The 72089-nt window shown below is 44.1% G+C and overlaps 1 protein-coding gene and 1 long non-coding RNA gene across 7 annotated transcripts in view; one reads left to right on the forward strand and one right to left on the reverse strand.

Annotated features, from left to right (window-relative positions):
- Positions 1-282: 282 nt before the first annotated feature.
- On the reverse strand, positions 283-45434 carry CHFR (checkpoint with forkhead and ring finger domains). Of its 6 annotated transcripts, none has more exons than XM_075898384.1 (18): positions 39832-39979; positions 39158-39302; positions 37195-37294; positions 28295-28404; positions 26299-26358; positions 25909-26121; positions 24417-24590; positions 23517-23673; positions 20104-20258; positions 18678-18840; positions 17147-17289; positions 16475-16594; positions 15933-16016; positions 14054-14124; positions 10698-10785; positions 10059-10166; positions 6694-6766; positions 283-2993 (listed from the first exon to the last, which is right to left on the reverse strand). In XM_075898384.1, the coding sequence occupies exons 2-18, from the start codon at positions 39288-39290 to the stop codon at positions 2951-2953; spliced, it is 1995 nt and encodes a 664-aa protein (XP_075754499.1). In that variant the 5' UTR covers positions 39291-39302; positions 39832-39979; the 3' UTR covers positions 283-2950. The 6 variants fall into 6 exon arrangements, with proteins under 6 accessions (XP_075754499.1, XP_075754500.1, XP_075754495.1 ...); XM_075898380.1 differs by lacking the exons at positions 283-2993; positions 39832-39979 and adding exons at positions 3005-3591; positions 45300-45434; XM_075898379.1 differs by lacking the exon at positions 283-2993 and adding an exon at positions 3005-3591.
- A 23017-nt stretch (positions 45435-68451) lies between these two features.
- LOC112547676 (uncharacterized) overlaps positions 68452-72089 on the forward strand; it is a 6646-nt gene continuing 3008 nt past the window's right edge. Inside the window, exons 1-3 of the long non-coding RNA XR_012895984.1 lie at positions 68452-70272; positions 71171-71276; positions 71365-71570. This is a non-coding gene — a long non-coding RNA (uncharacterized LOC112547676). The remainder of the gene's footprint in view (positions 70273-71170; positions 71277-71364; positions 71571-72089) is intronic.

The following is a 72089-nucleotide window of genomic DNA, read 5'->3' on the forward strand; positions in this document are numbered from 1 at the left end:
TTTGTTATTTCAGGAGTTATTTCAAATTTAGTTATTTCAAAATAATTTCCTAGTGTAGACATGCCCCTTGAGACTAACAAACACACAGAATCATGAGCTATCACGGGTAACACCCTCTTCATCAGATGAGTATGAGCAAGCTCAATTCTAGTATCTTGTTCTCAATAACTTTCAGGTAATAAGCAACGTGACTGAACAATATAAAGTGATGTGTACAACATCATCTATGCAGTTTGTGGTGAGGGGAGATTAAACAGCACAGATGAAATGAAAACAGACAGCTTCAGTGGGTAATTTTTTTAATAACTTTTTAGTCCAGGGAATCACAAGAACTGGAAGAACCACACGCCACCTTCTTTATAAAAGAACATTCTCATGGAGGGAGACTGTATCTTATTCACCATCACACTAAGCCCTATCCTAAATCACCCTTGTTCTCAACATCTATTCAACAAGGTTCCACACACAGCTCCCAAATGTCTCTTATAAAAAGGGTGAGAGTGTGCTTTAGACAGGTTTAAAAAATGGTGCACCTTTACAGCATTTAAACAATTACACCAAGTATAGTTTATATAGTTATCACATTATCTAAATATCACTTGGCAACCATACATTTTTAAAGGACTAATGTATAAGAGTATGTAATACCCATGAAAGATGCTCTTAGTTACTTAAGAGCATATAAAAGATCAGGATTTAGTTACCCGCTCCATTTGCAAGATAATCTCTCAGCTCTTCCAAGTACAATGTAATCACAAAACATTTCTCATTCCATTGCACTACTTTAACCCCCTATGCATAGAAAGGCATATTTAGTCTTTATTGGGGGCAAATAAAAAGAATACAAGGAACTTCCATTCAGGTAGTTTGGATATCAAGTACTTGCAATCGTTGCAGATTTTTAAGACGCTACATAATATGTCCCAACAGTGTGTGCAGGTGCAAGATAAACTGTACATAGTTATTCTTGACATTCTAGGCATGTTATTCTTAATCCATAAAAAAAATTCAGCACATTAGTGACGAACATTAGCATAGCGACAAGTCTATGCTAAAAGCCAACATGGAACACGGAAAGCGGTGAGTGAAAATATAAAGCATGTTTCCTCATGTAATGTTCAAAGGTTCTCTTTCCACAAATATATGCAATTTGCTTATATGCACAGCCAGGGTTGAAGTTGAGACCAAATAGCTGGGAATGGCTATCCTGAGAAGCTACAGTAACCATTAAAAAAATCAGTTTTTCTAAACATAAAATATTAATTCAGGTACAATAGAACAGTCAGTAATAATAAAAGGTAGAAACAAAGTTTTAACAACAAGTTTCAAGTATTATTCCAGATCTGATTTCAACCCTACTTAAAGGAGGAAACGCCCAAAGATTAGGAAGAGAAGTCCACACCAAAGTGTGCTTTCAACAGCATTATGAATATTACCAAACCCAAAACTGCTAGACACTTTTAAAATAAAATATGAACAGAAATCCATTATTTTCAATTAGCATTTATATGCAGAATTGTATTTCTTTAAATTAATTGCCTAACAGATACAATGTGCTACATCGCTCTGTGCTGTACTGTAACACATAACAGAGTGTTGGGGTTTTTTATGTCAAAGTATAAACCTTGCTTGCAAAATAAGGCATACCTAAAACATGATATATACAGAGGTAACTTCCCATTCTACATCGCTCTCCTGGGTACAAGCTGGCCCAAGTCAAGTATTTGAACATTAGCTGTCAGATGACTAGAACATATTTATGACTCCATCACATTTTTACAATGCTCAGGAATTTTTCTGAACATAATTAAGCAAATAAAGTGAAAAATGAAATCTACATTTTCAATATTTTAGTGATACCAGTGTCCTCATTAAAAATGATCCTCACAACAAAAGGATTTGTCCATATCGCTAAAGCTCATTTGCACTGGACCTTCTCATACGTAACATTTGTTCTTTCCTGTAAATCTCATATATATTGTTGAAGTGGCAGCCTTTCTATGCTTTTCCCAATGTGCACATGCTACAACACAGCTGCAAGATAAAACTATATTCCTAACTAACGTACAACATCACACCAAAAATACATTTAAAAAAAATTGCACCAACTGATTTTACTGTCTGCTCTATGTCAACAATACTGGTTTAGATTTTTATATAAAATGCTATACGTTTATTAAAAGCAGAAGCTTATTCATCCATAAGAAATTACTATCCCAAATTTGAGTGTGATTTTTAAATATTTGTGCAATTCTTTGTGTTATTTAATTCTAATGGTAAAAAGAAACATCAAAACTACTAAACTAAAGAAGGAACTGTTTTCCTGCTTAGCATGCCTGCAAAGTACTGTTCTGATCTGGAGCTATAACGCTGACGCTCTTCTTTGTCTAGTGAACAGTAAACAAAAAAGCATTCTGCTGAACATATATCAGATCACCGTCCTGTTTTGTGACAGCAAACTTAAATAGATGTCCATCCCAGCTGCCATGCTAATGACAAGACAGGGAATTAAGGCTGTACATATGTTGAGTTTCCTTCTTTGACATTAAAGATACCAGTACAGAACATTTCCATTTTAATATAAAGGTTTTTCTAATTTTCAGACACATTTAGTGCAAATACACTCCTTACTGATTATTCTTAGGTCCTCCAATTTATGGCTGCTATTACTTGATTTGAGCATAGTAAAATAATGACACTGCAATAATGAGGATGGAATGTAGCAGGTGTCAGATTTTCTTTTAAAAAAGTTCTCACTTATTCATATATATAACTGTTACACTCTACACATTAAAAAGGTCACACCAGAGTACCTGATGAAAAAATTACCAACTCCCTGCTGTGAGGGAACAATGAAAAATCCCCTGAACACATTTCCTATATGATCAGTATTTCAAGCTTTCATTCCCTCTCTTTAGACTACAAGCATTCAGTTTCAATTTCAGAAAGTTCAGTTCTTGAAACGTGTTTGTTCACAAATGTGATTGAATTTCCTGAAATAAAAACAAAAAAGTTTAACATTGCTCTTAGAACTATGACATCACGAAAAAGTCAAACCTGCTACAGAATATTTTAAAGTCAAACAATAATTTAAAGCAGCACATAGACATAGACATGTTAATGCTATCAGAACCTGAAGACACTGAGGTCTACTATTTTAAGCTGAATCCCACCCTCCATAAAGTTTGCCAGAATAGAATGCTCAGTATTTCTTACTGTCCAACAAGTGTTAATTACATTGCGTATATTGAAAACCTGCATTTCTGTCTGCCCCACATACCTTAAATCCAGGAGGCAATTAAGACAGGATACATAAGCAGACTTAATCTTGACCCCAAAAGACATTGGCAATTTTCAGTAATGAGCATTATGAAAGTCTCTGGGAACTGAAGTTGTTAGACAACCTTCAGGATGTGTTAACCTGGCTAATAAATACATTTCCACATAAACAATCTTTGATTTCTGAGATCCAAGATGAGTTTGGAATCTCTTTCTGAAAATAAAAAAGAGTGGAAAACTTGCCCTCTTTAGGGAAGAAGGATGCTTCATCCCAGGTGACTTGAATTCCATGTAAGTGGCATACTGATCACCCTAGATTAGACAGGTAACACAGAAGTCTATAAATGTACTACTTTATTACTGTCAAGTACCTGTCTGTTCCTGTTTTCTCCCTGATGGGTTCAGTGCCCCATAACATGCATCTGAGACAAGTTGAGAACTGAACTGTAAATGTTTGGAGAAGTGGAGTAGCAGGCCTGAGGCGCTTATTGAGTAAGAATCTGATCTCAAAACTATGCCATTTAGCAGAATAGTTCTGCCTCATGCAGAAGGGGAAGGATTATATAGTAGTGTTGTGTGACAACTGTTTTGATTCATGGGTTTCTGGAACTAGAAGAAGCTTGTCCAAAGTTCTGTGTACATCTAATGTTTGAAGAACGAACACTGAATTATCTCTAAAGCTTTCTAGAGGGATACAAAAAATTCAACTTCAATCTAAATAGAAAAGTTAGGCAGTTTTTTTTACATCAAATCAGCTCCCAAACACATCAACTATTAAAATGCCCTCTGGCAACAGTAATGCAACCCAGTGGTACAGATAACTCTCCCTGATATATATAAAAAAACAGGACTATGCAGCACTTTAAAGACTAACAAGATGGTTTGTTAGGTGATGAACGTACAGGTGATGAGGAAGTGGGTCTGGCCCACGAAAGCTCATCACCTAATAAACCATCCTATTAGTCTTTAAAGTGCTACACAGTCCTGTTTTTTGTTTCAGCTACACCACAGTAACACGGCTACATCTCTATCACTATGATATATATCAAAGCACCTAAACTAAATCTGTGAGAAAGAAAATTTATTTATTCTGCAAAATCTCTACCCTCTAGAAAATACAGTTTATCTGGATATGGGTGACAGGACAGGGATCGTGTGAGGATTACCTGTTGTGTTCCCTCCCTCTCGGGTATCTGGCATTGGTCACTGTTGGAGGACAGGATACTGGGCTAGATGGACCTTTGGTCTGACCCACTATGGCCGTTTTTATGACTGGAGGATGAACATTTTTAACGTTTCCAATGATCTTGCTGTATAAGATATACAGATATAGGATTTTCCTAAGTTAAAGGAAAATTATAACTGCATAGTCTTCTCAGAGGACTAGGTAGACAGACAAATACTATTCTTCACTTAATGATCCAGTCTCAGTTCCTAAAGAAGAGCTGTCACTTTCCTTCTTTCGAGAGAGCAGGACCTTCCACACATTAAAGCAATCTATCTTCCCCTTGCTTAATAAAGTCAGTCAATTCTGAGCTAAGGAACCTATTAAATCCTAACTTCTGGCCAAATTTAGGCTTGGAGTGCAACTCCTCCAGATATAATGGACATACATGGGTTTATGCTAAATTTGAATCCAGCCCTTACTTGGGGAGGGGAGGGGGGAACTTTCTCATCTGATAGACAGGAGTTTCCAACTTCTGGTTATTTTTAATGAATGATCACCAGGGCTGGATTAACTGGGCTGAGGACCCAGGTCTAGAAGACTTTGTGGAAACCCCCATATGCTCTAGGGTGGGGACCAAACATGACCGGTTCAGTGTTTGAGTAGGGGCTGCCATGGAGTGGGTTGCGAATGCAAGGTATGGGCAGGAAGTAGGGTGCCTTAACAGGCTTGGTGTGGGAATGCAGCTCCTGGGTAGGAGGTAGGGTGCAGAAGCGGACTGCAGGTGGGCTTATGCAAGGAGGGTGCAGGGGATTCAGGCAGTGGTGGCCCGTCAATACAGGCGAACTAGAAAGTCGCCTAGGGCACCAAGATAAACGGCTGTTGAGGGCTCTGGACGCGGGGGCGCCGATCATGTGTTTCACCTACGTCTCCAGTTGCTGGCAGCTCGTCTAGGGCTGCTCCTGGATTCATGCGCTTACCTGGTACAGCTCCTGGGGGGAGGGGACAAGTGGCTCCACACAGTCCTGTGCTCACAGGCACCCCCTCTCCCCAGTTCTCCTGATGGCCACAATTTCTGGCCAATGAGAACAGTGGGGATGAAATCTGCAGGCAAGTGCCGCTAGCAGCAATGCACTCACCTCCAGCCAAAGTGGGGAGAAGGGGAATAGCCTCGCCAGAGCCACTTCCTCTTCCCTCATCCCGTTAGGTGAAGTGCAGTATGCAGGGACTATAGTGGCTGCATCCCAGGGTCCCTGAAGCTTGTTTCATAAAATCTGACCCTGATGATCCCATGTCTTAAGAAGCCTCAGACAGTCCTCTGCTAATTAACTGAATCTCTCTCTCTCTTTTTTTTTTTAAGAAAAAAAAAAAGAAAGACGAAATTACCAAGAAATCAGATGATTCAGCTGACTAGTATAAAAAGAAAGATTTAATTCCTTTAAAAAGTTATAAAATATGCAGTTTTATGGAGCTATCATGGATTTGGAGTCTATATTTTTCTAGAATAGTTCAACTCTTGAAGGCTAGGACTACATTATAGCCTTTTGGAAAAAGCTATGCAAATTGCGCTTTGCAATTTGTGTAGCCTCTTCCAATTGCCTTTCCGGAAGAGCCTTTTCTGCCATTTGGCCCCATCTAGATGGGAGCAAATGCGATCCCTTGTCGTGGAAAACCCCCGCAGTCTAGACATACCCAAAAAGGGAAGGATCCTCCTCCTCTCACTAAGCTTAATTGTTCATTTTGTCCTTAGGTACATTCCAGTATCCTTGGGATCCCATGGTACTTCAAAACAAGGACCAGAACACAGTTTATGCAGTGCATTGAATGAGAACCCAGGTGCAAAGAATTGAGAAAGTCTGATTTATTGGGAAGCGAAGAACAGGCCTAAAGTCTGAATCAAACTGTGCCAAACTTGGCTATTTCAGTTCACAAGTACTTGTGTAACCTGTTTCTTTTGTTTTTACATTGATGGAGCACTACCTTTGAGTCTGTACAAAATCTCTTCATATCACCTGATTTCTACCAGGAACCACAAATCAGAGCAGGCTCACTTAAAACAGGAACTAGACAGGTTGCATGAGCCTGACATAAAATTTCAATTCTGGAACAAAATAAGTCAAAATCATGCAGTTTGGTTGTGCTGTAAAAATAGTTTCTCAGAGCTCTAGACAGGACCCACAGTTTGAGAACTACTCCACTAAGCCTAAATTTTTCTTATTTTTAAGTTCAAGGGGGAAAAAAACACTCACATTGCATGGTGTGCTTTAATCTGAGTCCGACAATTGCGCCCCCAGTAACAATCAGGACGTGATGTGACAGTCACTATAAAATAAGCCACCATAATACCACATTTATTTAATAAATTAATGAATGAAGATGTAATAGATGACAAATCAATATAGATTAATTACATTAGGATCCACTGCTGTATATGGCTTTGCTTAGGTGCACTGGGGACAGAAAACACCTTTTGCAAGAAACTGCTATATCTTATACCAGTTTCCTATTATTGTTATATAATACACATTGAAGCACAGAAAAATTAATTGGAGCAAACATTGAACCAGCACTCTGCATAATGACATGATCCTGCACAACTGCAGGAACTTATAATTTTGCCACCAACTTCAGTGGAAATAGGATCGGGCCTTACTACATAAGACATCATGACTGTTTAGATATCACTACACATTTTTCTCATGTCATATGTTGAAGTATTATTTTTATTTCTCTAGTTTTGCTCACAACTAAAATGAATGTAAAGCTGAGTAGCCAAATATGCTTTCTTAAGCGTATTACAAAAATTAAACATACTAGATTGGTCTGTCTGCCCCATGCTGTGATGAAACTCATAGCAGCATCCTTAGTAGGTAACTAACTGGAGAAGCTATTTCTAACAACAAGGACTGTTCGGGGGAAAAAAACAAAGCAGAGCATAGCTGAGTTAAAATCAAATTAATGGAAAGGATCATCTGTCCCCAACAGACTAAAGACATATTGGAAATGAAAGATACAATTGCCTCTACTACTATCTAATAATGAAACTCTGTACTGTTTAATTGTTTTAGAACGCATGTTGGATGAATTTATGTAACCAGCTATTGACATGCACAAATATAAATCAGACATAATTCAGAAAATATTGGTGCACAATTTGCATTTAAATGTGCAAATAATTTATTATAGCCAGGGCTCGACAAATTATGGAAAACCCTACTCACCGGACAAAAAAGGGATTCGCCACCCTTCCCCCCAAAAAAGTGTTTTTTTTAAAGGCATAAATTCCTAATAAGAATAAGAACAGTAATTACTAATACGTTATTAATAAATATCACCCAAGTTATTAATAAATAACTTATAAACTTCTACCTTTTCCCTCTGCTGCCATGTCTCCTCCTCTTGCTCCATCAGCTCCCCTGGTGCCTGCTGCCCCCCAAACCCTCACCCTACTCTGCTGTCCTGACTCTTGCCCTTCTCACTGCCCTCAGCCTTCCTGAGACATGCCCCCCTCCACCAGCCCTTCTCTCTCCCCTGTGCCCACTCCTCCAGTAGCCCCACTCTGATCATGTGTAGCTACCCTTCTTCATCCCCTCCCCTAACACCTCCCTCTACACACCTGCCCTCTCTCCTCTGGTGCTGGTCTCTCCCCTGCAGGTGTCTGCCCTTCTGCTTCACCCCCAGAATCTCCTGGCACCTGCACCCTCCTGGTTCCTCCCCCCTTCCCTCACTGCCCCTGCCTCCTTTGCCCTCTTTTTCCCTGATACCCACCCCCTCAGCACCCTCTGCCCCCATTCCCCTCATGCCCCTGTCCCCTCACACATGCCTTGCTCCATCCCCACCTTCCTCATGCCTACCCCTTCTTTCAAGCCTTCTCCCAGCACCTCCCCCTCCTCCCTCTAGGCCCCAGTGCCCTTACCCTCTCCTCTCCCAGCATCACCCTGTTCCCCCCTCCCACTGACACCTCCCCTCCTGCCCTTTTCCTCATTGTCTGCACTTTGCCCCCTGGGACTTGTCTCTCCTACACCCCTGTATCTTGGTGCCTTCCCCTTTCCTCTTCTTCTCCTGACCTCCTCTCCTTCCCCTCCCCTCAGCACAAGCCCCTTTCCCATATTTTTCCCGTCCCCTACCCTCCCCTCCCCACAGCCCAGCCCAGCCGCTCCTCCCCTCCCCCCCCACAGGGCCAAGCAAAACATTCCTCTCCCATTGTTTGTTGTCTTTTACACATTTGCATTTTGCAATGGTTTTTTTTTGGTTTGTTTTCATTTTTGTCCTGGCATTTTAGCCCTATGAATAGCAAATAGCATTTTCATTCATTTTTTTCCATAAAGGCAAAGGCGCTTCAAGTGAACTTCCCCTTTCACTTGCTGCTGGGTCACAGCAGCCTTTTCCCTGCCCTGTCCAGCCCCTCCCTATGGACAAGCACCCCTCACTCCCAACCCACAGGGGAAACAGGATGCAGGAACAGCACAGAGCTAGAGGGTGCAGGGAACAGTGCTGGGGACTGGGGTGGCGCGGGGAACAGGAGGCACAGAGGCAGAGGGACGCAGGGATTGGGGGAGCAGTGTGTGGGGTGCGGTGGAGGAACGGGGAATGGGACATGGGGAACGGAAGAGGCAGAGGGATCAGGGTCTAGGAGCAGTGCAGGGAACGGGCAGCACAGAGCTGGAGGGGGGGAGCAGGGATTGGGGGGAGCAGGGTGCAAGGGTGGTGCAGAGCCAGAGGGAGAGCAGGGGATCTGGGGTGCAGGGGCGGCATGGAGAATGGGAGGCAGGAGCCAGATGGGGCATGGAGTGGGCTCAGCGAGCCAGGCAGTCAGCAGGGAGCGGTCTCTCGCCAGCGACGGGATGGGGTCGTGGCAGGACAGGAGCTGGCGGGGCAGGGCCTGGCTCCGCCGTGCGCCACAGCTAGCTGCCGGGGACACGCAGTCAGAGCTGAGCTGCCGCGGCCCTTTAAAATCGGTGGGGTCACGTCACGTCAGCGTACTGCTGTCTGTCAGTGCTCTGGCTCCTTGCACCGCAGCTGCACGCAGGCAGCCCGGCGCTGAGAATCGCCACGGTTCTCCCTCCCCGGCAGCGCTCTGCTCCTCTGCTGGCTGGCGGACTGGATGGAGCCACACCGCCCGTAGTGTGGGCTTCAGCCAGCCCGTAACAACGGCCCACCGGGCCAGTCCACCCCTGCACTCGTCAGCTGGCAAAATCTACTTGCCATGGGCGAGCGAGTGTATTTGTCGAGCCCTGATTATAGCGAATTACTGTCAAGAGCTAATTGTTCCTGTTATGTATTATTCTTTTCTTCTGAAGTATTTTAGTGTACGCTATCGTGCTCATATTTAAATTTTTAAAAAACAACAGCAATATTGGAGGCTAATAATCCCCTATGAAGACTTGGGCACTAACTGCTCTTTGAACAGGTTACACAAACTTTCCAACAGCTCTTAAGCAAGGCAACCAACCTCAGACCTCATTCCTGCAAAAGGAACCACCAACTGACTGCAATAGGATTATACTGAGGTGTAAGGATCTGCATGGGAGGATCCATTTAACCGAAAGAGATTTGACTGAATTCCCAGGCCTACACAGTCAGGGGACCAAGTTAATTTTCCTCCAATTCTCACCTGGCAATTCAGCAGCAGGAATATTCTGCCTATACTGGTAGGCAAGCTCTCGGAAGCTGCGGAAGCCACAACAATAACAAAGCACTGTGTTCCCCGTAATTCTGTAATCTGGAGAAAACAATAGTTTGTACACAGCATTAAATTAAGTCTCATTTAATGTAATGTCTCAAAAATGCAGTAGAAAAGCAGGATGTGTGTAATAGTGCAATCCACCATTACTTATTGAAATGCATGCCACTCAATTAGGGATGTAAAGGGTTAACCAGTTGCCGGATAAGCACTTGCTTTACTAACATGCTTATTGGAGTTAACTGACCTGACCTGGCCTGGCTGAAGCAGCCCCCAGTCTGCAGTGTGGCAGGCTTGGTTCAGCCTAGCCAAAGCAGCCCACAGTACGGAGGACCTGGCCTGGCTGAAGCAGCCCCCCAGCCAAAGTGCAGAGCGGCATGCTTAGCCTAGACTTGATGCAGCAGCCAGCAGCAGTGGCTGGAGCAGTCTGCGACATGGTGGGCCCAGCTGAGCTAGAGCAGCCTCTCCACCTGTGGCATGACATGGTGGACCAGTTAACCATAGTTTAAACAGGTAACATTTAAAATGGGATTTTACATCGCTACACTCAAACATAATAAAAAGGCATACCAGACAATTTAAAAACTTCTCTCTGAAGAGCTAAGAGACTTTCATTTAACACGTTTTTCCATGTAAAACCCCTGGATGCCAGGTAATCCTGAAATGTGGAACATTAAAAAAAAGTGTATTTAGAAGAGGCTAAGAGATACCAATATAACAAAAATGTAAGTCTAAATAGCTTTTTAAAGTGCATTCATTTTATATTTTAATCCAAATTACAGATATTTCTTTAACTTGATTACCTCTATTGCCACCATCAGATCACCAACACTTAAAGTCAATACTCTGTGCTGAGCATGGCCCTGCTCTTTCAAAGACTAATGTAGGCCTTTAGCTCTAAGCTTTTAAATAGTCCCTCTGCAAGTAAGCAGCATGTGCATAAAACTTCATAGGATTGAAGCCTAATCATATTAGCCAAGGTCCTAATGCATTCCATCAGGGCTACTCAACACATGACCCACAATGTGGTTTGGGTTTACGCGAGGCTCAACATATGGCCTGCATGTGGGATCCTTTGAACACAGCCTCCATAGGGAACACACTCCAAAACAGCGAGTCAATATAACGGTCTTCTGTTGTTATGCATTTTAGTAGTTAAGTTCCTGGACTGTCATTGCTCATTAAAAGTGCTGTTATATGGATGGAAATCAGGTAAATATTGCATTTTATTAATATCAGCAGAACTGACTTAAATGGGGCCTGCATGTTGTGTAGTCTTGCCTTAATCTTTGTATTCATGCCTATCAGTGTGAAAGAAGCTATTTGCATGTATATGCAACCACACAAACTGCAGCCCTCGGCATGTGCCCCCAGGACTTCCAAAGTTGATTAGCTCTGCATTAGAGTGAATGGAAAAACCCACATTTACTTCAACAGGACAGGATTTTACCCAGTGTGCTTAGCTAAAGGCAATATGGATCATGCTCAGGTACGTAATATTTGGCATATTCATTAAAATTAACTTGAGGGGAAGAAAAAACTGTACAACCCTAATTTTCTTCATAGTTTTTTTTTTCATTATTTATTTTTGGACATTACACTTTTTATAGATCTTAGGAACTGATTTTTCTAAGCAAATGCATCATTGATATGTATAAAGTGATAACATCTGTTTGCTAGATATAACTGAATTCCTGAAGGCATCTTTCAGTCATTACTTCACTTTCTCCTCTGCCCCACCTTCGCCAGCGAGGAGTGAGAGGAATGCATGCAAGCTATGTATTTTCCTCTCATTCCCTGATAGTGAGGGGAAGGGAAAGAAGAGTAAGCAGCATCCTGGTATGAGGGATTTTAACTCCCATGTCCTTCCTAAATGCTGCCCTAAAACCTAAAACTTCAGGGGGTAGCCAAGTTAGTCTGTTTCAGAAAAAAAAAAAAACAACTAATGGTCTGGAAGCACTTTATAGATTAACAAAACATGTAGATGGTATCATGAGCTTTCATGGGCACAGCCCACTTCTTCTGATGACCGGAGCTACGAGTTGGAGATATGAAAACTCAAAATAAATAGGAGAAAGGAAGGGAGGCAGGGTAGAGAAAGATGCTCTCTCTCTACCTATCCCCGCGCGCACACGCGCACATGCACACACGCGCACCTCCTATTTATTTCAAGTTTTCACATCCCCTACTCTTAACTCCGGTCATCTGAAGAAGTGGGCTGTGCCCACGAAAGCTCATACCACCATCTACATGTTTTGTTAGTCTATAAAGTGCTACCAGACCATTAGTTAGGGGTTTTTTTGTGTGGAAAAGACACTTCATCATAGTTTATCCATCTGTAAAATGGGAATACTGCCACACTACATCAGAGCAAGGTATTATATTCAGTAAAAACCTGACAAACAATTCAGAGATGTTACTTTTCATTGTGCCTTATCCTATACTCAGAGATGTACCAGCATGAAAGGCTGAACACATTCCAGATTTCTTTATTCAGTCTTCTAAACTGACTTTGTCTTTGAAAAGAACATTTGCCTGAGTCAATGTATTAGGCTAATGGTGATAAAAAGTGATGCTGAATTTGGCAGTGAAGATGGAGTTAGCTTACCATACATTTCAGAAACATGCGAGTTCATTTTTCAAGAATTCCTGATAAGAGCTAGGACCACCAGGACAGTGGGATATGCCTAAAATTCAATTGTTTCTCATAAAATGGAAAGGGAAGGGTCTGGTAGGAGGGACAGTTAAGAACATAAGAAAGGCCGGTCTGGGTCAGACCAAAGGTCCATCTAGCTCAGTATCCTGTCTGCCGACAGTGGCCAGCACCAGGTGCCCCAGAGAGGGTGGACCGAAGACAATGATCAAGCGATTTGTCTCCTGCCATCCCTCTCCAGCCTCTGACAAACAGAGACCAAGGACACCAGTTTATCTCCTGGCTAATAGCCTTTTATGGACCTAACCTCCACGAAATTATCTAGCTTCTCTTTAAACTCTATTATAGTCCTAGCCTTCACAGCCTCCTCTGGCAAGGAGTTCCACAGGTTGACTACACGCTGTGTGAAGAAGAACTTTCTTTTATTAGTTTTAAACCTGCTACCCATTAATAAAGTTATACTGTAGAATGACCATAAGGGTGAAGCAAAGAGCCAGGGGTGAGGAACAGGACAGCCTTAACTTATTTGGCCAACAGAGGAAAGGGGGGAGAAAAGGACAGCTATCTACTGCATATTTCAGAGACTGTGTGTCTGTCCCTCAGTTGTGGGGTACAGATTCCTCCTGTGGTTATGCCTCCTGTAGCTATAACAGTTATGGACAAGTACTTCTCACCTGGCCCCAAGCTGCTTCAGTTCTTCAGCTGCTGGGTTTGTCCTCCCTCTCTGGGGCAGCCTGCATACTGAACCCCTCATCCCCAGCTCCACCCCAGAGCAATGATTTAGATGAAGAAAAACAAAAATTATTTGTGTTAAGGACCTGAGGCAACACTAGGTAAATCCTCAATAAAAATGTAACTCATGGAGTCTGAGTTAAAGATAATAATAGTTGTTCTTAGACGCTACTGACATATCCAAACAATGAATGACTAGACATCACTCAGTTACTGGACCTATACACAATGGAATGGATCAAGGAGATGAGTGTCCCCTTTAGGATGTCTTGCTTTCAACAGTGGCAGAAATGTAGCTGTGTTAGTCTGATGCAGTTGAAACAAAAAACAGGACTGTGTAGCACTTTAAAGACTAACAAGATGGTTTAATAGGTGATGAGCTTTGGTCTGGCCCACGAAAGCTCATCACCTATTAAACCATCTTGTTAGTCTTTAAAGTGCTACACAGTCCTGTTTGTTGCTTTCAACACTTACTGAATCACAGTCTTAACATTACCTGTTCTTAAGTGCATACCCAACATTTAATGATTTTTAAATATACCTTTAGAATATCTGACTCATAATAGTTGTTGTTTAGGATCCCATCCAAACACTTGTCACCAAGATTTATTTCTGTTAAGATGAAAAGGAGAAATTATCTTTGTTTTGCAATTTCTAAATAAGTTTTCTTCCCTTGTAACAAATATGGAATTTAAAAAGAAAGGATAAGCTTTTATTCAAAAACATACTAAAGCATGTCATAAGAACATAAGAACAGCCATACTGGGTCAGACCAAAGGTCCATCTAGCCCAGTAACCTGTCTGCCGACAGTGGCCAGCACCAGGTGCCCCAGAGAGGGTGGACCGAAGACAATGATCAAGTGATTTGTCTCCTGGCATCCTTCTCCAGACTCTGACAAACAGAGGCCAGGGACACCATTTCTATCTCCTGGCTAATAGCCTTTTATGGACCTAACCTCCATGAAATTATCTAGCTTTTCTTTAAACTCTGTTAGAGTCCTAGCCTTCACAGCCTCCTCTGGCAAGGAGTTCCACAGGTTGACTACACGCTGTGTGAAGAAGAACTTTCATGTCATGTAACATTAGGCAGAAAACCAAGAATAGGAACCAAGCACCTCCTATACATAATCCACAAGAGCGGTCACTGCTCAACATCTATTAACAATACAAATTACAATTAACGAGTTATCGTATTACCAATTTCAAAGGTATAGTCTAAATCAGTGGATCCCAACCTTTTTTATACTACAGACCATCAAACCCATTCACAAACTTATGGCAGACTGATATCATTTTTATTTCCATATTCATTATGAAAATAATAAATATGCAAATAAAAGGTTGCCTGCCCACGTAGCTCCAACCCAAACCCTTGCTTCCCAATGCCTAATACCCTTTGACCTTCACCCCCGCGCCCTGTGTCCTTTGACCCTTTAGCCTCTAACCCCTACAGCCCATGCCAACACCGTCCTGCCCATGACCCCACACACCCTCACTAAATATCACTTTACTCCACCTCAACACTCCCCAGAGTAAGGGTGCCCCCTCTGGGGAGAGTGGCCATTACTGCCATGTGGGAAGGAAAAGTGGCTGTTGGCAGTGCACCCCCCACCTCCACAAATGTGTCTTGCATCCCATGGACAGAGGTGAGGGTGGGGAGCACAGAGCCCTGGCCATCTTACCTAGGTGGGAGGGGGAAGGAGGGAGGGTGGGAGGGGCCTCTTTCTCTGCCTGCTCCTGCTGCCTCCTCAGCCCTAGCACTACCGCTGGGCAAAATCAGCCACTATGGCTTCCAGAGCTGAGCTGCTATGAACAACCAGCTTCAACTCTGGCAGTCGCTGTGACCCAGAAGTTCACAGACCAGCACCAATCTGCAGTCCGGTGGTTGAAAACCACTGTTCTAAATGCTTTTGAAATACGCAAGAGTCTTCTCTAACATTTTACGATCTGGCTCTTAATATTCTCATGTTGATTTGTATGTTCTTCTCCTTAGACTGAAATGTTGCAAGATTCTCTTTAATACCCAAGATGTCATGAAAGTGTTAAAGCATGTCAATACTAAGGCTCAGGGGCGGCCCGTGAGCCTAGGCAAACTAGGCAGTTGCCTAGGGCACCCAATGATGACATAACGGCCATTAACGGCTGTGCAGGCAGGGGTGCCAATCGCGCTTTCCGCCTGGGGCGCCAGCTGCCACAGCCAGCCTCAGGCCAGTCCTGCTAAGGATTATACATTTAAAGAGTTACATGTATTTGAAAAATGACAACACAGAGCTCCTCTTTTTCTGTGTCATGATGACTGTGACTGAGCTAAAGACTAATCTGAATGACATAATTTAATTTGTTAGAAAAATTAAGCTAGGTAAAACACAAGTAATCAAGGCACTATTGTATGCAAAGAGGCTACAGCAATTCAATCATACCACAGAATGGTGTCAAGCAGCCAAAACATGCTATCCGAGTGCAGCCCCAGTACAAGTGACAAAATGGCTGTAAACAAATTGTGCCTGTGAATACAAAGAAAAGCCACAATCAATTCAAGACAATGATTCTATCAGTGTATACTGGTCTTATAAAGCAGCACAATAACCCAAAGCTCACAGGGCTTTATACAAAATGCTGCTTCACTGTAAAAGTAACCTGACATAAATAGTGGTTATAAAAGAAATGCTATAACACCAACAACAAAATAACAGTGGGATAATGCACTTTGGTTTATCACTGTGACAATAAAATCTTTCCATCCTTGCTATAGTTGAAAAATGCTAATATATTTCAAAACAATTTGCATTAATTGTACTTAGAGTAGCAATATCTGAGTAAAGAACCTCCCCCTTTTATTAAGAAGGTACCCGACAGAAGCAGGAAGACCCTTTCTTACTGATATAGTGAGAATGTCTTTCAAACAAATCTAAGATTAGCAGTAAGAATTAGATTTGTTTTTAGGATAATGACGTTTACTCACATTGCTGAGGGGCAATATTGGGATTCTGTTCATGCTCTGCTCTTCGGTCTGGCATTGGTTGAAAACAGCATGCGCATATTACATGACTTCCTTGAGAAGGACAAACATATTCCTGGACAGCTAGATTGAAAAAAAAAAAAAAAACCCACCATCAAAAAATTACTTCATATGGAACCACAGTACCAATGAGTGTTAGACACATATCAGCATCCAAAGAGCTGAGGAATTTGACCCTTAAGCAATATCACTAAACTTAAGAAGGCTATATGAAAAATTAGGGAAACTGGCATTAAGGCTTCTGAATAATATACCCTTTTACACTGCTAAACTTACAAAAAAAATTTAAAACAGAGAAATAGCTTCAGAAGCTAAAAGAACCAATTGTTCCTAAACACTGCATTTTGGGCAACACACCTGTAACTTCTCTCTAGTTTTCTGCTTGTATATTTGAGTATATACCTTTCTCATCACCTATATTCATGCAGACTCTAAGCTGACAAATCAAAGCCAATTAATTATTTCTTCAATCAGCTTTCAAACAGCTTAAGAAAAACTCATCTTCACATCAAGTCTTTTTGAAAGATGCTGACTTCCCAACATCCCAAGAAAACGTCTTTTCCTTGTAAGTGACAGGTGTCCCAGTACCACGTTAACAAGCTCATCACTACTGACTTTCAGGAAAGTTGGCAGACGTCGATGGTGCATCTCCCAGGGCTTGCAATCCGCCTGCTTCCCTCTCTTGGCCTGGGCAAGGAAGTGACTGACTCGAGTGTCGCCGATATCCTGGGCACTGTCTGCACACTATATAAGGCTGACTGAAAAGACAGACACAAGCAGGTTACTGGACTGTGTGTGTATAGTTTCCTGAGTGGATTCAACTAGATATTTGTTTCTGATTTTGGACTGCACTCCTAGATGCTTTCACATTAGAAAAGGTAAAATAAAAAGCTACAATTATTTAAAATATTTCAAGAAACATTTAATGTATTTTAGTTCCAGAATTGAGTGCAAGTAGCCCCAGATTGTTATTTAATTGTGTCCACAAGTGAGTTGGATGCTTTGCAGGATTACAAAGACACAATGCTTGTTTTGGCTTCCAATCTCAGAAGGAGTAGGATGGTGGAAAGGAGAACTCAGGTTTAGTACACTATGTGGTGATATAGGGCTAGATACATCATTCTATTTCATTCCATCCCTTTGGTAGCAGAAACTTGGCTTAGCCAACCAGCTGGAAATTCTCCTAGTGTCCAGGAATGCTTCAGTAAACCACCTGCTAGTCACCATCATCCACTACTGGATCTTTGAGGTGAGGGAATGCCAGGGGCAGAAGGCAGCATGACCATACCTGTACTTTGGTGATTTTGGGCTGTGTTAGCTTGTGCCAGGACCTTGACCTGCAACCTGCTGACTATAAATAGCAAGGCAGAAGTAGCCTCAGGTGATTCAAACAGAGCTCTGGCACATGTGACACCAGAGCTGTTAGCTCTGACTGCAGCTGGAAGGTTGGTTTTTTTTAAATAAAAAATTTAAAAAATTCTCTTGATCTAAGGATTCAATTTATTTTGCTGCATCTTGTTATTTCAGTCCACCTGATGGGCTTGAAATGGTGCTAGAGATAACAAAATTAAGAGAGCAGGATGAAGCAAATTGAAGGAAAAGTAGTGAAAGAATGAGAAAGGTATGCATGGAGTACAGAGAGACTGAGTGACACAGAGATTGGTGGGGAAGGAGAGCACTGGGATGAAGGTGGAAACAAAACAAAAACACAAAAACCAACAGCAATGCTGAAAAGTTGTAACAAGAGCCAGGAGTTCAAGAGTCAAAAGAAGAATGAAGCCAATGACTGCAAGGCTTTAAAGACTCCCTCTAGGCCCAAGGAGAGACAAGAACTTAAACCCACACCCTGATACCTTCTTACTCCTGCAACTGTTCCTGGTTAGTGGGAAACTCCAGGGAGATAACGCCTTTCTTGGAGGAAAAAAACAGGATGGCAGCTCCAAAAGTGTACTTGAAAACAAAACTTAAAAAAAACTGAACCTTGACAATGATCATGGAAACAAACTGCCAGGGTTACAAAATGAGGGATACAATAAAGATTAAAAACTCATTTCACAAATGGGCGCAGATAATATCACAGTACTCTGGCCAGGTTTGAGACTGCGGATTCTCAGACCCAAACAGAGCAAAAGCCAAATGCCTGTACCTGATGTCTGAGGATTCACTATCTATATCCGACAATTCCAGCAGATCCTCAGAACTTCCTTCTTCATCTGAAAATGACCTTCGCACCTTAGGCTGCAGCATGTCTTGAGTGATTTTGTTTCTGGCATCCATACTACGTACGTCCTCTTCATTACGACACTTATCTGTAAGAGAAACACAAGCATGAATGTGAAAAAAAAGATAGTAAATCATCAAATCAGCTGCTCAAGACCAAAGTCATCTCTATCCTTTTACAAGTTTTTAAACAATGTTTATAGTATTTATGCATGTGACTACAGTATTTAGAGTTGTGATTCATCCTAGAATGTTCATTTATCTAACCTTTTATAAAATCACACACATAAGACTAGAGTTCTTAATTCTAGTTCCTGCTCTACCAGTGGCAGTGTCTGAACTTGTGTAAGCCAATTAGGATGAAACTTCCAGGAGTGGGTGCTGAAAGTTAGGGTATGTCTATACTTGCACCCTCGTTCGAACTAGGGAAGCAATGTAGGCATTCAAAATAGTCAATGAACCCATTGGTTCGAACTAATGCATCCCGGCACGCACTTTCACTTTCAAAACAGCTGTTGATTGGAGGAACGTGCCGGCGAGATCATGCTAATGAAGCATGGGATATTTAAATCCCCGCTTCATTGACTATTTCGAATGCCTACATATGCTTCCCTAGTTCGAACGAGGGTGCAAGTGTAGACATACTCAGACAATTAAATTCAAATTTGTGCATCTTAGTGGCTTGTTTTTTCAGAAGTATCTAACTTCAGTAAGACTCATTTCTCAGTGCCTCGCTCTGGCAATACCTCCCCCTCTTTCACAATGCATGTAGCTTCACAGCACCCTTAACATTTATTAAGTGTTTTCAGGTCTAGTAGTATAAAAGGTTACTACAGGCAGTCCCCAGGTTACATACAAGATAGGGGCTGTAGGTTTGTTCTTAAGTTGAATTTGTATGTAAGTCGGAACTGGTACATATTGTAGGGGAAACTCTAGCCAAACATTTCCCCAAAGCTCAGTTTTATTCTCCCACACCTCACTTCCCTCAGTCCTTTATTCTCAAGCGGAGGTGTCTGCTGAGAAAAGCCGCTCCGCATCTCCCTAGTCTGCTGGGGGGAGCACTAGCTTCGCGTCTACCTGGTCTACTGGGGGGAAGCAGCTAGTGTGGGGTTGCCTCACCCCGTTTGTAAGTAGGGATCCAATATAAGTCGGATCCATGTAACCCGGGGACTGCCTGTATAATGAATTTCTTTCAGTTCAAACATTTGAGTATTACACTTTATTCAAACACACTAATGGCCATTGGTTCTTTTTTCGCTTATAGCAAAGTGGATTTTTTTTCTTTGTTTATACCCCGCCCCCAATCTGAAAAACAGTTGTATGTGTAAATATTAAATACACTTCCAACTTGCCTGGATGCTGTATCAGATAGGCTTCAACCAAGTTATTCAGTATATGGTTTTTACAGATGCGTTCAACTGGACAACGACAAGTGGGACAGAGAGAAGACCGTTCCATCCACCCTGAGTAGCAAGCAGCACAGAAAGTATGCATGCAGGGCTGCAAGCTGAAAAATAAACATGTTTACATCACAGGGATAAGCAATTCCAAGGCTCAAAACAGGTCTGTTACAGAAGCTTTAAATACAAAAATATTAAAAGCAATATTTAAAAGCTTTGATCTGTTTACATAACCAAGAAATACCACAAAGAACTGTACATAAAGATTTGTATGGAAGCCAGTTTTTCCACTAGTTTTTCTACAGTAAATGGGCCAGTATTACACAGGAGATTTGAATCAGTGACCACATTTCCAATATCAGTCAGTTGACAGATGTTTAGAAATTTTTTTGGAAATTAGAGGGTAATCTCAGGATTTAGTATACCAATATAAAGTAACCCACATTCACAATTAGCATTACATTATTGCAAGTCTTATCAGGCACAAGGATTTAATATAGACTGGAGCTGGGATCACTCTGCTCTCTTCATCCACAGGCTGCTGTGCTATTAATCTAGCACTTTTGATTACTGAAGGACACGGCTACATTTTTTAAATTGACTTTAATAAGGTTTCAATTAGTTTTAAAACAAGTCCCCTATAATTTTGAGCCTCTTCCAAATATATGCTGAGTCAAAGATGCCCATTTTTCACATACCAAAATGGGAAAGCATCCATTAAAATCATACATTCTCCTAGCATCTCATATTCAGTTGGATCTGTTTTGTTGGCTAATCATCATCATCGTCCTTCACACCCATTGGCGTATAGGGCAGCAACAAAGGTCCTCCACTTGTCTGTCTGTGGCCATTTGTTGGCTAAACTGACTGATAAACTCCACTGCACTTCAGTTTTGTGGGAGAAAGCTGAATACAAGCAGTCCCCAGGTTACATCAATCTGACTTACGTCGGATCCCTAATTACAAACGGGAGGAGGGGGGCGCAGCTAGTGCGGGGTGCCTCCCCCACTGTCGTCGCCTCCGGCGGCGTGGGAGGCGCTTCCCTCCAGCAGACTAGGGAGACATGGAGCGCTTTTTCTCGCCGCAGAGGACGCGGGTCTGCTGGGGGGAACAAGACACCAGCCAAAAAGGGGCACCCCTGACTGGAAAAATTAATTTCCTAGGGAGCAGCAGGCAGTGAGACCCATTGTGTTACAGTCCCCACCTTGGGAGCAACAGCTCTTTCCCTCTTTAGCACTAGAGCTGCAAGTATCTTGTTAGCATCACGTGAAATTAACAAGTCCCTTCCAGCCTGGCAGAGGTGAAGCTGAAAAATTACCCAGTGGTGTGGGTGGGCAAGAATGGGGAGGAGTAGGGCAGAAGGGAAGAGGGGAGAAGCCCCAACCCCACACCCTGGCTGGTGCAGAGCAGGGTAATCCCCGAGGGGATGGGTCTGGTTGCAAAGTGGGTGAGTGGGCAATGAGGACCCACGTGTGGCTAAACTCCTGTTTCCAACACAGAATTTTTCTTTAAAATTAATCCTGTGGATAAATTCACACACACACTTCACAGGAAGGGATTTCCATTTTCTGCTCAGCAGAATACAACAACAGCTTTGATTGTATCAATATTTCACTGTGCTCTCCAATGACTATTGATTACACTTAATACCCATTTCACTGAACCATCTGTAGCAAATTCTATTTGGAACAGTAATATGCATTGAATAAATTTTTTAAGTTATAAAAAACAAAGATTCTGACTATTAAATGAATAACTGGGATCTTTCAGGTACCCCAAAAGGAAGATTTGGATATAGGATGAAACACTGAAACTTATGATCAATTTTTAATTAAAATATCAACCAAAAAAACCTTCATATCAAAACAGTATATGTTTTTCTTAGAATAAGGAAGATGTATGAGAATCAGGGTCTTTTCCACCTAACTCCAGCTCCCTGTCCCTCCCTCCCAAAATATGTACCAGTTCCGACTTGCATACAAATTCAACTTAAGAACAAACCTACAGTCCCTATCTTGTACGTAACCCGGGGACTGCCTGTAATGGAGTTTTCCCATCAGAAAATGGTAATGTTGATTAAAGAATCAAAGTCTTAAAAGGTCATTGGGTCAAGCAAACTAGAATTCATCATAAGATTTGCTACACCAGATTGGCTCAGTGATATACAAAGACTGGAATCATGCCTCTGACTGTAGTCTTTGCCCAAGGCTTTGTAGGCTAGAGAATCCTTCTTCCATTCTACTGGAAGACAGCTAATATGACCTCACTCTTTAAAAAGGGCTCCAGAGGTCTTCCTGGCAATTTCAGACTGGTAAGTCTAACATCAGTTCCAGGCAAATTAGTTGAAACTATAGTTAAGAATAGAATTGTCAGACACACAGATGAACATAATTTGTTGAGGAAAAGGTCAATGTGGATTCTGTAAAGGGAAATTATGCCTTACTAGAGTGCTTTGAGAGGATTAACAAGCATGTGGACAAGGGGGATCCAGTGAATATAGGGTACATCAACACTGCACGCTTATTTCAAAATAAGCTATTACAGAATAGTTATTCCAAAATAGCTTTTCTCGAAATAGCATGTCTATACTGCAGAGAAGTCTCAAAATTAGTCTGAGGCAGGCTTCCCTAATGTAGACATGCTCTCTCAATTTAGAGCCCCAGGAGGAATAACTTAGAATGGTCCTGCTGAGGGGCTATTTCGAAATAGCAGAAGTGGAGCATCTACACGTGCCTTATTTCATAATAGCTATTTTGGTATAGGTGTTATTCTTCATAGAATGAGGTTTACAGAAGTCAGAGTAAGCTTTAGAAAATAATTGAATTGCTATGTAAACACTTACATAGGTATTTGGGAATAACGGCCGTTATTCCGAAATAACTTTGCTGCATAAACATACCCTTAATGATTACCTGTTCTGTTCACTCCCTCTGGGGCACCTACCATTGGCCACTGTCAGAAGACAAGTTACTGGTCTAGACAGACCTTTGATTGAACCCAGTATTGAACCATTCGTGTGCCCCCAGGCGGTCAGGTGCACGCGTGGCCTCGCCCCCGGGCGGTCTGGCAGCCCCGCGTGGCGCCCCCTACAATGGGGTGCCCCAGGCAGTAGCCCTTAGCTTGGGCCAGCTCTGCCCAGTATGGTCAGGTGTAAGCTTCTTTGAATGTCCCGACATAAAGCAGTTAGCTAAGTCTTCAATACTGTATGGTGGGGGAAGTGTCCATGCATATTTACAATGAATAAAAAGATAAAGTCTTACCAACTAGTAGTTTACAAAAACCAAAAGCAATCCCTTAAGCAGTAGTTACTGTGCTCTGTATGAAGTCCCATGTAATTATAAAAATTTCTTTTTAACTATAGGTACCTGACACAGTCATGCAGCAATTCCTGGCAGATAATGCAAGTGAGTGTTTCTTCCATCTTATCTGGTTTCACACTTGCTGGTTTTGCACCTTCAGATCCAGCTTTAACTACATATTCACTTGGAGCAGTCATCTGAAGATATGGACTAGCATTCTCATCTACAGAGAAGACATTTCAGTGTTATAATAAAAATACTGAAATTGGATCATAGAGGTCAAAACTTTCCTATAATGTTTACTCAATTAAGTACCAAAGCTATGTACTCTAATTCATATCTGCTTCTATCACTAGTATTGGGCAATGAACATCAGAACCTTTACATACAGATCTCTGCAGTCTTACAATCATTTTCACTGAGACAGCAAGCAATAAAAGAGTAGGAAGCCTGAAGTAGGTCTAAAATCAGCAATCTTTGGTCCCTTTACGTCATACTTTGTGAAAAGTAAACCTATTTGCACTCCTGTAATAGATGTGTCAGGGGACGTGTTTAAAAAAACCAACAGTTTTTTTGGGGGATGGGAAGTGAGTTTGGGTACAGTTTTCTGAATAAGGCTTCATATGCCATTTAAACATTCTTTAAAGCCCACCAAGGCTTAATAGGGCTCATTTTGGACTCATTTCACAACAGTAAAGAAAAAAGTAATGTCTTAGAATTTCAGAAGATATAGCTAGAGTCTTGGATTCTAATCTAGACTGAATTACTAAACTGCCTACTGAGCTCCGGTAAGTCATTTAAGATTCCTGTGCTTCACTTAACCCAAATGGAATTTTGTGAAAAATTAAAAAGCCACCCACACACATAATTGGAAGCTTCTGATTATATTACAGAGTGTCAGGCTTTTTTCAAATCATTTTAACAGAAGGTTAGAATAGAGGACTACATCATGAGTCAAATACTAGCCTCCTTTTATTTTCTTCTTTGCAGGCTCCAAATCCTCCTGCTCTTCTCTTTGAAGCTCTGATGTAAAATTTTCATTTCTCTCTTTATTAATTATATTTGAAGTAATAGTAGAAGTTTCACTGTGTGCATACAACTGTCCTTGTTCTTCATGTGATGCTCCAAGACTTCTAAGTTCTAGGAGAGAAGAAAGCAAGCACAGGAATGAAAATACAGGACAGGAATCCTCTGCAATGAACGTACAATTATTAAAAAATATATACAAAGAGAGAACTCTGAAGAAAAACTATGATATTTTCAATGACAAATGCCCATCTTGATTCAAACATCATTTGAATGAGAAATGGTTATGTCAAACAACGACTATACGTTATATCATCTGTCCTAGTTTTCCCAATCCAAATGAGTATTTGGAGATCTGTAAAGAAAGTGGAACAGAATCTGTAAATGTAGAATTCATCAAAATATGCTCCATACTAGTACTTGGTAATAAAGATTCAGTCTTGGAGTGATTTTATTCTCTCACATGCACAGCCCTCTTCCACACCCTTATTCCCTTCCACAAACGTGGCATACCACAGAAGTAGTTGAAGAGGTTTGGGGGAGCACACATAATATGCAGAGTACATCAAGGCTAAGGTACATTTTAAACAATACTTCAGAAGGCACCAATATGAGCAGGTAGGGCCAAAATTTCAATCAGATTCTATAGAATTTGAAGTGCTTAGCAATTTGGGAATGAAGCAGAGTCACAAAACAGAGTGCCGTGTAGATGCAAAAAAAGACTAAGGATACACTGAAGGTCAGGAGGCAGCATGCAGCGATCATATGATTTGGTAAACTGGAATAACAGCATGAGAATGTATTTTCATTTGGTTAAACTGAGCGGGCTAAACTGAGTAGCAGGTGTGTAGCTGGAAAAGATTCCCAAAGCAACAGGGATCACTTGTAGGAATATCATTTACATCATCTCAATAACTGCCTTTTTTGTATTTGTCATATTAAATTATCATTGTGGTCTCTTCTAACCTTAAAAAAAAATATCTGAATGGGAGAAAGTGGACTGGTGAATGGCAGCAGCAACAGTGAGGATTAGAATGGTTCCTCAGAGAGCGACTGCACGCATGCAAATATGCGGTTGTAGTTAGCTTTATGATATGAACTGGATCATTTCAGTAAGATTACACTCCCTCTTGGTGAGGAAAAAAATCCCCAACAGCTGCATCTAAATTCCAAGATGGTGAAGGCTGCAAAATTAAAACACTTACCAACTGAAATGCATTTTCGTGTGTCCTTGAATCTAGAATTCTCACAATTGCCTCTCCAAGCACTAGGATTAACCCTATAATTTTCTTATGGAGCAAGTTTATTAACTACTGATCAGGATTTTTTATCATTATTTTATCCCTTACAATGAGAGATTAACTTGTTAAAATTAAACAGAATAGTCCATTTCTGAGGCATCCAGCCAACAAATAATGCATACAACCCTTACCAGATGTTGAAAGATTATCCTGTTCAGCAGATGTCTGGTCAACAAGAGAGGTAGAAGAAGCATTAAAGAGGTTAGATGTAGAAGTAGATGGCTGTGGATCCTCAAAGCAAGACTGAGTGGCAGGCAGTGATGAAGTAATTTGGGTTTCATCATCACTTCTTCCTATTTGTGAGGTATCTTTGGTCAGATGGCATATATTTTCTACATTAGCTTCTGTAACAGAAAAGGGAGTAAAAATAACATCTCTCTGATAGGTAACCTCAAAGGTAATGGCTTCAACAGTGTGAAAATTAACAGGATTTGAAGGAACCAAGATGTCTTTAAAAGACTGCAGTTCATCACAACTATTCATCTCCCTTCCTTTAGTCTTGAGCTAATAGTTTCACTTACCTACTGGTTCTTGAGCTACATCTTGCTTTGCATTGAAGGATTCGTAGAGATAAGCAACATCTGAAAGAAGAGAAAACAGCAGAAATATTATACTTTTTAAAACAGTGTTATTTCTCTCCCTCTTACTCTCTCCAACTTTTACCCACAGGTGGCTGCTTCTCATTAAGTTTCCTATAATAAAAAGGACAAACAGGAGATTGCTGTTTTATCCAATGTTAAATCTGCTATGTAGGAGATAATTAAGAACAGAACTGACATCTATTCTTCTCAGACCAAGCCAAATGGTTTTATGTGAAATTTAGCTGGTGCCAACCAAAGAAATTGAGGCTAAAACACTTTGTAACTATAAATTCTGCTGTGTGTCAAGATAAACTGTGACTACTGTTACTAAGACAACTGTACTGAATATTTTCTGAAAGCTGAGAAGTGAGTACTAACTGTTCATAAATTCAGTAATTTCCTTAATTCAAAAATTTTACTATGATTTTCCTTAGCTTATTGTTTTAAAAAAAATAAAGTTGAACATCGCATTCCTTATAAAAAAGTTTAAGCACCTATTCAAATGCTATTCAGAAACTAACCCAAAACCTACTTACAAAGCAAATCAGAAAATTATTTTCATCCCCCGCCTATAAGAACTCCCCAGCTTCCTGATAGAGCCCCGGATATTCCACTGCGTCCCCTGGCTTTTTATCCTCAACCATTTAGGTCCTTCCAACACTTGCTAAATCTTTATTGAGATCAGTTATACTGGCTAAGAATGATGTAGGACTGTTTTTAGCCTGCTTCAGAATTGCTTAAATAAGACAACTATATGCCTCAAAGTTAAGTTCACTCTTAGCCCTTCAAGGTACTGGGGATGATAAAAAAAAAAAAAAAAAAAGTCAGGAGTCAGAATTTTAACAGAATGATAGGCACTAAGCAGCCCTGTTCAAATACATTTTAAATAAAAGAAAATTAATACCTCAGAACATCCCACTCTATCTTTGAACAACAGGGTAAATGAGTTTCTCAACTATTGACAGCTAAAATGAACTTCTCTAAGAGGATCAATGAAAAAGATAGTGGATATAAAGTTATATCTGTCACTGCTTTCCTGTAAAACAATACACATTGATAAATCCAGAGTCTAAAAACGGATGGCAAGGTTACAAAGGGAATGCAGGTTCCAACGGTTACATGTATTTAAAATAAATTGTTGACAAACTGATTATGTCCTGTTGTGACATAGTTGCAAACATAAATTCTAAGACATTAAAATTTTATTACAACATTGGACAAGTCAGAGGCACTAAATTCTTCTAGGGCTTGTTTTATCTGGGATTTATCTAATTTCGTTGTTATTCCTGAGCATATGTCAGTGTATAACTTGTTTCACTCCCAATCTGATGGCTGTAAAATCTCATTTCAGAGATTTACATTCCTGTTTTGGACATTGTAGCTAGAATTTAGCATTTAAAATACCTCTACCAATCATCTATTATAAAGGAGACTTCTGAAAACTGAACATTTTCTATTAAAGAAACAAATACTAAATAATTTATAATTAATTTCACCACAGTGGTTTGGGACCAGGAGACCCAGCTTCTATTTCTGGCTCTGCTAGTGATGTACTACATGACCTCTGGTTTGTCTCCTCATCTCTGTCTCCATTTCTTCTCCAAGCCTTCATCTATCTTGTCTAATTAGATTGTAAGATTTTTAGGAAAAGGACTATTTCCTACTATGTGTTTATAGAGTATCTAGCACAATGAGATTCCAATTTCAGTTGAGGGCTACAGTTTCTATCATAATACAAAGAGCAGCTGCTCATGAGAAAGGGAGTGAGAGGGTGGAATTATTGAATAGAGAAGGCCCACAAAATCATGTAAAGGTCTGAATTTAATATTAAAAAGTGACTTCCTCTAGCACTCACTGAGTAGCTCCATGTGATATTCCCTTTTATCCCTTATGACTATACAAAGCCATAAAAAAAAAAAAAAAGATATCCACTTACTGTTTTCTGGCTCATTCTTCCTATAAACAACATAGATCACATCCCCAGTCTGCAAAGGGCATGTCTGCTTCTTAACCACTTTCAGTTTATTAATTACTGTTCCATTGGTGCTGCAAAGAGAAACATGGCTATTTAGCCCAAATGCTTTCATAATTATCATGAGGCTGATTAATAGAGGAAGAAGAGGGCAGGGGGATATTTTAGCACAGGAAAGCATTGGTACTGAAAACAAAATGTAGCCAAAATGAAGAGAAGCTGGATAACTGAATGGGAAAAATCTGTCCTGTGGGGCTTATTGCAGAAGTGCTGAGGACGACTTCATTGCTAATTTAGATTCTGGTAAGGAAACATGTAGCTAACTGACAGAAACAATGCTCCCTAACATTTGGAGAATAGCTCAAAATAATTAAAGACCTGCTCCCTGCAGAATGAGCTATAGCTAAGATAAATGGAAGACAACAAAAGGCAGAAGTAATAAGACATCTATGTGAAAGTGCTAAATTGTAGTGGTGGGATTAATACTGATAGGAAGGAATCTCTTGTAAACTGTTTATAGGGTAAAAGTCAATTTTCTATACAACCAGGGACCTCACGCTCACTTTTCTTTCTTTCCTCCTGTTCTCAGATGCTGAAAGTTTAAAATGCTAAAGGTTGTAGATAGGAAATGTTTCTGGTTATTAGTGATTCTAGTCAGTTATTTAATTTGTATTTGAAAATGAATTCTTGGAATGAGTGTGGTTTTTTAAGGACTATAAATTTTCTACATCATACTCTCAAGCTATTAACTATGGATTACAGACCGAAGGAAGGATCTATGTTTCCAGTGATGTTTTCCTCGGCTATTTATAACTCAATAGGGAAAGAAGATGTACAGGCACTTACATGAAGTTAAAAGCCAAGCTAGACAGAATCATTTTTAAGTGGAAACAAACTTAAAAAAACCACACGTTGTCTGAGGACTTAAATTTGGAAACACATTAGAGCGCACAGCTCTAATATATATCTATTTATATTTATATTTGCTCTTTCTTTTTTAGAATGTATCACTTCACAAAGTAGATATAAGTTTTAAAATAAAAATCAAACTGCATTTTAAACGTCCCATTACATTAAAGGAGTTCAGATTTCTGCCATTTAAGAACCTCCACAACTGATACCATATGTAAAACGATGCCCAAAGAAGGTAGGGTGTTTTTTTGTTGTTGTCTATGACAGCCTTTAGAACTATAAATCTTTACTGCCATCTTGTGGATGAACTTTTTAGTTACTGCCCCAAGCTATAGCCCAATTTTTCCCAAATGTACCATTTTATTTCATGATGGAAAATTATCTAGAAACAAATTTCATTCTTCTACTCTCATTCACCCTTTTAAATAAAAACAGCTCAGCAGACAGGCCTCCAGTCTGCTGTTTACACCAGAAAAAGAAAAGATGACAAAAAAAGAGAATGTTAAATAGCAAAAAGATTGAAGTAGGAAGTCCAAAGTACTGTTAGGAGAAAATACTTATAGAATCATAGAATCAGAGTTGGAAGAAACTTCAGGAGGTCATCAAGTCCAGCCCCCTCCCAAGGCAGGAGCAATCCCAACTAAATCAACCCAACAAGGGCTTTGTCAAGCCGAGACTTAAACACTTCTAGGGATGGAGATTCCACCACCTCCCTAGGTATCTCATTCCAGTGCTTCACCACCCTCCTAGTGAAATAGTTTTTCCTAATATCCAACCTAGACCTCCCCCACTGTAACTTGAGACCATTGCTCCTTGTTCTACCATCCATCACAACTGTGAACAGCCTTTCTCCATCCTTTTTGGAACCTCCCTTCAGGAAGTTGATGGCTGCTATCAAATCCCCCCTCACTCTTCTCTTATGCAGACTAAATAAATCCAAATTCCTCAGTCTCTTCTCAAAGGCCATGTGTTCTAGCCCCCTAATCATTTTGGAGGGTCCTCTCTGTTGGACCCTCTCCAATGTGTCCACATCCTTTCTATAGTGGGAGGCCCAGAACTGGACAAAATACTCCAGATGTAGCTTCACCAGAGCCAAATAAAGGGGAATAATCACTTCTCTGGATTTGCTGGAAATACTCCTCCTAATGCACCCTAATATGCCATTATCCTTTTTGGCTACAAGGGCACACTGTTGACTCATATCCAGTTTCTCATCCACTGTAATCCCCAGGTCCTTTTCTGCTGAACTGCTATTTAGCCATTCTGTCCCCAGCCTGTAATAATGCTTGGGATTCGTCCATCCCAAATGCAGAACTCTACACTTGTCCTTGTTGAACCTCATCAGATTTCTTTTGGCCCAATCCTCTAATCTGTCCAGGTTTCTCAGGACCCTGTCTCTGCCCTGCAGCATATCTACCTCTCCCCCTAGCTTAGTGTCATCTGCAAACTTGCTGATCCATCCACTCATCCAGGTCATTAATAAAAATGATGAACAAAACTGGTCCAAGAACTCTTCTTTGGGGCATTATCCATCTTACAGTCCATTTATCCAATCCATACTCCCTTAATTTGCTGGCAAGAATATTGTGGGAGACCATATCAAAAGCTTTGCTAAAGTCACGGTATATCACATCCACTGACTTCCCCATATCCATAGAGCCAGTTACCTCATCAGAAAAGCTAATCAGATTGGTCAGGAATGACTTGCCCTTCGTGAATCCATGTTGACTCTTCCTGATCACTTTCCCCTCTTCCAAGTGCTTCATATGGATTCCTTGAGGATCCCCTCCATGATTTTTCCAGGGACTGAGGTAAGGCTGACTAGTCTATAGTTCCCTGGATTGTCCTTCTTCACATTTTTTAAAGATGGGCACTACATCTGCCTTTTTCCCCCATCATCTGGGATCTCCCCCGATCTCCATGAGTTTTCAAAGATAATGGCCAAAGGCTCCGCAATGACATTTTCCAACTCCCTCAGTACCCTCGGATGCATTAAATCTGGGCCCATGGATTTGTGTATGTTTAGCTTTTTTAAATAGTTCCTAATTTATTTTTTCCCCATCAAAGGCTGTCTACCACCTTCCCATACTGCGCTGCCTAGTGCATTTGTCTGTCCATGAAGACAGAGGCAAAGAAAGCATTGCGTACTTCAGCTTTTCCCACAAGGGAAAAGGTTACCTCCCTCATCCAGTAAGGGCCCCACACCCTCTCTGATCACCCTCTTATTCCTAACATGCCTGTAGAAACCTTTCTTGGTACCCTTCACATCCCTTGCCAGATGAAATTCCAATTGCGCTTTCACCTTCCTGATAATGCCCCTGCATTCTTGAGCAATATATTTATACTCCTCCCTAGTCATCAGTCCAAGTTTCCATTTCTTGTAAGCTTCCTTTTTGTGTTTGGCTTACAGGGGACATCCATGGTGAGCTTAATCTGGTCGCCTACCATATTTGCTTTTCTTGCTGCGCATTGGGATGGTTTCTTCCTGTCCCTTTAATAAGACTTCTTTAAAGTACTGCCAGTTCTCCTGGACTCCTTTACCCTTCATGTAAGCATACCATGGGATCCTGCCCATCAGTTCTGCTCTTCTGAAGTCCAGGGTGTGTATTTTGCTACTCTCCTTTCTTCCTTTGGTTAGGATTCTGAAATCTACCATCTCATGACATTGCTTCACAGGTTGTCACCCACCTCTACTTCCCCTACTAGTTCCTCCCTGTTTGTGAGCAGCAGGTGGTACTAAGTGATTTTTTAGTAAAAAAATATATTTCTTCTCCCTCAGACATAGTTTTATAGTGTACATAGATAAGTCAAAAAACACAGAACTATTTTGAAAATCACTTGCAGAGGAAAGAAAAAACATTGGATTGATTTCCTTCTTTGCTCTTGCATAAATTAAAAAGAGGATAGAAAATTTAAATAAATAATTTCTAGTCTTTTTATCTTAGAAATACTGATCCTGTCTAGACTTGAAGTCTCCGATGGCCAAAGGAACAGCAAAGTTCATCACCAAAATGAAGAGACCAACATTTGAGCAATTAGAAGGGAATTTTAGTCAAAATGATTTATTATTTACATGTGTTAAATGACAAAGAAATATTTTGAATCAAGGAAACCATTGTAAAAGATTTTTAAAAAACAACCTGTCTAAGCTTTTAACGTAATTAGTAAGAAGTTACTGTCGAATCTCAAGATGGGCACATGGGACTTTAATATGTTTTAGCGAAATGCTTAGAAAAATGTGCACTCTAGGATATCAGAGAAGTTCACTCCTCAAGAAGAAAAATGGCAAAATTGCTTAAAATGCCAGATTAACATCTAAATGACTAAACTACTAAAATTATATCATTTAAACAGTTAACCAATTAAAGGGAGAGGGGCTGGGGATGCTCTGGCCATGCGGCTGGGGTCAGCATGACAAGACCAGGGGTTAACAGTTGAGGTCAGTTCACTGGTAAGTCTAATTGTTTACAGGTTAACATTTTATATCCCTAGCTTGAATTCCACACACATTTCAATATAGATGAATCCTTGTGCTCCTGCTGAGTAGGGATATTAAGAAGCAGGTATTTAACTAATTGAGCAGTCAATAGAATTGTTATTGACTACTCAGTCGATAGGCAGACAGCTCACACCGGGTCTGGGACCAAATCCCACTGCAGCTCTGGAATTTAAAAGGCAGTAGGAGCCGGGAAGCCTGCCCATCCCAGTTCCTATTGTGTTTTTAATTTCAGAACTGCAGCGGGATTTGTTCCCAGACCAGAGTGAGCCAGGCCACCTGCCCAGCCGGCAGCAATTCCAGTCCACCCATACTCCCCTCCTAGATCCAGTACCCTAACACCCTACCCCAGATCACAGCCCCCTCCTCCCCAAACTCACAACCCAAATCTCTGCACCTCCTCCTAGAATCCAATTCCCTGCACCCCAGGTCACAACTGCTGCCTTTACCTAAACTCCCTCCCTTACCCCAAGCTCCCTTCTGCACCCAACCTCCAACCCAGACCTCACACCTCCTCTATTAATATCATGGAAGAGAACGGCCCTCAACCACTTTCCAAATTCGTGGAGTGGCCTCCCATCAAAAATTATTGCCCACCCCAACATAGGTTGATTCTGATAGCAAAGCTGGGAGCACATCTCTGAATGGAACTCTTGGAACTCAGGGTACGTCTAGACTACATGCCTCTGTCGCCAGAGGCATGTAGATTAGGCTACCCGACATAGTAAAATGAAGCGGCGATTTAAATAATCGCCGCTTCATTTAAATTTACATGGCTGCCGCGCTGAGCCGACAAACAGCTGATCAGCTGTTTGTCGGCTCAGCGCGATAGTCTGGACGCGCGGGTGTCGACATCAAAGGTATTTGTCGACCACCCAGGTAAACCTGTTTGTCAGCTCAGCGCGGCAGCCATTTAAATTTAAATGAAGCGGCGATTATTTAAATCGCCGCTTCATTTTACTATGTCGGGTAGCCTAATCTACATGCCTCTGACGACAGAGGCATGTAGTCTAGACGTACCCTCAGAGTCTATTCTCTGTCAAGTGTGGGACAGTCAAACTACTGGATGAAGTCTCCAAGCCCTTTACTAGACAGACAACAGCTGTTCATGGTACTTCATGATAAGACGGAAATATAGCACTTTGCTCTGCAGCTTCTGCCAGTTCAATACTTTTCCCTAAACTCAAAAATGGAAGTATATACGCATACATTATATAGCCAAACCTCCTCTCCTCTCTGGCATTAGGCAGCCCCAGCCCTTCCCACAGCCACTGGGGAGGGCCAGGTCTTGGCATGGCAGCCCTGGCCTGCCCCAGCTCTCTCCCTGTAATTGCTGAGGGTTGGCCGAGATTGGGCTGGACCAAGGCTGGCCTAGTTCTCTCCCCTCTGGCCACCAGGGAGCAGGGCTGGAACAAGGCTGGCCCAGCCCTCTCCCTCTGGCAGGGATGTGGGAGGAGGAACAGGACAAAGCGACTGGACCTCTCCCTCTGGCCATGAGGGGGAGGCCACACAGCTCTGGCTGTGAGGAGAGGGGCGATGGGGTTCTAAACCCCCACTGGTGAAGGGCAAGTCCATGTGGCTCCCATACACCCCCTTCTCCCGGAGCAACACAGCACATGTCCTGTGGCCTCCTCCCTCCACACAAGCCCCTGAACCCCCCCCTTGCCACAACTCCCACAAGGCTGTTTGGCTCCCCACATCCAAGCTCCCTCATGCTCCTACCCAAGCCCACATGTAGCTGAGTACCTCCACCTCAGCCCTGCATAGCTGTGTGGCTCCCCTGAACTCTCCCTCCCCACGAGTCCCCATAGGCCCTGCGCACCCTCCCCCAACCTGAGTCCCTGCAAGGCTGTATGGCTCTCGCATATCCCCCAAGCTCCAGAGAGATTGCACAGCTCCCACGTTTCCCCTCCCCCCACCCAAGCCCCTGAGAGGTTGCATGGCTCTCGTGCACACATCCCTCCCCCCTCCCCACGGCTCCCACATGGTCCCCTCACCCCACAGCTTCTGCGTGCCCCCCAGCTCCCACTTGCCTCTCCACCCCCACCCAGGACAGTAGAGGAGCTACGCAGTTCAATTTAAATTCCAGCAGCCACCTGCCTACGCTCAGGGGCCAGTGGCATGTGGGGGAGGGGTTAACTGTTGGCCCCTGCCACACAGAGTCAAGAGGTGGTCATGGGGGAGGGAGGGAACAAAGTAGGGCAGCCATGTGGCCTCTCCCAGGAGCACCAGGGATGAGGGAAGCCACATGCCTTGGGAGCCATACAGCTTGCATCTCCTGCTGCCCAAGGCCTCACTGGGGCAGGTCGGAGCATGGGAGAAGCTGCATAGTTTACGGCTCCCACGGAACATGGGGAAGAGGGAGGCCACATAGCTGAGGACAGAAGGAGGGGCTGAGGGATGCAGAGTGACACATGATGTCACTCTGCGGTCCTGCAGGGAAAATTTTTTAAAGTATAGTAAGATTATATATGTCCTAAATAAATATCAAAAGTGAGTTTCCAGTCCTGAAGAATCCCACTAGCAACACATCTACCAACTCTGATCAAGAGAATGAGGAGGGAGTAGGTAAGTAAGTTAAATTTTGCCAAAGGAAACTGCTGACTAGAGACCCTTGTACATCCTGACACAGGCAAGAAAGTTTGTACATCCCAACTAAGTTAAACAATGCCCCAATAGCTATGTGCGTAAAAGAATCACTACATTCTTATTATCTGTGAATGAACACTTTTTACAAAATACTCTATATCTCGGGGTGATGCTTCCTACCACGGGTGATTGCCAGAGCAGTTCCACCTCTTCGCCATGCCTCCTCCCCTGAAGCCCTTCCTGACAGTGCCAGGTCACACACCCTGTTATACCATCTCTTGGGAGAGTGGCCTTAGGAAAGGAGTGGAGTGGGGGCAAGGCAGGAAAGGATGGAATGGGGGCAGGAAAAGACTGGTTCCTCTCTGAACTAGGGATTGCGCAGGGAGGAGTCACATGGGGAGTGCAGGCATGTTGCTGTGCTCCTCTTTGTGCCCCCCAAGCAGATGCTTTTGCTATATCTAGTCTATCTGGCCTCATCCTCAAAAGAAAACTGCACACCACCACTTTCAAAAGAGGAGCCTGGGAGTTTACATTTGCTACTCTGCTAGACAGGGAAAAAATCATGGGTTGAACAGAGACACTGTTGTAAACAACCATAAATCCAGTCTGTAAAGCACTAACCTCCTCTTTAGTCCTATGCCTGCAGAGGATCCAATGGTCCACTCTAACTTTCACAGTTTTTTACAATATGTGCTAATCACTTCTGCTAAACACGCTAGCTATGTCTACACTGGCAGACTCTTGCACCAGAGATATGCAAATGAGGCTAAGCATGGAATATCACCGAGCCTCATTTGCATACCTAATGAGCCACCATTTTTGCGGAAGAGGCTCTTGCGCTAGAAGGAGCAGTCTACACTGCCGCTTCTTGCGCAAGAAAAACCCTTTTGTGCAATGCTGCTATGCTGATTATTTTCAATAATAACAGCATTGTGCAAGAGGGTTTTTCTTGCGCAAGAAGGGAAAGTGTAGACAGCTCCTAGCGCAAGAGCCTCTTCCAGAAAAATGGTAGCTCATTAGGGATGCAAATGACGCTCATTGACATTCCACGCTTAGCCTCATTTGCATATCTCTGGCGCAAGATCGCGCCAGTGTAGACATAGCCTCTGTTCCATCTTTCACTAGTTGTAATGCTCGGAGTATCTTTCCCAGACCTGAAGAGCTCTGTAAGGCCTCTCTCACCTAACAAAAGTTGATCCAATTAAAGATACTGCCTTATCAATCTTGTCTCTCTAATATCCTGGGACCAACAATTTCAAAGTATAATAAACTAGATACAAGTATTCATACTGTGCTCATTACCACGGCATCCAAAAAGGAGTTCCAACTACCAATAAATCCAAAGTCCAGACAACTCCTCAAGTCCCAACTTTCTATGAAATACAAGCTACCTTCAGTAATATTTTAAACACCAGAAGGAATAATAAATCTGAATCTCTATTATTCATACTCCTTGCACATTTTGAGGGTTGTCACTGTAAATTCATTTTTCCTCCAAAGAAGCTGGGGTGGGGGTAGGGAAGAGAGATAGTATGCTCATAAAAATTAAGTGTGCTATATATTAATTCACTATGAATAGTTTTTAAAAACTCCTGAAGTCACTGACTTTATTTCGCAATGCTGCAATTACAACCACATAAGACAAAAAGTTTACAAACTACCCAGCATGTTCCATCAGTCTATTTTTCATCCTGTAAGCTAAGTATTTCAGGAGGAGATGCATTTTAACGATTGCTGGATAAATTAACACCTAAAAATAAGAAAGACTGACCAACTACTCTCTGATATGTACAGCTAACCCATTTCATAAGTCCTACACGGAACTTTACTTCAGCAACTAGTAATAAAAGTTTAAAGCAGGGCTAACCTGGTATCCTCTAATGATACTTGTCCAGATTTTTCATCCACCGTGATCTTACAGTGATCTCCAGACACAAGTTTGTTGCCAGGAAAGGACAAGTCACAACCTTAAACAGAACAGGTTTATGATCAATATGCTTATAAATACCCCATGAGCATTTACCTAGGCAGATCCCATCACAGAGACTGATCAGTCCATTTAAAACCTTTTCATTTAAAAACAATTTTTTTTTACCTTTGGCAACACCACTTTTAGATTATTAAAGACAAAGAAATTTTAAAACCCGGTGCAGTTCACTGCCATTAGGCAAATTCGATCTTGAAAGTAGTAAGGGGAAATTTAGTAATGATTTGGGGGGTGATGGGAAACTTTCCCACCCATTCTAGGGCTATTGGCAACCCTCGCCAATTTGATGCTATTTTAATCTCTGCTTCACAACCATATTTCAGGGCTTCACACTGAACATCTTGCCATACCATTCCATCCTGCAATATCACTTCCCTTAGAAGAGAAGCCATAACTAAGGAATATGATTCATTTCCTCCCATTCATAGCCTGGATTACATCCCAACACATTCACCCTCCCTAGTCAGGGCAGACACACATTCAGGTATAGTAGATCTAGAAATAAATAAGTCACCATTTGTTCCTCATAATAGTTTGTCACTATTCTTGCACAACTGATATTCATGGGACAACTAGCAAATACAGAGCACAAGCTGTGCTGCACAACTTCATGATATTGTGATTCTTGCTGAAATACTTTTGAGTGAAACTACAGTGACAAGAATACTGTAGTTTCACTCAAAAGTATTTCCAGCCACACTTGTGTGCCACATCTACTTTGTGTGGCTCTTGGAATATATGGTAAGGGCAGGGGAAAAGAGGGGAACAAAATGGACTAAATGATATTTTCCAGAATACTACATATTTTCTAATAGGGTAATTATGCTGAAGAGTAGATGAGAAATTTTGGTTATATATCTTTATCTCCAATGTAAGTTCATTGAAATTCAACTAGAAGATTTCCTAGGGTGGGCACCTTGTTAGTTATTAGACATATTTAACAAAACAGTCATCAAAAAGGGCAACAAACACAGGGTAGTGAATTTAAGAGAAAAAGATATTTAGCTATTCCCTATAATATGTTCCATGAATTCCATTTTGACTGATGATATAGTCTACAAACTAAAATATACTTTCTTAAATGCTGGTTGTTGCATTATGATATGTACCGACTTAGCAAATAAGGCAAAATAAAGTTAGTGCTAGTTAGCACAGTGCAGGGTTAAGTGGATAATTTGCCTTAAACATGGAATTCCCTTCAAATGTCAAATACTCAGCACTTTTGAACACAGAAACACTTGGATTTCAAATCAACTTTCTATTTTATTAGCAACCATTATGCAGCCAGAAGAATTAAGGCTGTCTGAATTGAAGGTATGGGTTAAAGTGTGAAAATATTGCATTGCAGATCCTTCCCTTCCCCCATTTTAGCTCTTGTGATTTAAAAGGGGTCAAAGGTGACAGAATGGGTGTGATATAACAGTTTGGTTTGAAATTTAGTGCTTTTTACATATTTATTTTTATTTGAGCAGAAACTATCAGGGAAACCAAAAAATTCACATCATTGGATGTTCATGTTACCCCCTTATAAAGAAAGCCAAAAAACCAGGGAGAAAGTAAAACTTTTCTCTCATGGAGAACAAGGGATTTAGTGACAAGCATCAGAGGGGTAGCCATGTTAGTCTGAATCTGCAAAAACAGTGAGAAGTCCTGTGTCACCTTATAGACTTTAAAGGGATTTAATGGCAAGCATTGAAGTGGGCCTCTTCTATCCTCTCCTCCTCCTCTAGATCCTCACAGGAGATATCAACATACTTGGCATGTTTCAGAGTCCATCTTCACAGATTTTTAAGGCAAGAAAAGATCACTATGATCACCTCATTCAACCTCTTGCACATCTTACCTTTCTTCCGCCCAATTGTCCACTCTCTTTTCAGCAGTAACACATGGGGCTCTGCTTCATCACCACCTAACCGGATCAGCTTCCCCCAAGGATGTTGCTGTTGTTTTTCGTCTCCTCCCTCAGAGTGCTCCATCTGGATTCACATCTGATTTAAAAAAAAATGAAAACAACAAGACACCCAGGGAAAGTTTCACTTGGAAACAATTCAGCTCTTGAACATACCTCTTTTCTCCCTCTCCCAGCTTTCACTGATTCCCTCTCCCCCATCTTTTTCTTCCTGACCCATCCCTCTCCCCCAAGGCATCGTTTCCTCTCTTCCTTATTTCTATTTCCAACAGCAGCCTCTTCCAGCAACCTCCCCAGAAACTGCCCCTCAGACAGCTGCACGCACACCAGCCACAGCTCTCCTGGTGTTTGGGCTGAAGTCCCTCCACTGTACTTCCTCTCCCCGACAAGCAGGGCCCCCCCCCCCCCCCTCCGAGCCTGGCCCTCCAAGGCCTCTTACAGCCCGGACTCTGAGACACACGGGAGCGAGGCTGGGGCTGCTGCTATCTCCAGCGTTTACTTCTCTCCCCAGCGCGTCTCTCCCGCTCCCCGCCCTGTCCCGAGAACAAGGGGACTTGTGGGGGGGGGGGGAGGCGCAGCGATCCCCACCCCCAGCGCCAGCCTCTTACACCCAGCGCTGCCGCGGAGGCTGCTGCTGTCAACACACATTGCCAGCCATCAGCTGATCTGCGCGAGGCGGGGCCACGGCCTCCCCCACGCCTTATATTGGAGACCGGAGGCGGGCAACCATAGAGAACCCGGAGGGTAGAGAGGCACCGGAAGAAAAGGCTTCCGTTCCCCTCACAGAGCGGGCCGCGCTAGCCGCCACCTTCGCGCTCGGCAGCCATCTTTGCTTGGGGAAGCCAAGCGGAGTAAGGACGGGCGGCGGCCATCTTGGAGGTGGGCACCTATGGCGAGGCTGCGTTGGACATTCTGGATACGGGCACTCTTCCCTTCTGAGGGAACAGATTAACCGCGGAGTCGGCTGGCGTCCATCTTTGTTGTGGTCAGAATGACGGGCATTCAGCTAAGCGTTACCCTTCGCTGGACTGACAGACACCGACCCCGGGATACCGTGACTTCTGTTGCATAGCCAGTAAGTAAGGTACAGCTACTGTGACCACAGCAAACAATCGATGCCAGTTTAGCTGACACAGAAGGAACCAGCTGCCTTCCCAGGGACCTGCCCCCCAGACAACTCTGCACCCAAAGGGAAACGTATTGATCTGCTGCCCAGCCTTTCTAGTCTTAAATGAGCGCTTGAGAGACACTGAAACACAAGCATAGGATGGGACTTACAAGTACACAGTTGGCAGAATTGCCTACTCCAAATATTAGAAAAGCAGGTGTCACTATTATCCCCCCGGAAATCTATTAATCTTGATAGAAATGTAGCCGTGTTAGTCTGGTGTAGCTGAATCAAAAACCAGGACTGTGTAGCACTTTAAAGACTAACAAGATGGTTTATTAGATGATGAGCTTTCGTGGGCCAGACCCACTTCCTCAGATCAAATAGTGGAAGAAAATTGTCACAACCATATATACCAAAGGATACAATTTAAAAAATGAACAAATATGAAAAGGACAAATCACATTTCAGAACAGAAGAGGGATGGGGGTGGGGAAGGTAAATGTCTGTGAGCTAATGATATTAGCTTCCCCGGTTATCACCTCTATCTTTGTAATGGGTAAGGTAATTAGATTCTTTATTCAGACTCAGGCGTAAAGTGTCGAATTTAAGCATGAATGACAGTTCAGAGGATTCTTTTTCAAGTGCATCCTTGCCACCATGGATATAGAAGCTCTATACACCAACATCCCACATGAAGATGAATTACAAACAATTAGAAACACTATCCCAGAGGAGTGATAGAAATGTAGCCGTGTTAGTCTGGGAGGACACCACTGCCAATCTGATAGCAGACCTATGTAACTTTGTTCTCACCCACAATTATTTCCAGTTTGAGAACAACTTATACCTCCAGATCAGCGGCACTGCCATGGGTATACGCATGGCCCCACAATACGCTAATATCTTCATGGCTGACCTAGAACAACGTTTCCTCAACTCCCGTCCCCTTTCACCCTTTCTCTACTTACGCTGCATTGATGACATCTTTATGATCTGGACGAATGGCCAAGAAACACTGGAGACATTCCACAGAGATTTTAACAACCTACACCCCACCATCAGTCTCAGCCTGGACCATTCTACACGAGAGATCCATTTCCTGGACACCACAGTACAAATCAGCAATGGAAAATTAGACACCACTCTCTACAGAAAACCCACTGACTCATACAGTTACCTACATGCTTCCAGCTCCCATCCAGAACACACCATACGATCCATCATCTATAGCCAAGCCCTTCAATACAACCACACCTGCTCTAATCCCACTGACAGAGACCAGAAACTTCAGGATCTCTACCAAGCATTTATAAACCTCAACTACCCACCTGGAGAAATAAAAAAGCAAATTGAAAGAGCTAACGAATACCTAGAAACCATGTACTTCAAGACAGACCCAAGAAAACCAACAATAGAACACCACCAGTCATCACCTACAGTCCCCAACTTAAACCTGTCCAACACATTATCAATAAACTACAGGCAGTCCCCGGGTTACGTCAATCCAACTTACGTCGAATCCCTAGATACAAACGGGGGGCGGGGGGGGCGCAGCTAGTGCGGGGTGCTTCCCCCACAGTCGCCGCCTCTGGCGGCGCAGGGGGCGCTTCCCCCCAGAAGACCAGGGAGACACGGAGCTAGCACCCCTCCTCCCCCCCAGCAGACCAGGGAGACGCGGAGCTGCTTTTCTTGCTGCGGAGGATGCAGGTCTGCTGGGGGGAACAAGACACCAGCCAAAAGGGGGCACCCCAGAGCGGAAAAATTAATTTCCTAGGGAACAGCAGTAGCAGCAGGCAGTGAGACCCATTGGCTGTGTCTACACTGGCATGAATTTCCGGAAATGCTTAAAACAGAATAGTTTTCCTTATAAGTATTTTCGGAAAAAGAGCGTCTACATTGGCAGTCTGCTTTTCCGGAAAAGCCCTTTTTCCGGAAAAGTGTCTGTGGCCAATGTAGACGTGCTTTTCCGGAAAAGAGCCCCGATCGCCATTTTCGCGATCGGGGCTTTTTTCTGGAAAAGACTACTGGGCTGTCTACACTGGCCCTTTTCCGGAACAGTGTTCTGGAATAAGGACTTATGCCCGAGCGGGAGCAGAATAGTTTTTCCGGAATAGCGGCTGATTTTGTACAGTAGAGCATCGTTGCTTTTCCAGAAATTCAAGGGCCAGTGTAGACAGCTCGCAGCTTATTCTGGAAAAGCGGCAGATTTTCCGAAATAAGTGGCCCAGTGTAGACACAGCCATTGTGTTACAGTCCCCACCTTGGGAGCAACAGCTCTTTCCCTCTTCAGCACTAGAGCTGCAAGTATCTTGTTAGCGTCATGTGAAATTAACAAGTCCCTTCCAGCCTGGCAGAGGTGAAGCTGAAAAATTACCCAGTGGTGTGGGTGGGCAAGAATAGGGAGGAGTAGGGCAGAAGGGAAGAGGGAATAAGCCCCAACCCCACACCCTGGCTAGAGTGGAGTAGGATAAGCCCCGAGGGGTTGGGTCTGATTGCAAAGTGGGTGAGTGGACAATGAGGACCCACGTGTGGCTAAACTCCTGTTCCCAACACAGAATTTTTCTTTAAAATTAATCCTGTGGATAAATTCACACACACACTTCACAGGAAGGGATTTCCATTTTCTGCTCAGCAGAATACAACAACAGCTTTGATTGTATCAATATTTCACTGTGCTCTCTCAATGACTATTGATTACACTTAATACCCATTTCACTGAACCATCTGTAGCAAATTCTATTTGGAACAGTAATATGCATTGAATAAACTTTTTTTAGTTATAAAAAACGAAGATTCTGACTATTAAATGAATAACAGGGATCTTTCAGGTACCCCAAAAGGAAGATTTGGATATAGCATGAAACACTGAAACTTATGATCAATTTTTAATTAAAATATCAACCAAAAAACCCTTCATATCAAAACAGTATGTGTTTTTCTTAGAATAAGGAAGTTGTATGAGAATCAGGGTCTTTTCCACCTAACTCCAGCTCCCTGTCCCCCCCCCAAAATATGAACCAGTTCCGACTTACATACAAATTCAACTTAAGAACAAACCTACAGTCCCTATCTTGTATGTAACCTGGGGACTGCCTGTACAGCCTATACTAGAACAGGATACTAAACTCCAAGAGGCTCTGGGAGACAGACCCATAGTCTCCTATAGACAACCACCTAACCTCAAGATGATTCTTACCAACAACCATAGGACATTCCACACTAATACCAACCCTGGTACCTTCCCTTGCAACAAACCCTGTTGCCAGCTTTGTCCACATATTCACTCTGCTGATACCATTATTGGACCTAACCAAGTGAGTTATAAGATCAAGAACACATATTCCTGTGCATCCAGAAATATAATTTATGCTATAATGTGCCAAAAGTGTCCGTCTGCTATGTACATCTGAGACACTTCGCCAAAGGATCAATGCCCACAAAACAGATATTAGACAGGATCACAAAGAAAAAACAGTTTCTTGCCATTTCAACCAGAAAGGACATTGTCTCAACGACTTGATTACCTGCATCCTGCTTCAAAGGCCTTTTAAGACTGCACTTGAAAGAGAATCCTCTGAACTGTCATTCATGCTTAAATTCTACACTTTACGCCTGAGTTTGAATAAAGAATCTAATTACCTTACCCATTACAAAGATAGCTTCCCCAGTTATCACCTCTAATATCATTAGCTCACAAACATTTACCTTCCCCATCCCCCTTCTGTTCTGAAATGTGATTTGTCCTTTTCATATGTGTTCATTTTTTTTTAATTGTATCCTTTGGTATATATGGTTGTGACAATTTTCTTCCACTATTTGATCTGAGGAAGTGGGTCTGGCCCACGAAAGCTCATCATCTAATAAACCATCTTGTTAGTCTTTAAAGTGCTACATAGTCCTGGTTTTTGATTCAGCTATTAATCTTGGAGAGTCCAGAACAATCCAGGAGGATTGGCATTTTATCACTCACCCTCCCCACAGTCATGAACATCTTTACAATATTTTAAAATGTAATACATTTGCAGTTATTTTCCTTTTGATATGAGCCTTTACAGTGCACTTGGGTCCTATTTTTTCATGCTTTTCCCTGAAAACATGAGGGGTAGGATTACCAATCCACCGGGATTGTCCTGGAGTGTCCAGAAATGAAAGATTAATCTTTAATTAAAAATTATGTCATGAAACCTTCAAAATAAATCCAACCAAAATTGGCACTCCTAATACTAATGAAGATGGTGTGATGGCGCGTTGGGGGTCCCCCATCTCCTGCACCCCGAAATGGCACAAACAGACTGCACCAGCCGGTGGAATAGAGGAAGTTTATTGCCTCTCGAGGATACAGCACAGCACAGATGGAATCTGATCACAGAGCTGGGCTAGGGTGCCTCAGGCCCCTTTGAGATGGGGGAGACTGGGCCCTAAACTCCAGCCCCTTTCCCTAGGCTGTCTCCTCCATGCTCCCAGCCCGCAACTCACTCACACTCTTCCAGCCCTGCCCCCCAGCCAGGGCAGCATTCCACCTTCCTTTGTTCCTCTCCATGGGGGGTGTCTGGCCATACTGGTTTGCATAGTGACTCATCCTGTTTTGCTGGGTCGTGGTACCCGCAGCAGCCAGTGGGGGTTACCCCAGAGCCAGCAGCATAGAAACCAGCCAGGTACCCCCACTACGTCACAGATGGGAACTAGCTTTTTTGTTAAAATAAAGAATTGAAAGCTGGATATTTCATGTACTATTGGGGTAGATCTATTTCAGAAAGTATTTTGATATTTTTAAGTTTGGTTTCTTTCAGCTTTGTGTGAAAAACAAAGAATTTAAACTTTCTTCATGAAAAGTAATGGAGTCATAGCATGGGAGAGTCCACTGGCAACCTGCTATAAGACCCCATAAACTCTGTGTTTCCTGGTGCAGGAGTAGCTTACTTGACAAATGAGATGGTTGTTGACCACACAGGTTTTGAATCCTACCTGGGTTCTGTCAGAAATTTAACAACTTCCTGCTGTGAGAGTAGGGGACTGGACTCGATGACCTCTCGAGGTCCCTTCCAGTCCTATGGTATTCTATGATTGAACATAGACCAGACCTCACAGAAGGATTCTGAAAAATAAATGTTTAGTCAGAATTCTTCTAAGATACTGATGGATTGATCCCTAATGCACCACCCACACATGAAATTCTCACTGGCACCTTCCCACTCCTGCTGGCTATATAGATCCCATTTCAGAATCAGCATTTATGATAGAGGACTTCAGAGGAACTATTCACATGGGCCAAGTTATTTAGGTGCATAAATGTTGTCAGCAGGACCAAGCCCAGAATCAGCATTTAGAATATGATATCTTCATTGACACACATTTATCATGTAGTCTTAGTATTTCTGAGCCTTGAGTCATTAAGGTCAGCTTACATCATTCACAAAGGATGTGTTTATAAACTTCAGGCTTACTTTGGACTTAGTCCTCACCCTCAGCTGCTTTAACACTTATCTTCAAATAACAGGAGAAAATGCCAGCATATGCTGCACATGTTAACTACCTTGGGGGAAACAGATAGAAGCACTGTACCCAAATCTTTTTGGAAACAGTAGCATTAGTAGAGGGAAGAAGTTATTTCTCCCTGTTGTGGCTTTTAGAAAACAAATTTTCTCAATGTTCCTGTAGAAGATCTCCTACCACACCAAGGAATTACTGCACAGTAGTGATAGCACAGAACAAGTGATTGGTGCACCTTCTATAGCAGAGCTACTCAACTTTGGAAGCCCGGGAAGCCACAATGATATAGCATATGCTAAGTGCTGCAGCTTAAGTGTGGTTTCCTATACATGCAAATATATGCAAATAGCTTCTTTCAAACCAACGGGCATGAATACAAAGATTAAGGCAAGACTACACAACACCCAGGCCCCATTTAAGTCAGTTCTGCTGATACAGGCAGTTCCCGACTTACGCGGATCCGACTTATGTCGGATCCGCAGTTATGAACGGGGCTCGCCCCGGAGGACACGGACTGCGGGACCTCGCGGTCCTGCCGGCCGTGTACTCCGGGGCTTTCTCCGCGTCTCCCTGGTCTGCAGACCAGGAAGACGCGGAGCAAAGCCGCAGAGGGGCTTGGGCAGCGGGGAAGCCCCGCTGCCTGAGCCCCTCCGCGGCTTTGCAAAGCCTCGGGGAAGCCGGCAGCGGAGCAGCCCAGGCACACCTGGGCTGCCCCGCTGCCCGAGTCCCCCCGCGGCTTTGCAAAGCCTTGGGGAAGCCAGCAGCGGGACAGCCCAGACGCCCCACGGCTGTCCCACTCTTGGCGTCTTCAGAGGCTTTGCTCCCCGTCTCCCTGGTCTGCTGGTCTCCAGCAGACCAGGGAGACGGGGAGCAAAGCCGCGGAGGACCCAGGCGGCGGACCGCGGTGCGTCTTGGTCCGCCGCCCGCGTCTTCTTGGTCTGCTGGGGGGGGGGGCGCAGCTAGTACGGCCCCCCCCCCCCCCAGCAGATTAGGCTTTTCTCCAGACGCCTGTGGCAGAGCAGCTAGGGCGCTGCGGGCGCTTCTGGACCAACCCGGCAGCACCCCAGCTGCTCTGCCCCAGGCGTCCTGATTCAGCCGCTGCTGGTCAGTTTCAGCAGCGGCTGAATCAGGACGCCTGGGGCAGAGCAGATGGGGTGCTGCTGGGTTGGTCCAGTAGCGCCGAGGAGCGGCGCTACTGGAGCAACCCAGCAGCACCCCAGCTGCTCTGCCCCAGGCGTCCCCAAGTCAGCTGCTGCTGAAACTGACCAGCGCTGACTACAGGAAGCCCAAGGCAGAGTTGCTCTGCCCCGGGCTTCCTGGAATCAGCTGCTGATCAGTTTCAGCAGCAGCTGACTTGGGGACGCCTGGGGTTCTTAAGTTGATTCTCTATGTAAGTCGGAACTGGCGGTCAGTTTCAGCAGTGGCTGAATCTGGACGCCAGTTCCGACTTACATACAGATTCAACTTAAGAACAAACCTACAGTCCCTATCTTGTACGTAACCCGGGGACTGCCTGTATTAATAAAATGCAATATTTATCCAATTTCCACCCATATTACAGCAGTTTTAATGAGCAATGACAGTCCAGGAACTTAACTACTAAAATGCATATCAACAGAAGATCATCAACTACTTTTTTAGTTTGGCCTCACAATTTTAACAAATCAAATACAAATTACCAATACAGTACTGGAATTTACAGTACTGGAATTTAATCTCTTTCTCTCTCTCTCTCCTCCAACTGCCTCCCCCCTCTCTCTCTCTCAGCTCTCCTCTGCCTCCTGCCTCTCTCTCCGTCTCTTTCTTTCTCTTCTCCCCCTCCTGCCTCTCACGCTTTCTTTCTCTTCTCCTCCTCCACCTGCCTCTCTCTCCCCTCCGTCTCTCCCTGGCCCCCTTCCCCTTCCCCTTCCCTCCCTTTGTGGCACTCGGCTGAGTGCTGCCTGCTCAGCCGGGCTGCTGCGAAGGAGGGGGGCGGGGCCATGTACGTCACAGCCCCACTCCTTTCCCCTCCTGCGGCAGGGGAGCCCAAATGGCCCCTTGCGCTGCTGGCTCCCCCGGTGGCCTGGCTGAGGGGTGCAGCACTCAGTTGAGCACCACAGCGAGAGGGAAACGGGGGGGCGGTGACGTACAAGGCCCCGCCGCCTGGCTGTGTATGTCACCGACCAGCCCCTCCTCCCCCACTCAGCCCAGCCGCCACAGAGGGAAGGGAAGGGGGGCAGGGTGATGACGTACACAGTCAGGGGGCGTGGCCATGTACGTCATCGCCCCCCCTTCCCTTCCCGCCATGGCACTGAGTGCTGCGCCCCTCAGCTGGGCCCCGGCAGGGGAGCAAGCGGTGGCAAGCGGCTGTTTGGGATCTGCGCTCCCCATCAATGGTCTGCTGGCTCTGCCCCGGGCTTCCTGGAATCAGCTGCTGATCAGTTTCAGCAGCGGCTGACTTGGGGACGCCTGGGGTTCTTAAGTTGAATCTGTATGTAAGTCAGAATTGGTGTCCAGATTCAGCGGCTGAATCTGGATGCCAGTTCCGACTTACATACAGATTCAACTTAAGAACAAACCTACAGTCCCTATCTTGTACGTAACCCGGGGACTGCCTGTACTCTCATTTTGACACTATCTCTTATAGCTTGAACAAAGACATGAACTGGATGGGCCATTATAAAACCTGCTTTCCTTACATTCAAAACACCCAACTGACATTAAAAGCTAAGTATGGAACACTTCTAGCTCTCTCAATTAGCCTCATTAGCACTGGCACTACAATTGACAGATACTCCCCCCCCTTCTTTTTTTGTTATAAATTGTGAGAGTCCCCCCTTTTCTATCCACTCTGCTCATCTGAGGAAGTGGGTTTTGCCTGTGAAAGCTCATGATACTCTCTCTCTCTCTCCCTCTCTCTTTTTTTCTCTCTCTATTTTGTTAGTCTTTAAGGTTCTAGAAGACTACTTGTTGTTTTTAAAGTTACAGACTAACCACGGCCACCCTTCTGAGACTTCTCATCGCAGAGAGATGTGTTAGAAATAATTATTTATTTATTTATTGCCTGCAATTTGTCCATGGTTAACTAAAAATAATACCAGTGACAAAATCTTAACTTTCACAATAATATAATGTGAACTGTGAAGGTAACTGATGAGACTGTCACAATTAAGTGACCTACATGGCTTTATTAAGAGAATCTTGGACTAGGTAGAGTCAGAATACCCTGCACTATAACCCAGGAGATATGGACACAATTCTAATAACTTTCACTGCTGGATGCTCTTTTTTAATGTGACTTTGTGAAATTTGATTGAAGCTAGTAAAACCACACCGGTTTTCACCAGCTGAGAATATTGCCTCTTACTGTCTGGTCTGGCAAGAGTTAGAAGTATTGTGTAGGCAGAAGCATATGATCTTACCAATCAAAGCCTTGCAACACCAACCACAAGTCAACCTGACCCCACTGACCAATTTAGGAGCTGTGCCAATGCACTCCATGAGGATCCTGCCCACACCCATCTGTTTCCTCCTACACTAGTGAACAGTGGACATTTATAGGCTCTCTTCATTCAGCCATCCATATACAGAGGCATACCCGGAAAAGTACATGACTGATCTTCCCAGCCTCTTATGAACTATATTCAGGGAAACACCAGCAAATCTTTCCCAGTAAGGTTTCTCTGTTCCCAAAATCTACAGCAGTCTATGCTAACCTGAGAGCTTTTTCAGTTAGGACCACTCCTCCCATGGGGGATTTGAAGTGTTATTTTGAGGTGCAGTGCATCACAGGATAAGATGAAAATCAAAGCACTGACTTTGAGGATAGTCTCGGGTTAAAAAATATTAGGTTTGTGGGAGTGGAAGGAGGAGAAACTGTGATACAGCTTGAGTACCCTATTTATTTGAATTTGGTATAGTGTTTACCCCAAGGAAACCTGTTGGAAATTCTATATTGTTCTAGTGAGTTTGCAACTCTCAGGATATTGTCCTGAATCTGTAAAACAAAATGTCAATGAATATCACTTGCATAAATAAGGGTCAGGGCCAAAGAAGCCAACAGAATTGATGGGAAGGAGCCATCTCTGCACTCGCAGATGTGGTGAGACTTCTGGCAAAAGGAGCAGGGCTGGGCAGCTAGCCCCCAGTGCTACCCAGATAGCATCCTCCAGGCCTCGGTGCTGGATGGCTCTGGAGTATGCTGCGTGGCGCTTCTGTGGCAATTCTAAAGGGTCTGAGGTTCCAACTACTGCATTAGAATCACCAGCCTGCAAGGCATTTGCCCCCTTTGTCCACCGGCCTGACTAGGGATAGAAGTGCCATAGTACTCACCAGCACATTCTCTGATATTAAAGAGAGTTATTAATGAGCATTAAAGAAGTCCTGTTCACTCTTCCTTCCCAGAAGAATTAGAACAGTAGCAATTATGGAAGTGTAAAGCAGCACAGGAGGGAGACGATGGGACATCTAGATGGCTCTCAAAGGAAACAGGATCTTAAAAAAATAAAAAGGATTCAGATAGGATAAAACAAGAATTAAGTCTTTTAAACCTGACCTTAGTCTGCAGGAAAGATACTCTGGTGATCCTGATTTGAAGTAAGATTATTATAAAAGCCACAGTAAATGTATTACTAGAATACATTAACAAATTTACAGGGTTTTACCCAATCAATGATTTTGCTGGAATTCTCAGTTAAGTTATGAAAGCATCTTGGTAATAGTAAAGAAGGATGACTTAACATCTTCACTTGTTACTTGTACGTGTCTGTTGAATATAGGTAATTGAAATGTGATGAGTCCAGAAGTAAGAAGTACAGAAGATTATGATATTACATCATTATGTTTAACAGATAACTTTGTTAGTCTTCTAATGGCATTATCATCCATTATGGCAGCTTGTGTTTAGGTGAAATAATAGAATTAACTTTGATCTGTCTCAAGTGGTACTGTGTTGTCAATAGCTGTAGCATGAGAATACCTTGGCTGCGTCAAGAGTGGCAAGTTTTTCCGCAAAAGCAGTCGCTTTTCCGGAAAAACTTGCCAGCTGTCTACGCTGGCCACTTGAATTTACGCAAGAACACTGATGATCTAATGTAAGATTGTCAGTGTTCTTGCGCAAATATAATGCTGTTCCCATTCGGGAAAAAGCCCTCTTGCGCAAATGTATTTGCACAAGGGGGCCAGTGTAGACAGCTAAAAACTGTTTTGCACAAAAAAGCCCCGATGGCGAAAATGGCGATCGGGGCTTTCTTGCGCAAAACTGCATCTAGATTGGCATGGACGCTTTTCCGCAAAAAGTGCTTTTGCGTAAAAGCGTCCGTACCAATCTAGATGCTCTTTTCTGCAAATGCTTTTAACGGAAAAACTTTTCAGTTAAAAGCATTTGCGGAAAATCATGCCAGTCTAGACGCAGCCCTTGAGTAAATGATTCCCAACAAGCAAAACTGCTGCAATTTCTGAAAGATGAGTATGGAAAGAGAACACAAGGGAGACATCCTTGTTTATCTTATACATTTTTTGTATGTGGATTAGGCTTAAACCTGCCTCGGAGATTTAAATGAAAGGAATCATGGAATGGCCCATCTCCATGCTAATTGAAGTAATCCCATCTAGCAGTCACTGTGTGCAACAGGTTTACACATAAAAGTAGTCCTCAAATAGACTAGCCATTTCATGCTCTGAATTCTTACTGAGCTTAAAAATCTGAAACAGACCAATCTTTATTAAACAAAAAGGCAGATATTTTAATAGAGTGTCTGGAAATAAATGTGTGTCTTTGCTAATTTTTCTTTTGGCAGAACCAATTCATTCTTGGCCAGTCTATGCAAGATGGTCTTTTACATTTGATTTAAAATTGGATTTGGGGCTCTGGGGATACGATATGCCATCCTCTTTAATATAGTATCAGCAACAAGACATAGATTAAAAGTCACTTTTTAAAGTCACTTTCACTTAAAGGCAGAGTATCTTTTCTACAGAATCTAATCTGGATTTTCACAGTCTTGTTCTCTCTTGTACTTTAGATTACTGTATCTACATTTCTTAAAGCACATTAGACAGAGCAAGATCAAGCTAAGTGACCCCTCTGTTTAGAGTTAGGGTCAGTGAGACAGCTGGTCAGGGGAAGAGACAAAATCAAACTTGATAGAATCTGCTCTTAAAATGATCAAGAATGGCTGTCAAGTTTTAGGTCTGCATGTAAAGAGCAGGAACTCTGAAGGGTAGCATAGAATATGCCAGCATTCTAATATAGCAGGTACTTAGGACAAGAACATTTTTCCACACCTAGTTTTACCTACCAGCTCTGTGTTCTTTGGGAACCAGAGCATGGCCACCTGTCAGCCCTGTGCTCTTGGGGAGCCAGAAAAAAATCTCCCTCCCCAGGCCTCTGGTTGAATCAAAGTCAAAGCAAGGAAAAGGCAGGAGATATGCCGGAGTATCAGGAGGTACTGCATATTCCCAACCCACTCCCATGCTTGGGTCCTAGAGCCACCGGTACAACCACGCGTCTCCCTCTAGGCACTGGGGAACGTGCACTGAGTGGCCGGCTTTTCAATGAGCTGGCCGGCTTTTCAATGAGCTGGCCGGGATGCCGTGTGTAACCCAATCCCCCGCCCCTTCTTCTTTCCCAGAGCCAAACACCTATCCTACCTGCTGTAACCCGATCCCACTCTCCCCCAACCTTGTGCTCAGGTCCCGGAGCAGCCAATACAGCCACACGTCTCCCTCCAGGCTCTGGGGCACGTGCGCTGAGTGGCCGGCTTTTCAATGAGCTGGCCGGGATGCCGTGCGTAACCCACTCCCCCTCTATTCCTCTCCCCTTCCCCAGAGCCAAACACCTCCCCTCCCTGTTGTAACACACCTGAGTGGTTTTGGGTTCTGTCCCGGTTCCGTCAGGAGCATTTGCCATTTTGATGCCCGACTATCGGGAGTGCTGGACAATTGGGTGCCAGACTATTGGAGTTTTATTGTACTTTAGTTTGCATACTGCTGGTACTTGAGTTCTAGCACTTTGAGTGCTGTGCTTACCCACTGCTTTGAAGGACTTTCAAATATACCAGTCTTTCATGTATGCGCGCGCGCACGTGTGTGTGTGTAGGTGCATTTAAAGTATTTTCACCCCACCTTTCTATTCAACATATATATTTTAAATAGAAAGTTGGGGTGAAAATTTTTTAAAATAAATAAATATACACACTCTTTCTTTCTTGCTTGCTTGCTTTGCTTTGCTTTGCTTTGCTTTCTGAGCTGACACTATCAAATATCACAGCCCTTTCTGCAGCAGCTTCCTACTTCCAAGTCCTTTCTTTTTGATTCAGGCATTGAAAACCTTCGAAAATCCAGAAAGGGGAAAAAAGAAACCTCCCTTTTCCATAGTGCTCACTTTTGAGTGTGTATCTGGAGGGAATAAATAAATGTGAGTGGGTATGTATGAGAGATGGAGATGCATGCCATGGGAAACACTGGAAACAAAATCTGAACAATTGTGTAAGTATTTAGAGGCAATGACAGAAGAATCCCAAGCATTGTAACAGGCTGGGGACCAACCAGCTAAGTAGTAGTTCTACAGAAAAGGACCTGGGAGTTACAGTGGATGAGAAGCTGGATATGAGTCAACAGTGTGCCCTTGTAGCCAAGAAGGCTAATGGCATATTAGGTTGCATTAAGAGGAGCATTGCCAGCAGATCCAGAGATGTCATTATTCCCCTTTATTCGGCTCTGGTGAGGCCACATCTGGAGTATTGTGTCCATTTCTGGGCCCCCCACTACAAAAAGGATGTGGATGTATTGGAGAGGGGCTGGAGCATATGACTTATGAGGAGAGGCTGAGGGATTTGGGTCTGTTTAGTCTGCAGAAGCAAAGAGTGAGTGGGGTTTTGATAGCAGCTTTCAACTTCCTGAAGGGAGGTTCCAAAGAAGATGGAGAAAGGTTGTTTTCAGTAGTGACAGATAGCAGAACAAGGAGCAATGGTCTCAAGTTGTGGTGGAAGAGGTCCATGTTGGATATTAGGAAAAACTATTTCACTAGGAGGGTGGTGAAGCACTGGAATGGGTTACCTAGGGAAGTAGTGGAGTCTTCATCCCTAGAGGTGTTTAAGTCTCGGCTTGACAAAGCTCTGGCCGGGTTGATTTAGTTGGGATTGGTCCTGCCTAGAGCAGGGGGCTGGACTTGGTGACCTTCTGAGGTCTCTTCCAGCTCTATGGTTCTATGATTCTATGAATGAGTGAATGAGGTGAGAAAAATAAAGAAGAAAAAAGGAAAGGAGAGGAGGAAAAATAAAAGGAAAGGGCTGGAAAGATGGAAGAGTTACACAAGAAAATAACTGTGTGCTAGAAAAAGAAGGCAGAAGAGATGTGTCAACATGTGCAAACACCTGAAAGAACAAAGGAACCATGTTCTGTGGAGACATAGCAAATTTTAAAATTAATAGAAAGTTTGTTGATTATGTGTTATATTCAACCTGTAGAAAGTACAGTATACCATGGGGTGGGTTAAAAAAGATGAAAAGGGAGTATAGTACAATGCTTCAAATACATTAGTTTCAGGTGGATAAAATGCCTCTGATAGACTTTCTATGAAATATGAATTCTCAATTTAGAGTATAACTTCCCCCTGAAAATGACCTTAAGATAAGGACCTGTCAAATAAAGGGAGAACCCTGTGGTAATGGTGCTAGCTAGTAGAATTAAGAGAGATTATTCCACAGTTGCTAAAGGGAAAAGGGTGTTTCTGGAACTCCTCCCCGTGAGATTCATGCACTCTGTCCCCCACCTTCTGGGGGGCAGGAGGGGAAGTCTTAACCTGATTTCTCAATATTTGACTTTATAATCTGGAGCTTACCTCTATGTGCACAAAGAAGATATTATTACTGCAGAGACTTCCAAGTGCCTTCGGCTCTGCTTTCTATTTAGTTGCTGAGATTTTCTATGGGACAAATGCTGAAGAGACTGGTAACTAGAGACCAACTGTTCATTGGCTTGTGTGCTTGGCTGAATGTTAATACGTTCTGCACAGCATTAGTCAGAAAACCTTCTGCATTCACTACAAGAATCACAAACTTAATGGACCAAATTCATTCCTAATGTAAATCTATGGGCTTACATTGTAAGCACTACCCTTCATGGGGTTTGCAGCCCTAAATCTATCATAGCTCTTCTTCTCTATCTGCTTGTTCAGACGTCACCTGGCTTCCGCTTGGGTCCAACGACCAGGCAGGGTTTCTGTGGCCTAAATTCTTCCTCACATACATTTCTAGGTAGAAAGAATACTTGTTAATTTAAAGTTAATAAATCACCTTACAAATAGCTGGTTACAGTTTGTTCTGTATTATCATCTGTCCCGCCTCTCTCCAACTTCTCTGGCCCAAGGAACAGCTGAGTAGAGACAAAAAATTAGAACTTTCTGTGTGTGACTGATAGTTTATAGCCAGGGCTTGAGTGCTCAGAAACTCTAAGTGGTCTCAAAAGCAGTGGGTAGAAATACCCAGCTGTGGCTCGGGGTCAGGAATGCACATTTCAGCATGAGAAAATTGGAGTCTGAAGATGTGTCTAGACTATAGGGTTTTGTTGACAAAAGTGGACTTTTGTCGACAAAACTATCCCTGCGTCTACACTGCCGCTGAGTTCTGTCAACATAACGTCGACAGAACTCGGCAGTTTTGTCGACGGCGGTAAACCTCATTCTACAAGGAATAACGCCTTTTGTCAACAGAGTTCTGTCGACAGAAGGCATTATTGCATCTACACTTTCCTTTGTGTCTACACTCTTATGTCGACAAAGCAGCTTGCTTTGTCGACAGAACTGGATGTAGTCTAGACGTTCTTTGTCGAACGAAGGTTTGTCGACAGTATCTGTCAACAAAGCCTCTGTTGACAAAAGCCTGTAGTCAGTCTAGACATACCCTAATAAGCCAGAAAAAACAAACTCTGGTATTACAGAAAATGATTGTGTTTTGTTTTGTTTTTTTTAAAAAAAACCTTTAGAAGCTGAGTCAGTGAGACTTTAGTTTCATTTTAATAATCTTGCTAGTGCTGTGACCTGGAATTTCTTCTGTTTTTATTGCCTGGAAATGGTTTTCCTCTGAGGAAAAAGTTTTCTATCTTGGAGGCTTATGTATAGGAAGCAAAGGAAATCAGGGTTAAAGGAATCCAAAAAGCAAGTCATTTCCTTGATTTTGACATGCACTATACATTTATTTTTATTATTCCAACATCTGCATTTTGTATTTTTGAAGAGCTCCTTATTATATTGGCATTGCAATTCAATAATTCACCATCTTTATTCCTCTGATTAAGTCCACATGACTACCCCAACCCTGTTAGCCAGGGATCCACAAAGCTGTCACTCATTTATGCATGCATGCATGCTTCAGTTTCATTTTTTTCCCCTGGATTGATGCTGCTGACTTGAGGGTTAAGAGCCCTTTGCCCCATCCTGTGCCATCATTAATTTTTTTTTACAAGAAAGCACTGTCCATAATTTTGGTTAGATTTGTATACAGGAACAATGTAAAAAACACGTGACCACTTACAATTAATTACCATAATGAACATGCAGATATGCAAATAAATTAATTATCACAATGAATAAGCAAATGCTTCTGTGCCAGTCCACCAAAAGTTTTTGAATGAGCTTGCTGGTCCGCGCTATAAAAAAAGTTGGGAAGCACTGTGTTGTGTCACAGCAGGTGTGCACCAGACAGATTTCACTGAGATATGGATATATGTGAATGACGCTGCTCTAATGACTAAAATAATGTCCTTGCCCCAGTCTCAGAACAAGAATGTTGCTTGTTACAGGGACTGTAATTCAACAGGCTCCACCCTGCCAGGTAGCAGGAATTTAAGTGCTGGACTGTAGCTGAGATGCTCTTCAGCTCCAAGAAGAATTATTTGAATCATCTTCTTGGTGAATGTGAAAACTCAGCTTTTTTATTGCATTAGAGTCTGAATCTGACCTTCAAAATCTATTTTTCAGGTTCTGGGTGACTGGGGGTTCAAAGCGGAGGTACTTTCTGATTGGTTGGGGATTTTTTTGTTTGACTTTGTCTGATATTTGTAGATTGCATATTGGGGTTTGCTACCAGCAATTAATTTTATTTTTTTAATATAAATGTATGTAGAGGCTTGGGAAATGGATGTATTTCTTTGTAATTATGAATAAATTGATGATCATGGTGTTTGTGTAAAGGATCATAGTGAAAGGTGGCAAAGATCTTTGCTTCAGACAATGCAAGCTAAATATAATGCTATATTATAAGTTTGCTCAATATACTTTTATAGTTTAAAATATTAACAGCCCCTTCCAAGTGCATCTATTTTCATTTTTTTCCAAGTGGTATTTACAGCTGTGAAACAGTGGTTTTGCTCAAATGAAAGAAAGAGAACCTATTCTTTTGACAGCTACTTTTCTTTTGTAAGAAGACACTCAAGTGATATAAGGGGGTTTATCAATGGACTAGCCCTGCTAAGAAATGGACTCTTTTCTGGGTGCCCTTTTGTTAAAATGTTAGCAGCATATTGTTGGTCCATCAGTCCTGATGAATATTGCAAATAGAGTAGCCTTGGCTCTCTTGTGAATTACTTTTGATGTAGAAAAGAGGGTAGGCATTGGGAGAATTAAAATATTGTGTGACCTTCGGCAAATCACTTCACCTGACTGTGCTTTTGTTTCCCCTCCCACTTTTGGCCTGTCTTGTCCTAATTAGACTGTAAACTTTTTAGAACAAGGATTATCTCTTGCTAAGTATATGTACAGTGCCAAGCACAATGGGATCCTGACCTCACTTGAGGCTTTTAGATGCTATTTTAATACAAGTAACAATATGAAGTACACTTTGCACTGGTAGGAAGTCCTTTGAAAGGACTTGAAAGGCATTTGTTAATATGGATCTTTCAGTATAACTTCAGTATCAATTATGTCAAAAGCCTTTACAAATACAGTCTATACATTTGGATAATGACATCACTAGTATAATGTCACATCTTAAGAGGAAGGTAACTGTTCAAGACCATTCAGCAATATAACCAGGCTGGGCAGAATCCAGCTTTATATATTTGTGATGGATAATTAATACTGAATTTTAAATTTAAATTTTCACAGTTATGCAAAGTCATGCCATTTAAACATTTTTAGATTAACTTTTTAAATCTCAGTATCTACTCATTAGTTGTCTGACTCCTCCAAAATTTCCCCAACTGTGAAAATTTAAATTCATAAAGTTTTATAACTTACACACAGGCTATCATTCTATGTCAGTTTCAGCTTTAACGCAAACTCAAGTTCATTTTTCTTACTTTGCCAATTTGTAAATTTCTGTTATTGAAGGAAATATTTTTATTGGTTTGTGTGAGAACTGATAAATGTCAACTTCACCACAGTTACTGATAACTAAAAAAATAATCCTCCCAAGTCTCAATATAATAAAGGGACAGAATTATCAGAAATCTATATCTAGCTGAGAAGTACAAAGGAAACTTAAGCAGAAAGCAATTAACTCAGCTTTGCAAAATTTCATTTGCCCTCTTCCCTTAGGCAAATTATATTTGACAAGGCTGAATTAACTGAACTGGAATCTGACCCCCTATAGTAAGTTTAGCACCCTAATTCTTACTCAAAATGTCAAGGGATTATCAAAACTCTTGTACTACATAGATATTTCTTCAGTCTCTTACCCATGTATTCACCTTTCTAAGCATTTTGGGGCTGGAGCACTCAGGGGAAAAAATTGGTGGGTGCTGACTGAGCACCCACTGGCATCCCACCACCCTCAGTGTCTTGCATCTGTCCACAGGCCCAGTGGATCAGTGTCTCACCATTCCTCATTGGGCCTCCTGCATACAATCAATGATCAATGGTTTTCTGGCATTTGGGAGGCACTGGAAGAGAGGCAGAGGAGCAAGATAGTCTCTGGGAAATAGTGGAACTAGGAGGGAAGAGGCAGGTTGTAGATGGAGCCTGGGGCATAGCCATGGGTAGAGCAATCCCTAGTTCATTTGAAAGTCAGCATCTATGCATCACAGCAGATAGGCTGCTGGCCATGTAGGTACAGGTAGTAATTCATATTGCATTATATAAATATTAGGTCCTTTTTAATAATTAAGTGGGGAACTCTAAAAACAGGTTGTACCTTTCTGGAGCTGGTCATTAGCAATTATTTTTAAAGCTCATACAAAGCAAATAACCTTAGGCATTAGCGTCCTTGGAGTTTATGATAGATCCTTTCAGAAGGGTCTCTGGGGCTTTTCATGTGTCAGTCATGAAACATAGCAGGGCAAGATTCGCTTCTTCCTTCGGTATTTTAAGTTGTAGAAGGAACTTGTGAATTGTAAAGTCAGAGTAGGCTCTTAAGTTGTAAAATCCCAAAGAAATGCTTATATTGCATAGGCCTAAGGTACAATTTATATACTACATGTATACCTAAATTATGGGAGACCAGGCTACTGCATGGTTGTTGCCTAATCTAGTTATGTTACACAGTAGTGTAAATGGGAACTTAATCCTCTCAACGGGCTTTTAAAACCTTGGATTTTGCCCAGACATTAGGTTTCTCTCTAGATTAAGATTTTGAGCTGTTTCTTCCATCTCATTTTCATTTGTACAGGTGAACAGAGCATTCAGAGGGCAGATGTTGACACAGTTATGAAATAAAGGCCATGGGGGTTCAATCCTTCACCTTGCTCCTTTGGCACTAGATGGCACTGTTGCTCTTTAGCAGCACTTGTAAATGATAATTCTCTTGAAGAAAGGCTTGGAGATTTCGGTTAGTGCTTTGTGAATGCTGCTGTTATCTTTAAGATCCCCTAACCCCCCTCTCCCCCCACATCCAACTCCCTCTACCCATACTCTTGTAAACTCTTTGTAAGCCCTCTGCTTGTTTTATAGATAAAATGTGAAAAGAAAAAACCACAGCAGCTCTCCAGTAGTTTTCATTATCGCACCTCTCTAACAACTACAGAATTCTGCTTTCTTTTCAAAATGGATTTAAGTGATCTTTGGAAAATAAAGCTGCAGCCTCCAGACTGACAACTGGACTGATGTGTCTTAACAACAAGTTATAACACACATTCTAGTAAATGAGGTACGTAAGAAGAGTGGCACATCTACTTGCAATCGACACCTCTGATGTCTGGGGAGCTGTGTCAGGCCAAGGAGATGGTGCAGGCCAGGAAACCTCATTTATATACAGTGAAACTTATTTATATTGTGCCAGTGCCCAAGCTGTGCTAAATGTGGTGTAGAAAGGTGGTTTTGCTCAGAGCATAATTGTGGAAGGTAACAGTCAGGAATTCAATCACTTTTTGTGAAAAACAAATCATCTATTCTCCAGAATTACATCACATTGAGTGTGGAATAAACCTTGAGATTAACATTAATAGATTAAACATGTTAATCTATTATTTAGTTTTGGTTAAAATTCATTTTTAAAAATCATCCCTTTAGGTGTTAAATTTCTTATGTTTTATCTCTGGGCAGGCATTCATTTGTGTGCCCGCCAAACTAGCAGAAAGGTAAATCTTGGGTAGATGGTGTGAAAAGGACAGATTACGAAAAGACTTCTTGGATTAATGGTAAATCTAGAACAAAGCCATCTAGTCCATTGGCCCTTTCCAGTGCAGAATTGCAGAACAAGGAGCAATGGTCTCACGTTACAGTGGAGAAGGTCTAGGTTGGATATTGGGAAAAACTATTTCACTAGGAGTACTGGAATGGTTCCCTAGGGAGGTGGCAGAATTTCCATCCCTAGAGTTTTTTAAGTCTCAATTTGACAAAAACCTCGCTGGTTTGATTTTGTGGGATTGGTCCTGCTTTGGGCAGGAGCCTAGATTCGATGACCTCTTGAGATCTCTTCCAGCCCTATGATTCTATTATTCTATTATTGTTAATGTTATTACATAGTTTTGATTTTAGATCAATTTAAACTCCCAAACACATAGACTCGCTACTGTTGAAAACATGTTCTAGAGCATAATAGAGCTGATAATGAGGCAGTGTACCTGCTAGTCAAATTAAAGTTCTTCTTTGAGTGGTCTCCGTGGGTGCTCCACTCTTGGTGTCGAGTCCCATCCCGGCACCACAGTTCAGAGAACTGTCATAGCTGTGCTCCGCCAGATCGCACATGCGCGGCTTCTCTGCAGCGCCGTTCACGCCTTTGATCAGCTGCGTGCGGTCCAGCACCCACTTAGTTCCTCTCAACCGCCTCCGGTCATGGACGGAGCTCCCTTTGCTCTTCTCATCTTTCTTTCGGAGAATGTTCCTTGTTAGTCGTGATCTTGTTCTACAGTTATCTCTTGTTAAAAAAAAAATTTTTTTTCTCTTCAGAACTACATCGGAAGCTGCTACAACTAACCATAAAAAAACAAAAACAAAACAAACAAAAAAACCCCCATCAAAACAAGCAGCAGAAGACAGGGACTAAAGGGAAGGTCAGCATTCAGCTACCTTTACTGGCCCTTGACAATGCCAGGGTTTTAAAGAGTGTTCACTCTGTTGTGAAGCCATGCCAGCTTCTGATGGCCATGACGCTTGTGTTGAGTGCTTGGGCAAATCACACATCCCACAGAAGTGCACCCACTGCTGCAAGCTCATGACAAGAACTCGGAGGGAGCGGGAAATGAGATTGAAAATGTTAATGTTTGGGAAGGCATTGCAACCTGACAGGATGCCTGCCTCAGCTGTTACCAAGCACTCTGATCATAGGCGCAGAGCGGCTTCTCCCAGGGCGGCCATTTCAAAGAAGACCAAGCCGTCCCCAATGCGCTCCCCGCCTGCTGGCATCTTCAAAAAAGCCAGGAGCCTTTAAAGTGACCACCACGGGGTCCTAACACTCTGCGGGCCCTAGCACAACGGGGTCACTACTGCTGCCAAGAGTGCGAGCCGCATCGGCACCAACAACAGCGCCGGTGCCGCAACGGACAAGCCAGTCAGCACCGGCTTCAGCGGCACCAGCTTCAGCAGCTTCAGTGGAACCGACCCCTGTGGCATCGGACGTTGCTGCACCAGCCCCAGCACAGTGGCACTGGCAGCAACACCGGCACCGGGCATATTCCCACCACCGGCAACACCACCACTGGAGCTAATCTCCTTGGCACCAGGCTGCCCTCAGTCAGCACTGAGCTCCCCAGTTGCCATGGAAACAGAGAGTGCTTCAGCACCTAGGAAAGCACTGGCAAAACCTCATGCAAGGGAGGGGTCTGTCTCTCCATTTTTGATCCTGGACCGTCCCCCTCTCCACCAAGGCATCAGCAGTACATTGGGTATAGTGTCTCTCCCATCCATGTAACATACAGGCGACGCAATTATAGAGACACAGTGTATCTAGAAGCACAACAGTCCCACTCACGCTCTCGCTCACCTGGATGATCATCAAGGCACGGATCTACTAGATGCTCTCCACGCCGCATTTATTACATACGTCACAGTAGTGCATGGTCCTCATGTCACTCCTCCCTTAGGCGCTCAGAACAATACTATGGGTACTATCATAGGGCCTACAACGATTGTCCCCATCATGACCACACTCCAATATATTATAGGGGATCTTCCTGCAACTGTCGATCACCGAGTGTGCAATACTTACCTCAACAATCACAACAGTTACACTCACCTCCTCCATCGAAAAGTCCAACCATCCAGTATTACCAGTCCAAACCAGAAGAGAGGCAGCTGTCTGAAGCAGAAGACTCTAAGCCGGAAACTTCTCCAACTTACTGTTCCTCTTCATCACCGGATGAGGCGATATTCCCTGGTGACATCTCTCCACTGGATGACCTGAAGCAATTTCAGGACCTGTTCAAGAGGGTAGTAAGCACACAAGAAAGACAGTTGGGAGATGTCCCAATTAAAAAGCACTGCCTCCTAAAGAATCTGCATCCACAACAGCATGCGAAGATCACCTTACCGACTGATGAGGAAATTATGAAAGTGCCGGACAAGATATAGCAGACCCCAACATCGGCTATACCTACAAGTAAAAAGACCGATAGAAAATACTTTGTATCGGCTAAGGGGCTGGATTTTCTATTCAATCACCCCCAATCTAACTCGATCATAGCCAAGGCAGCACAAGATAGAGCTAAAGCACTGCAGTACAGAAACACAATTCCAGATAAGGACAATAAAAAATTAGATATATTTGGTAGAAAGATTTATTGTTCGGCCACACTATTGTTACGTATTGCAAATTATTTGGCTCATTTATCGAACCATAATTTTGATAATTATTCAAAACTAGCAGAATTATTACATCTCCCAGATACTAAGAAACCACTGCTGAAGGCAATACAGGCAGTCCCCGACCAGCAGTTACGAACGGGGCTGCCCCGGAGTACATGGACTGCGGGACCTCGCGGTCCTGCCGCCCGTGTACTCCGGGGCTTTCTCTGCGTCTCCCTGGTCTGCAGACCAGGAAGACGCAGAGCAAAGCCGCAGAGGGGCTCGGGCAGCGGGGCAGCCCAGGCGCGCCTGGGTTGCCTCGCTGCCCGAACCCCCCCCCCCCCCCCCGCAGCTTTGCAAAGCCTCGGGGAAGCTGGCAGCGGAGCAGTCCAGGAGCGCCTGTGTTGCCCCGCTGCCCGAGCCCCCCCGCGGCTTTGCAAAGCCGCGGGGGGGGGGGGGGTCGGGCAGCAAGGCAGCCGAGGCGCGCCTGGGCTGCTCCGCTGCCGGCTTGCCCAAGGCTTTGCAAAGCTGCGGGGGGGGAGCTCAGGCAGCGAGGCAGCCCAGGCGCTCCTGGACTGCTCCGCTGCGGGCTTCCCCGAGGCTTTGCAAAGCTGCGGAGGGAGGTGGGGGGGCTCAGGCAGCGAGGCAGGCAAGGCGCGCCTGGGCTGCTCCGCTGCCGGCTTGCCCACGGCTTTGCAAAGCCGCGGGGGGGCTCGGGCAGCGAAGCAGCCCAGGCGCCCCGTGGCTGTCCCGCTGCTGGCGTCCTCAGAGGCTTTGCTCCCCATCTCACTGGTCTTCTGGTCTCCAGCAGACCAGGGAGACTGGGAGCAAAGCCGCGGAGGACCCAGGCGGCGGGACCGCGGTGTGTCTCGGTCCGCCGTCCGTGTCTTCCTGGTCTGCTGGGGTGGGGGGGGGGGCGCAGCTAGTACCCCCCCCCCCAGTAGAGTAGGCTTTTCTCCAGACGCCTGTGGCAGAGCAGCTGGGGCGCTGTCGGTTGGTCCCGCAGCGCCGCTCTGGGCGCTACTGGACCAACCCAGCAGCACCCCAGTTGCTCTGGTCCTGATTCAGCCGCTGCTGGTCCGTTTCAGCAGTGGCTGAATCAGGACGCCTGGGGCAGAGCAGATGGGGTGCTGCTGGGTTGGTCCAGTAGTGCCGAGGAGCAGCGCTACTGGAGCAACCCAGCAGCACCCCAGCTGCTCTGCCCCAGGCGTCCTGATTTAGCCGCTGCTGAAACTGACCAGCGCTGACTACAGGAAGCTCGAGGCAGAGTTGCTCTGCCCCGGGCTTCCTGGAATCAGCTGCTGATCAGTTTCAGCAGCAGCTGACTTGGGGACGCTTGGGGTTCTTAAGTTGATTCTGTATAAGTTAGAACTGGTGGTCAGTTTCAGCAGCGGCTGAATCTGGACGCCAGTTCCGACTTACATACAGATTCAAGTTAAGAACAAACCTACAGTCCCTATCTTGTACGTAACCCGGGGACTGCCTGTAGTGCAGGAAGGCTATGCATCATGTAGTACTGCACTTCAGATTGCCATGGATGTGGCAGACACAGCTGCACGAGCCACTGCTACAGGTATTGCCATGAGAAGATCATCATAGCTTTCCTCTGCAGGATCCCCAAGAGAGCTCCAAAGCGAGGTCGAAGATCTACCCTTTGACAAGCATAAGCTCTTCACTGCCAACACCAACTAAGTCCTTCATTCGGGCAAAGATTCTCAGACCACCTTACATACACTAGAGATGTACATGCCTCCCTTCAGGCATAGACGCTACTACACTTATCAACAAAGGTACAATTACAATTTCCAAAGGCAACAGCCTCATGCCCTAGAGCGTCAGTATTTCCAACAACGCTCTCAACGAAAGTGGTCCCAACAAAACCGTTTGTCCAATCAATTATCGGCAAAGCAGCAGATTTGACTTCCCTGTTGGATGTAAGCACAGTTTCCATAGTCAACATGGAAAACAAATCTTTCCATCTCTTTCACCATCGTGCCCAAGCAGTTTTGGGGGAAAGGTTTTTACTCTCGATACTTTCTCACCCCAAAGAAGACAGAAGGATGGAGACCTATCTTGGACCTTCGCAAATTAAATCGCTACCTTCAAAAGCATCATTTCAAGGTGGTGACCTTAACAACTTTATTCTGTCATTGAACAAAGGAAACTGGTTTGCAGTCTTTGACTTGCAAGATGCTTACTTCCACATTGCTAGTCATGTGGCACACACATGCTTTCTCCAATTCCAGCTGGGAGACGAGCATTTCCAGTACAGGCTACTACCCTTTGGCCTGGTGTGTACCTTCAGGGTTTTCACCAAAGCCTTAGCAGTAGTGGTGGCCCACTTACTCAGGACAAGGGTGATGATATTCCCCACTTTAGACAATTGCCTCTTCAGGGGCCACACGTATATGGAGGCATGTCAGATGGTAGCAACAGCGTCCAACGTATTCGAATCTCTGGGCCTTCTCATAAATGCAAAAAAATCATCACCGGTACTGTCTCAGGATCTGATCTTTATAAGGGCATGACTCGACTCAAATGTGGCACGTGCTTACTTACAAAGGGAACATTTTGCAGCAATCCAGGATCTTGTACACACCCTGATGCATGCTCCAACGATTCCCACACGTATTTGCTTACAACTAATGGGCCACATGGCTGCCTCCATCATCGTGGTACAAAACGCAAGGTTACATTTTCACTGCCTCCAACATTGGTTAGCCACGATTTACATTCCAGTGAAGCACAGCATTCACAGACCAGTAGTGGAACCATAGCACGTACAAGAGTCTCTTCAGTGGTGGACCGAGCCAAACAATCTCTTGGCAGGCATCCCATTCCATCGCCCACAAACTACAAAGCAAATAACCACAGATGCTTCCCTTACCGGCTAAGGAGCACACATGGGCAACCTTACAGTCCAAGGTCACTGGTCTACACAGGAAATGTTGTTGAATATCAATGTACTCGAGCTATAGTCAGTATGGCATACTTGCAAACAATTTCAGTCCCAGATAAGAAATATGATGACCAGAGTCCTAACGGACAACACTGCAACCGTGTTTTACATCAACAGGCAGGGGGTGCCCAATCTCATTCTCTCTGTGTGGAGAGCATCTGGTTATGGAACTGGTGTATCCACAACAACACAGTTCTAACAGCCTCCTATCTTCCAGGGGCCAACAACACTCAGCAGGCAATTTCCCCACAATCACAAACGGGAGATCCGCATGGACATTCTGAATTGTATATTTGCCCGGTGGGGGTTTCAGACAATAGACTTGTTTGCAACGGAAAACAACACAAAGTGTCCCAGCTATTGTTCCAGAGCGGGAATAGGATGTCGCTCATTGGGGGATACTTTCCTTCTCCATTGGGGAAGGTCACTGTGATACACCTTTCCCCCAGTGGTTCAAATGCCCAAGATCCTCGAGAAGATCAATATGGAAATGGCTCAAGTAATTCTTATAGTCCCAGCGTGGGCTTGCCAACCTTGGTATTCAGTGCTCCATCAGATGTCGGGAAAGGACACCATACACCCTGCCTCTTCTCCCGAATCTTCTGACCCAGGACAACAGATCACTGAGCCACCCAAGACCCGAGATCCTGCACCTCACGGCATGGATGTTGGTTGGTTCAACGATTCCGAACAACTCTGTTCACAATGGGTCAAGCAAGTGTCAATGCACAGTAGAAAGGATTTTACATGGGTAACATATACAGCTAAATGGACCAGATTCCGGGCATGATGTGCGAGCAATAATCTAGACCCCCCCCACTCTGCAACCTTATCTCATGAACTGGATTACATCCTACAGCTCCATGACAACAGACAGGCAATAGCCTCTTTACGGGTACATTTAGCAGCAATTAGCGCTTTTCACCATATGGACGAGCGATTCTCCTTATTCGCTCACCCCACTACAGAAAGGTTTCTGAAAGGGCTCACAAACTTTGATCCACCGTGGAGGCCACCTCCACCCTCGTGGAACCTGGACCTAGTTTTGAAGACTTTGACTTGCCCTCCCTTTGAACCCCTAGCCACAATACCATTACACATACTCAGGGCTCGACAAATACACTCGCCTGCTTGCCCGTGGTGAGTAGATTTTACCAGCTGGTGAGTGCAGGGGCAGACTGGCCCAGTGGGCTGTTGTAACGGGCTGGCCGAAGCCCGCACTACGGGCGACGTGGCCCCATCCGATCTGGCAGAGGAGCCGGGAAGGGGGAAGTGCAGCGATTCTTGCCATCAGGCTGCCTGCGTGCAGCTCCAGAGTGAGGAGGCAGGGCACAAGCCAGAGAGCGTAATGCTGGCAGATGCCAGGACGCTGGCGTAACGTGGCCCTGCGGATTTTAAAGGGCTGCGTCAGCTCGGCTCTGGCCGCGTGTCCCTGGAAGCTGGCTGCAGCGTGAGGCACAGCCAGGCCCTGCTGGATCCAGCCCTCCCACGGCTCCAGCCCCCTTGCCAGTGAGAGACCACTCCCTGTCGAACTCCTTGCTTGCTGCACCCGCCCTGTACCCCTTTGTCTCTGAACCACACGTTCCCCATGCCACCCCAGCTCCCCTGCACCCCAGACTCCCTGCTCTCCCTCTTCCCTGTAACTCTCTGGCTCTGCACCACCCTGCACCCTGTTCTCCCCGATCCCTGCCCACCCCAGCTCTGTGCTGCCCATTTCCTGCACTGTTCCTAGACCCCGATGCCTCTGCCCCTCCCATTCTCCGGGCCTCCACCGCACCCTGCACCCTGCTCCCCCCGATCCCTGCCCCCCAGCTCTGTGCTGCCCGTTCCCTGCACTGCCCTTAGACCCCAATGCCTCTGCCCCTCCTGTTCCCCATGTCCCATTCTCTGTGCCTCCACCGCACCCCACATTCTGCTCCCCCCAATCCCTGCCCCCCCAGCTCTGTGCTGCCCGTTCCCTGCACTGTCCCTAGACTCCAATCCCTCTGCCCCTCCCATTCCTCGCGTCCCATTCTCCATGCCTCTATCCTGCTCCCCCCCGATCCCTGCATCCTTCTGGCTCTGTGCCTCCTGTTCCCCATGCCACCCCTGCAGCTCCCCCTCCCTCGCACTGTTCTCTGCACCCGTCTGGCTCTGTGCTGTCCCTGCATCCTGCTCCCCCTATGGGTCGGGAGTGAAGGGTGCTTGTCCATAGGGAGCGGCTGGACAGGGCAGGGAAAAGGCTGCTGTGACCCAGCAGCAAGTGAAAGGGGGAGTTCACTTGAAGCTCCTTTGCCTTTATGGAAAAAAATGAATGAAAATGCTATTTGCTATTTATAGGGCTAACATGCCAGGACAAAATCGAAAACAAAAAAAATTGCAAAATGTAAACATGTAAAAGACAACAAAAAAGGGGGGGGGCAAAAAATGTTTTGCTTGGGGCAGCAAAAAACCTAGAGCTGGCTCTGGGGGAGGGGAAGGGGCTGGGCTGGGCTGTAGGGAGGGGAGGGAAGGGGAAAAATATGGGGAAGGGGCTTGTGCTGAGGGGAGGGGAAGGAGAGGAGGTCAGGAGAAGAAGAAGAAGAAAGGGGAAGGCACCAAGATACAGGGGTGTAGGAGAGACAAGTCCCAGGAGGCCAAGTGCAGACAATGAGGAAAAGGGCAGGAGGGGACGTGTCAGTGGGAGGGGGGAACAGGGTGATGCTGGGAGACGAGAGGGTAAGGGCACTTGGGGTTAGAGGGAAGAGACGGAGGTGCTAAGAGAAGGCTTGAAAGAAGGGGAGGGCATGAGGAAGGCAAGGACGGAGCAAGGCATGCATGAGGGCACAGGGGCATGAGGAGAATGGGGCAGAGGGTGGTGAGGGGGTGGTATCAGGGAAAAAGAGGGCAAAGGAGGCAGGGGCAGTGAGGGAAAGGAGAGGCACCAGGAGGGTGCAGGTGCCAGGGGATTCTGGGGGTGAAGCAGAAGGACAGACACCTGCAAGGGAGGGACTAGCACCAGAGTAGAGAGGTAGGGCAGGTGTGTAGAGGGAGATGTTAGGAGAGGGGATGAGGAGGGGTAGCTCACATGATCAGAGTGGGGCTACTGGAGGAGTGGCACAGGGGAGAGAGAAGGGCTGGTGGAGGGGGGCATGTCTCAGGAAGGCTGAGGGCAGTGAGAAGGGCAAGAGTCAGGACAGCAGAGGAGGGTGAGGAGTTGGGGGGCAGCAGACGCCAGAGGAGCTGATGGAGCAAGGGGAGGAAACATGGCAGCAGAGGGAAAAGGTAGAAGTTTATAAGATATTTATTAATAACTTGGGTGATATTTATTAATAACTTATTAGTAATTACTGTTCTTATTCTTATTAGGAATTTATGCCATTAAAAAAACACTTTTTGCGGGGAGGAAGGTGGCGAGTCCCTTTTTTGTCTGGTGAGTAGGGTTTTCCATAATTAGTCGAGTCCTGCACATACTTACCATAAAGCTTTTGTTTCTTCTAGCCCTTACCTCAGCTCGTAGAGAAAGTGAGATAGCAGCCTTCATGGTTTCGCCTCCTTATACAATTTTTACTAAAGAATCAGTGATGCTGTGATCCCACCTACCGTTTATTCCAAAGGTCTCTTCTGATTTTCTCATCAATGAACCAGTTGTCCTTCCATGCTTCTTCCCTAAACCCCATACTTCAATGCAAGACGCGACGCTGCACACACTCGATGTTCTGGAGTTTTACATCAACAAAATGCGGGACTTAAGGAAAACGGACCACTTGATAGTGTCATTAGCGGACCATTCAAAAGGTCAATGTAGTGGGGCAGAGTGGCCGCCCACTGAGCCAGAGGCAGAGGAACCCCTCTGGGAGCCATTTTGGGCCCAGCCTAGCCCCTCCTAGTCACCTGACAGGAAGCCACAGGGTGTGGCTAGGACTATAAGAACTCCGCCAGGGAGCTCAGTCAGGGCCCAGCCTCTGAGGGAGATAGAGGCCTGTCCAGAGCTCCTAGCTCAGGAGGCGGATACCTGGCGTGGGCCTCCCACAGCTGCCTCCCCTAAGGCCAACAAAGACTTCCCTGCCAGGGCTGCTGAGGCCTGGCCAAGCTGGTCAGCAGAGCTACTCTCTGACCCAGAGGAACCCAGGGCTCTGCTGGTGCCGGGGGATTCGGAGGACTGGCCTGAGCCTGTGGTCCTGCTTGAGCCCCAAGGTCTGCAGAAACCCCTGGACTCTGAGGGCTTGCCAGAGCTGGTGGACAGGCTGGAACCCCGATGCCTGCCTGAACCCCAGGGCCTGACAAACCAGCTGGACACTGCAGAGCTCCAACCCATCGAAGCCTGGATTGGGCTGCCCTGACCCTGCTGGGATGACACCTCCCTCGACTCTCTGACTGACTTGCTGGAGACACAGGTACCCGCGAAGGGGGAGATGAGGACTGGCTCAGGAGGTAGCATGGGTGGAGAACAGCCCTAGGACAGCACGTTGCAGGCTGGAGCCCCTGCTGAGCCAGTAGCAGCCTCACTGCTGCTTCCAGGGCCCCTAGGCCAGGACGCAGTGGAGTGGGTGGGCCTGCGCCCTCTGCCACCCACCTACTGGGTGGCAGTCTCCCCCTCGCCACTGCTGCAGGTGCGCTACCTGCCCTGCTCCTGAACCAGGAGCTTCCTCAAACCTGGGTGTTTGTTGCCCTGCCCTGCCCCAGGGCCAGGGCTTGCTTCTTGTGTTTGGTGCCCTGCTCTGTGCAAGGGCCAGGGCTTGTGTAAGCCTGGGACTAGAGACTTGGGGACAATTGACAGGGGTTGCGCGGTGGGACAGGAGTATCGCCCACTGACCTGGAGGTGGAGGAACCCCTCCCCGGGAGGCCAACCGGCCTATAATCCACCCCTGGAAGGGGGGAGCTCAGACTGTTGTGGGCACTGCTGGAGGGCAGTGTCCTGAGAAGGATCCTACCACCTGCTGTCCAAGCTAATTCCTTGGACTGATGGCTGGTGGTGCTGTGGCGGTGAGTGTACCCCGTTACAGTCAACCATTGACTTCTCAGTGCATTTCGAGACTGATAGTTTCATGCATAACTATGTGTCATTCTATATGTAACAAATCTTTACTGAATCCACCTAAGGTCCATTTCACCAGAGCGGTGTTCCCTACTACGGCCTTTCTAAGAGGAGTCCCATTTCATAACATTTGCAGGGCAGCAACCTGGTCCTCTAATGTCACCTTTATGAAGCACTATGCTGTAGTTGATCATTTTGCTTCAGACTCTGCAGTGGCTACAGCAGTACTCAATTGTAATCACAATCTTTAATTCCAGAGCCCTCCGGTAGTTTGGGTACTGCTCTGAAGTCACTAAAAGTGAGGCATCCATGGGGACCACTCGAAGAAGAAGAAGAAGAAGAAGAAGTTACTCACTCTGTGAAGTAATGATTGTTTTTCAAGATGTGTCCCTATGGGTGCTCCACGACCCACACACCTCCCTGCTCCGGAATTGTTTCTTTTCTCTTTCAGATGAGTGGGTGAGAGAAACTTAGCGGGTGCCAGACTGCGCACAGCTGATCAAAGGTGCGAACGGCACTGCAGAGAAGCCGTGCATGCGCAGTCTGGCGAAGCATAGCTATGACAGTTCTCCGAGCCACGGTACCGGGACAGGACCCGACACCAAGAGTGGAGCATCCATGGGGACACATCTCGAAGAACAATCGTTACTTCACAGGGTGAGTAACTCCTTTTTTCCTTTTCTTAATTTTATCTAGTTTTTAATTGAAATAATCTGTAGCATCCAAAATAATTCCTCTCATTTGGAGGTGTTAAGGCCTACAAATATTTGAAAGGATTTATCTTCCCCTTCCTTTAGTTTTTATATAGCTAAATTGTATACACTAAGTTTTGCTATCTTCCTCTTTCCCCAATGTGCTAATCCTTGCAATCCTATTATAATTTTGTTTCACTTCTTAGAAATCCATCCAAATTATCTATATCATTCTGGTAAAGAAATTCCCAGAACTAGCTATAGTTTACTAGCAAGAGTTCATACAAGAGTTGTATAGAAAAGGAGCATGAAGCTCAACGTAATGTATAGATGGCCCCCGACTTGTGACGCGATTGGTTCCTGAGAAAGTGTCACAAGTCAGGGGTGTCGTAACTCGAACCCACATTTACAATATGCACCATGCACCATCATAAATGCAGGGCCAAGAACGTAATTCAGGGGGATTTGGACCCTTCTGCACTTA

The sequence above is a fragment of the Pelodiscus sinensis genome, chromosome 15, assembly GCF_049634645.1.
Source record: "Pelodiscus sinensis isolate JC-2024 chromosome 15, ASM4963464v1, whole genome shotgun sequence".
NCBI lineage: Eukaryota > Metazoa > Chordata > Testudines > Trionychidae > Pelodiscus > Pelodiscus sinensis.

Excerpts from the sequence above, each read along its gene's own strand:
- CHFR (XM_075898380.1), bottom strand. The coding sequence starts at position 39,290 with ATGGAGCACTCTGAGGGAGGAGACGAAAAACAACAGCAACATCCTTGG. Across the intron at positions 26,359-28,294 it reads GAAGAATGAGCCAGAAAACA|ATGTTGCTTATCTCTACGAA; the intron begins GTAAGTGGATAT and ends CTCTTCTTTCAG. Across the intron at positions 10,167-10,697 it reads AGAAGTTTTTAAATTGTCTG|ATTACAGAATTACGGGGAAC; the intron begins GTATGCCTTTTT and ends TGTTTTCTCCAG.